Consider the following 72,089-nt stretch of genomic DNA (forward strand, 5'->3'; position numbering starts at 1 on the left):
ATCATGAATGACTCCTCTGGGAATTCCAAGTAGAGGTGAACTGCAGGTCAGAAATGAGGTCAGAGCAGACACTCACATGCATGGGCTATGAAGAATCCTGTCCTTTTCTTTCTGCTCTGCAGCAGCAGAAAGTGTTTTTAATTGAAATCAGCCTGTTTTTCTTAACTGACAGCTCATTCATCATGGTCGGAGAATGCAGTAAGGCACACAGTAGAGGGTCTGTCTGGGAACTGCTACCTGTATTCAGTTGACGGATTTAATGAATTGGAAAGTGCTTTTGTTGGTACTCAAAATGTTTAGGTAGGACCTTGAATGTAAGAGAAGATGTGATAAATATTCTTTTTTTTCTCTCCTACAATTCATGCTGGCTTTTCTCTGTCATGCAACACAAGAAGCAGTTCAGCAGTTCAGGAGGTGAACTCATATTTTCTGTTGAGATTTATTTGGCAGTAATACAGAAGTTCATCATAAAATATTTTCTTTTCCCAGTGGAGAAAGATAAAGATTTTTCTCACCAAAGAAGACACTATAAGGAGTTTCGTTTCGACCTGACTCAGATCCCAGATGGAGAGGCGGTGACCGCTGCAGAATTTAGGATCTACAAGGACCGCAGTCATGCTCGCTTCAACAATATCACCCTCAAGGTTTCCATATATCAAGTCACCAAAGAATATCAGAACAAGTAAGTATATATGAGCAGAAACACTTAAAATAAAGCCACTGTTTAACTAAAACTTTGTCTATTTACACACATGGTTTTTTAATTGATCAAAATTAATTTCTTTTTCTGCCACTACATTGATTTATTGTCAACTATTTCAGATTCAGTTGTGTCTTTCTAAGATATATTTCATTAAAATTCTTTTTAAGTACAATTAAGAGGCTTAATTTACTTTATTGAAACTTATGTAGTGAATTACTGTAGTAAACACTTTGCAACATACAGCATTTTATTTTATTTGGATATTGCATTAAACACATAATACAGGGGTCTTTACATCCATTCTTTGAGGTCTGGTGTCCTGCACAAACAAATAGATGTGTTAGTAAATGAGGTGGAGACCCAGAAAAAAGTTTGGTAAGCACGGCAGTGCAGGGACGAATAAAACAAAATAAGTATTATTAGTGACACCTTCGGAGTCTGATAGACTAATATAAACAACATGCAGCACTGTGCATATAGCCTGCTGTGATATCACAGATTTACGGGTAATATAATAGATATAGATTGTTATATTCTTAAAAGTGGCTTAGCAAGATGTTTTTTCTTGATTAAACATCCTTAAGGGGAATCTGTAAGTTTGCGCTGATTATAGCTGTTTCTAAGGAACATCAAAGTTGGTAACAGATGTAACAAAAATAACTGGAAATCTGGGATATATCCGCACACATATCTCTATGATTGAAAATGGACCAAAATTGTTGTGTTTAGGTACATCATCCTATATCTAGATGTATCCTAATATTTAATGGATTATTTGGGGTTATTGGAATTTTGGTAGCATCAAACCTGCCTCTTCAACACTGGATCCAATTCAGCACATGCAGTAGCTCAAGGAGCCATGCTCAGCTTAATGGGCCAGAAAATCTTAGTGATCCCTTAAAACCCATTCTATCCCCATTCTACCATTTACAAGAGTCCAGCATAATTAAAGTATCCATTTCAGACCAATACAACGGGCGTTTGAACTTTATAAAATATTTAGAGCAATCTCTGAGAATTCCTCACACTTTGTTACATTATTACATCGGTCTGTGGTAGGACTCACCACGTTGGTTATCAAGGAGATGAAAGTGAGGTTTTTGAGTTTAAACTTAAGTTTCTTGTGAAAATCTTGTTTTTTCCAATTTGTGTGACAGGTCGTCTCAGCAGTGCCAGCATATATCACACTTCGGTTTCAAATCTGATAGAGTCGATCAAGTTTCATATTAAATAAAATTAAATGTCTGTGATGAATAATGGTGCAATTTGGCATCAGTCACCATCTGTGTTGCCAATTTCCCCTGTCTCCAATATCTGCATACCCAGTATGGTTAAGTTAACTGCTTGAGAGACCGCAGATTTTAACCTGAAGTTTGCTTTTTTATACATCACATTTGCATGGAAGTCTGTATTAAAGCGTTTCCAGCCCTGTTTGTGCACAACCTTAATACATGAGACCCCAGATCATTAGCAGTACTCTGGAGAATTTCAATACTCACCAAGGAGGTAATTCAATTATTTGATTGAGGTGTGTCGAAGCAGAAACACATCTAAAAGGTGCAGGACACTGGATGATGGAGGGCGCTGCTGATGTAGCGAAATAGAAATCATTTTAAATCCATAATGTATTATATGGGACTCAGATTAGGGCATTTTGATGCAAACCCTAAAACCCTGACTCTGTTGTCCTTGAACCACTTTGTAAGTCATTTGATACATGATATGTAACTCCGATGTTTTCAGTCTAATATCTTTTATCATGGAACTGTCTGTTTTATGAAGTGTAAAAAAAAACACACATAACATGGTGACACACTTCATCCTTTAAATGTTTTTAAAGCAATATTATCATCAGGCTCAGTTTCATCCAACCGCAGGATATTTTATCTCTACCGCAATTTGCAAACTGAGATCCGTATATGAAGTTATGGCTTCTTCCTTTTTGCAAGCTTTTAATGGGACTTGTTACACCCGTTACATTTGCTGTAGATAATAACACAGCATAAAGTACTTCCTTTTCCTAATATAAAATCAAATATATGGATGAAAACATAACTTATAAAATACTGTTGAAACAAATGTCAAGAAAAATTGGTTAAACTCTCCCTTAAAAAGCACTTCAGGCTGCTATTTTTACATTTTGTTGCCCTCTTTTAAGATGTGGGAACTTGGACAAAACAGACAGCAGTGAAGAATCAGATATTTCCACTGATATATTTAAGTCACTATTAGAGAATAACAAAGAAGAACTAGGAGAAGAAAGTCTGATGTCATGGAATAGCATGGCTTAATTTTGGGAACATATGTATCTTTATATATTAGAGACACTAGCAGAGCTGACAGCGCTCAACAGCAGTAAAAAAACGCACGCACACAGGTGAAGCAGAGCAGCAGGATCATGTAGCAGCAGATACCATCTAGAAAACACTGCGATTTGTAATTGGTTAGAATCTGTAATGACGCATTTACTTTTATATGTGTTTTAATAAAAACACATATAAAAGGCTGTTCAAAGAAAAAAATCAAAGCTGTGTTAATTTACAGTTTAGTCAAATTGTGGCAAAAAATCCCCAGATTACAACATTCTGTACTCAGTTTGGACCAGCATATCTGTCCGTCAGTTTTAAAGCTCAGCTCAAAGCAGTGGTTATCCTCTTTGCTTCTCTATTGTAATGCAGACAGACTGATGTTAAATATTGCAGTATTTCATTAAAAAAAGCAGCAGTTTCCTGCTTTACTATATTAACATCATTTTTGCATAAGCTCTTGTTTACCTGAAATGTTTATAATTTATTTCTTTAAAATGAATTATTCCATATTTCCTCTCAGCACTACTCCCGGTTGATTGTCAAATTTTACAAAAAAAATGCCCATTTTGGGTCAAAGATATCTTCTTCGGTCACAACGGAATGTAACAATAATGCCCAAATTTTCAATATCTATATGCTTTTTTTCCCCCATTTTCTCATGACAGAAAAGAAGTCTGCTTCTTTAACTTCCATTTGAGGTATAAATATGAGCTTCTCACCTATACAGGTCACTTCTTTTGTTAAAACCCATCTTCTTCTTAAATATTCATAGTGTTTATTCCTTCACATTATTTTTTAATTGAGAAATGTTAAACTTTCTCTTAAAGTTGTATCTGACAGGGATTCAGACTTTTAGAGGTCTTCCTTTTCCTGATTCTGTATCCTCTGTGATGTTTATCTATTTAATGACAATTAGCAAGTGGAAATAATTTATTTGTAACCAATGTATAAAAATTTCATATGAGCTTTTATATTGTTCATGGAAGTACAGTACCCTGTCTTATCTGTATAGTTTTGCTTGGAAAAACTTGATTACTGGGACTGAAAATTACATTTATGCATTTTTATGAAATAAAAGAGATACAGTATATGTGTCTTTAGACCGTTACTAGGTTTTTTTTTTCTGTATATGATTTTGGTTAAGTTAAAAGCACTTTTGTCAGATTTAAATGAGCAATTACATCGTTCTGGTAAGAGTTTATATCTGCTCTTATCCAAAAGTTATATATCATTAGTGTTTCACTGTTAAGGAAACAATTAACGTCTTAAGCTGTTGTTCTAGCTGCTTCCAACAATCATCCTTCAACCAAAACTGTTCTTCTTCAATGGCACCGTGTCTGCCTTTATAAATATAGTTCTTGGATAAAGAGAACTCCATTAGCAAGTCAAACACTTGTATAACTTAGGAGGTCCATCACTTATCACTCGTATTGTGTTGCCTACCGAGCTGGCTGTTTCCCAACTCGAGGCATTAGTGACCACATTAGGAGGGCGAGGGTCACTCCCTTGGGTGATGCCATTATCACTGTTTTGCCCACCACCTGCCTGTCTTAAGAATATTCCGGAAGTTTAAAGCATTACATAGCTCAATACACAAGGGTGTGCTTAAAAGTGGACCCATATTTGCTTGCCAAAAAATGTGTGAATGATTGAAGGAAAGATATGGCACTCTTGGGAGTTGAAGAGGTCCAAGTCAATGGATTCTACCGTCTTGAAGGTGAAGAGGGCTCAGTTCATGTTTATACACATGTTTTCAACAGGAATTGCTCATTCTGATTAGTGTTCACATGCATCAAGGAGACTTTAGCTATGATGAGAGCTCACAAATGTATATAAATGTAGTCCCATTTGTTTATAGATCCATATGTTTTTATCAGTATATATACGGTATGCTTCTAAGCTGATAAAGTAATTAAAACATATTTAAGAAATGTGTGCCCATTCCCTATGATTCATTTAGTTTCAATGCTAGAGATGACTGAAGCTTATATCATCTCCCATATGCAAAGGGAAAAGAACGGCATAATTTTTATTTAAATTTTGAGCTTGTTTGGCACAAAAGTGGAAAAAAAGTAAAATTTGTCTAACTTAATTAACCAAACTCTTACCACAATGCATTGACTATAACACTCTTCTTTTGATGCTGTTGCTAGGTAAAGGACGCTTAAACTTTTGCAGAATAAATTAGATGTTTTAGATAACGAGTAAAGAAGAGTAACAGAAATTTAATAAGCTGTTTAGAAATAATCCCTAATTTTCTTTAACATGGTGAGATTCTTTAAGCTTTTTATGAGAAAGACTTGGAGCAGATAACAGGAAGGCTGCCAGTTGCACAGGATTATTTTAATCCTCATTTAAATTCAACTTCCTTTTGTCAAAAGTATACTGTTTATTAATTATTTGCAATATTTTGGAAATATAACTGCCATGATTTTTTTTGTTTTGCTTTCTTCTCTCTTAAAGACATAGTGTAACATTGCTTATACTTCAGAAAATACATAATCATTGGTCACTTAATTGTGGCAAGAAGGTAAGAAGTGATATTTCATATGTATCCTTAATTATATTTACATATAGCAGTGGTTTTAGAAAATGTGAATCATTTAAAATCAGCACTCTATGGTAGAATTAAGAGTCTGTTCAATCATAGAAGTCGATATCTTCAATCTTCTATACATTTTTCTAAACTTTGCTTATTATCACAATTGCTTGTGTAGAGAAGTTAAGTTCAGAACATGGGAAATGTTTGACTTCATTTCCATTCAAACAGATTTTACTTATTCAATCTGTGTTTTTACCAACTTAGTAAGGAATGGGAAATATGTTGTCTCATAATATGGTAATTGAATCACTATATGTTTATCATGAGAGTTCAAATAACGGCCCAACAAAAGTTATTTTTGCTGAGGAAGTTCCAATCCAAGTTCCCCAAAAAATAAGCTTAACTTTATTTTTAAATCAAAACAATTAAGACGACATGGAAAACCCAAAATGATTCCAAGCTACTCTGTAAATCCACAAAAAACTAACAGCTGCTGACTTATCCGATCTGCCACTTGAAAGGAGTTGAAGGAAAACTAGAGGTTTTCTCTAATCATAATTTTTCCAAGTATGGGCTGATTGTTGCCTTGTGTGAAGCTCATGGTAAAGCTGCACAAAAGCTTTACATGATTGATAGCCCTTCAAATGTTTTGTTCTTCAAATGGACTAAGTGTTGGCACATATTTAACCACATGACTGCCTTTGTTTCGGTATACAGCTTTTCAACAATAGCTGCATGTGCTTTTTGCTGTCAGGCTTTTGAAAACTAATACTTGCAGATCAAAATTCAGTTTTTTCTTAGAAGTGTTAACAGTTTTTGGTTTCATTTACAGAGATTTTTGTTTTGCTGTTTTGTGTTTCCAGAGATGCAGAGACATTCTTGCTTGATTTCAAAAAGGTGCAGGCATCCAATGGGGGCTGGCTTGTGTTTGATATAACAGCAACCAGTAACCACTGGGTAATGAACCCGCAGCAAAATTTTGGCCTTCAGCTCGGTGTGGAAACCTTGGATGGTAAGAGAACTTTATTTCTTTAAAATATATCTTACTACAGTTTAGGCTAGAAAAAAGGTTGAATTCAATCTTCTGAGAATTTTTACTTACTTCTATTTGTTATTATAAAAAGATGTTATAATTAGGGCTGCAAATAACAATTTTGTTGTCAGTTGCCTTGTTTAATTTTCACAAAATTAAATCAGGTGAAACCAAAACTTTTCTGGATTAGGCATATTGACAGACAAACAAATCTTTTGATCTTAAATGCTAAATTTTTATATACTTTTTTTTTTACAGTTTTGATATGCGTACTGCTCTGACTGGATTGTACGGTTAGCTAAAAGCATTTTTTAAAGTCTCTATACTTGTTTCAGCCCTAGTTATAATAATGAAATAGTATAAAATCTCAAAGACAAAGACATAGATTCCAAATTTCAGCACCAACATCTTAAATTTAGACTGATATTTATTGAGGCCTACCATAAAAGTAGTAATAAAATAAGCCATACATTTTAAAAGTCATGTTTTTTTTTTTTTTTTTTTTTATATACAGGGCGAAGTATTAACATAAAATCTGCTGGAATCATCGGGAGAAACGGGCCGCAGTCCAAACAGCCATTCGTCGTTGCCTTCTTTAAGGCCAGTGGGGTACTGCTCCGCTCAGTAAGAGCTGCTGGTGGGAAGAAAAAGAACCACAATCGCAATAAATCGACCAATCAACAGCAGTCATCAAGGATACCTAAACCTGGAGGTGTGCACTTCTGTCTTATACATATCAATTAATAACTATAAGTAAAGACATTTAAGTAGATTTAAAATAAAACAATTTTAAGTGGAATAGCATAAACTCCAACTTATAATTTTTATATTCTAAAGCTGACTGTATAAGCTTTCCACATTTAAGAGCATTTTTTCAGTAAATGAAAAAAAAAATCCACTTAAAGCTAATAATTAATGGAATTTACTGAAAGAAATTTAATATATTATACATAAGTAGGTTAAACTAACATGAACTAAACTGAAACTCTTTGTTTTAATGTTTGTGATCCCTTAGAAATTGCTATTTATAATTACGGACGAGTTAGTCTCATTTATGGAGGCAGACATCTTTGTTAGCACAGTGCTAAAAAACTAGTGACTGTAGTGATCATCGTTACAGTCAAATGGAGCTTGCATATGTTAGGCCTATATAATATCTATATCCAACATGGAATTATTAAATGCTGTTTATAAAAATATGTAATTATACTACATCATCACTTGACAAGATAGACGACATGGATATTGAAGAAGCAATTTTGTACCATGAAAGCTTCCGTATTTTTGGAGGGGGAGAAGTTAATTTCACTGAAGTCTGACCATTGGATGTCACAAAAAGTTTAGTAAATCAAACCTAAAATCATACTTTAAGTGTATCAGGGTGTCTTGGAATTTTTAATCAGTGATATATTATTTGTAGTTTCAACATTTAATAGGATGTTGAAAATACCAGACAATCAGGTTTTTAATGCAGATGTATTTATCTCCAAATGTCTGGATAGGAGTGCAAGAATACAGCTACTTACTGAAATGTGCTTATACTAAAATCCAGAACTGTTTAAAACCTCCAGTGAAAATCAAGGCTAGAACTGGACCCAGGTTTATCTTGCTAAGACAGAAAAAAAATGGAAGAAATAAAAATCTAAAAATGTTAATGGTGCATAATTGAGAGCATTTTTTTAAAGAATATGCTGCTTAAATAAAACAAATTCTAGGCTTTTTTTTTTTTTTTTTACAAATTTTTGTATATTGTGCTAAAAATCTAGAGTCATCCGACTACTCAAATCAAGACTGATAAAAAAAAAAAATTCCAGGGAGAGGGCATTTTATTGCATTCAATTTGTGTTTTTTCCAAAGAAAAGGTTTTAGTCTATGACTTTTATTTATTTATTTATTTATTTAATTGAAGTACTTCTTACTTTGATGCTGTGTGATCCTGTTTGTGTTTTTTGAGACTGGGAGTTTTATTTTCCTTTGATGTTCTGATAGGAGGTTCTAGGGAGGATACACTAGAAATTAGATTTGGACTAGATCATTTTATTTAATTAACACTTGTTGATCTGAACTGTGGCAAGTTATAAATTTACCTCTTGGTATTGCAGAGTGGTTGGGCCTTATGATGTTTGTATGTAGTTCTGTGAAACTACCAAATTTTTGTCTGCTCCTGGTGCTGGAAATCTATTTAGGGTCAAAAAGGACTATATGAACAGTATAAGGATGGCTGCTTGGTGTATAAGCTTATTTTATCGTGATCAAATGTTTTTTGTTTTTCCTCGTGTAGGCATATAACATGACAATGTCATTTTAACATATAAGTTCTAAAGGCATATATTTCATTTTTTCTGTATTCTTTTCTTCACTGAGAAAAACATTAGAATGTATATTTTTTATATATACTGATAACTATTACTGTTAAGGTCGCAAAATTATAGTAGCTGATTTGTGTATGTGATGCGCTACTTTTATATAACTCATAGTGCAGCAAAAAGAGCCTTATTGCAGTAGTGCATATAGTTTTAGTTTATTGCAATTTTTTTCCGTTAAGTTCAACTCAAGGGTCTTAAATAATTTAAACTAATGTTAAACTAAAAATATTATGCTTCACACAATTTGTATTTCAGTTTTTTTTCCCATACCGCATTGCTTTCAACACTTTATAGTCCATCTCATGAAAATCCTAACAATGATGGACACATAAATTTGTTTCTGGCTACACATACTTGATTTCCCTGTTGTGCAGATATATGAGTTTCATCAGTTTTACAGTTAAAACATGAAAATTAATATCTATCTATCTGTCTCCTCCTGTCAATGTGTCCTTTTACACCAAATCTGATAAGCTTTTGAAAAATAGTCATTCATAGCGTATGGAAACAAGGTATATTTTATGAAGTATGAAATCTTGTCATTTTCTATTTAGTGTCATTGCTTTTGATTATTCCCCATTTTAGGTGGAGTATTCATATTGCGATGAAGTTTGCAGAATTCTGTGTTTTCACTGCATAAGACATGGGTACATGACATTTTTAGTGATTCTCTTAGAGTGTCACTGAGTCACAAAAGTTATTACCTTAATTAATGGAAATGTGGGTCAGGGTGCCTTTAATTGGCACTAGCTTTGGTATCCTAAGGTGAGTAAATCTTCCTAAGTGCGGACAGGGCATCTGGAAATACTCCCTGTCTGCTATATTCCAGACAAAATATTCTCAATACTGTACAGCTGTCTGTGCTACAGAGTTAAATATCATTCCAAATTAAAAGCTAAATTCTTTGTAAAGACATTATTTAAAGCATGTGTCATTATATATAGAAAAACAAACTGGAGCTAAATGGAATTTATTTTTTTTGTCTAATCTTTTCTTCCTTAGACTATAACACCAGTGAACAGAAACAAGCCTGCAAAAAGCATGAGCTTTATGTCAGCTTCCGAGATTTGGGCTGGCAGGTGAGACCAACATTTCAACTCTTGTAAAAAGAAAATATTAACCCAATCACCGCATGATCGTAACATTAATTCATATCATAGTAATAAGGACAGGCAATTCCAGGCAATAAACTAGATGAGCTAACTGTTGGATTTTTCATTTATTTTCATTTTTTTTTTTTTGCTAAGGATTGGATCATTGCACCGGAGGGCTATGCTGCTTTTTATTGTGATGGCGAATGCTCTTTTCCGCTTAATGCTCAAATGAATGCAACTAATCATGCTATAGTGCAAACCCTGGTAAGTGTTATTTAATGTGCATTCTTCATGTGTTTAGCCTCATAATACTCTTATCATTAAAAATTCTTATACTTCTCCTTTATAGGTTCATTTAATGTTTCCTGACAATGTGCCAAAACCATGCTGTGCCCCAACCAAGCTCAACGCAATATCAGTCCTTTACTTTGATGACAGCTCAAATGTTATTTTGAAAAAATATAGAAATATGGTCGTCAGATCTTGCGGTTGCCATTAATCTTGAGGCAGTTTAAATAATGGAGTCTGAAACGAGAATTGCTTAATAAACACATCTTTTGCCGGTGTGATTTGATGTAAAGTATTATGTATACAAAGTTTTATTGGTTAATTTATTTCCCTTTAAAATGATTACACTGAATGCTGTAATATTTAACCAATTAGTACGAAATGTTGATTTGACTTTACATGATTTATCATTTTACTTGTGTGTCCGCTGGCATATAATTTTATTTATATATCTTCTATGAGCAAACACTTCACTGGAGTCATTATGACAACTTTGTCTGGTTCTTTTCATTTGTGAAATTTTGCTGTAAATATTTACTTAGAAAATGTGGTTTTGCTATACGTTCTGTGCCAGATGGTTGCGGTTTGGGATGATCAATGCATGCATTAAACACACAGAACGGTGTTGCTGACATAAATCTGTTTGATAAAGGTCACAGGTCAGTATGATCCATTTTAGATAAATATCATTAACTGAACACTTTAAATGTTACTGGTTAAACGTTTTCATAGGAACTGTTCAAACCCATTGTCAAACTGTCCTGCTTGTTAGAAATCAAACTTTCTAAGTCGGATTTATCTCAACAAATTTGGCTTGTAAAGAGATTTTTTTTCTTTTATTATGATAGTATGTATATAGTTATATTCTCAATGATGTACGAGCTCATTATATTAAACTGTTTCTGTAAACATTGTGAGTTTTCTTTTACCCTCATTGCTACAACCATCATATATTTACATTAATTCTTGCTTGTTTTAAAGAAGGATAACTTAATGATTGAATCTTTTTTTTTTTCAAATAAATGTTCCCATAGAAACCGTTCTTCTTGTTTTTATTGATCTCAAATCTTTTCTTGCCTTAATTTATCAACCCAAAAATGAATAAAGGAAAAGCCCTCTCCACTCATTACTTCTAGACCAGATCTAACTTCTTCAAACCATTTCAATCTTACCTTGTAACTCTTTATATTCTTATTGAAGCTCTCATAGCACTCCATTGCTTACAGTAGCTATCCTCCCAGATTTATTAATGTTTCACAAGCATGATATGAAATGCTTGCATGTTATTGCAAAGTAGTCACCCTTATTGTTAAAATATATCTATTGATATCTATAGTACCTTCAAGAAATATTTATATCCTTTAAACTCTTCATTTGGCCTGACTGCAGCCTTTCAGTGTCTTTCATCATTTCATTTTTTGTTACAGACTAACACAAAGCAGTGAGAAAATGTGAACTATAAGGAAAATGACACTTGCAATGCCATTAGAAAAAAAAAATTATACAAGATTTTCAACATTTTGAATAAATATAAGTGCGATGTGCATAAAGTCACTTTGCAAAACAATCTTTTATTGCATTTTAAGCTGCAAGTGTTCGGGAATACTGTATATCTTTACCAGCTTTCGACATTTAGATTCAGTCAGATTTATTGGAGTCTATGAAGAAATATTTGGAAGTCCTTTATTGAGTATACGTTGTTTTACCAAACATATGATGTGTTCTTTTCTAATCAATTTATATCCACCATATGTTATGATTCTCCCTTTTTTGGACTTTGAGTTTTCATGTATCTATGTCATTCTGTTTTGTTGCTCTTTGGTTCATTTTGCATTTTGTGTTATATTTAAGCTGTGTTGCTTCCTTGTGCCTCCTGTGTCTCCTTTCCCCTAGCTCTCTTTTGGTCACTTCTAACCACACCTGTTCATTATCATCTCAATTGCCCATTCTTTGTTCTGTTCCCCATATATACACCTCCTCTGCAGTTCCTCATTGCTGGTTTCTTGTTGTTACTTGGCACCCCATGTGTGTTTTCCCCTGACGTCTCCTGGTTTTTTCATTAACTCACCCCTCACTCCTCTTCTCTGCATTTGGGTCCTCAACTAACTTTCACCAAACCTGACACCCCCAGTCTCATAATAGACCTTCTTCCAAGATTTTTCTGTATTTAGCTGTATCCATTTTGCTATGATCCCTAACCAGCTGTTTTACCCTTGTGCTAGAGACCCTTTCTAATAACATAACACTGTTACCACCACGTTTAATCCTTTGGATGATATGTTCAGGATAATGAGCAATGTTAGTTTTCTAAAAGTGTGGCATTTTACATTTTGAATAAGAAGTACAATTTGTCCTCATCTGACCTGGACCTCTTATTTCATACAACTCTTCTTTCCTACTGTTAATAAATTATGGCAGATAACTTTAAATGGCTTCTTTATTACAAATTTTTATACTACCAAACTACGAGTGGTCCTATCAACTGATTTTCCCACATCAGCTGTGGATCTCTGCAGCTCATCTGGGGTTACCATGGACCTCCTGTTTATTTATGGTCACCCTGCAAGGCAAAACAAGTAAGAAATGTAGTTAATATTAGATAATTAATATTTCTGCTACAAAAACCTTCAATCTTTCTCCATAAGTATCATTGTAATATAAAATATGCATCTCTCTGCCTGAATGTATGTATCTAAAAAATGTGTCTTTTGTATTTTTAAGTCTCTTTAAAGCTTAGACTAACCTCTCATCAAAAGTGAGGAGTGAGGGTTATTGCATTTTTCCTTTCGTTTGGGATAAGCATAAGCATAACTTCCAGAAAAATAAGCCAAGGGCTTTTTGTTTCTTCCAGCGAAGTATTCTGGTTACAGAGGGATTTCCAGTTATCCTGGAAATGCAGGGATTAGCTGAAGGTTTAATATTTATTTACACAACTGTGCTGACCTTCCCTGAGCACAGAATATGTACTGTCAATTTCTCTTTCCTTTCCACTGACATGGCAGAACATTGAGTAACTATATTTCACTTAATTAAACGCAGTAGCTGACCTGCCCAGATGTTATGTAGACTCCATCTAAAAAGAAGTGTTGACATTTAGTGAATAGAAGAGGCCACCTGCTGGCTCAAACCTTTGGCTTGAGGCATGACTTGCATTCCTGCGGCCTGTTGCCTGGCATGATTACTGCAACCACTTAACAATTCCATCTACTGTTTTAATTCATGGATTTCTTTTAATTCAGATAAATTTCTTCTGTGTCTGAAATATATGAGCTACTGTGAAGGAATACCCGTTAAAGTTTACTATAACAGCAAATTATCTTTATCAGTTTGACCTCCTGCTAACATTAGAAGAAAGGTTCAGTAATGCAAATACATAGTGTAAATTGATATTGTAACCCTGCTGCTCAATAACAAGCAGCAATGAAAACAGTAGTGCCTTTGCATTCATGCAGACTGTGTGTAACTCTGAACAGGCTGGAAAAGGTTATAAGGCAGCTTTTTTAAAGTGTAGAACAATTCCATTTTTATTTAACAATTTGTTTGGTTTGTAAGTTACCTTGTTAAAGTATTAATGCCCATTAAATTTATTTATTTTGTCATCGTACAGCCATAAACTTCATATAATTATGTACATGAGATAATTTTAATCGTTTGATAATAGCTGTGATGTAATAACTTAATCAGGACTTTTTAATAGGATTATTTACTTTTTATTTGGTTATTTACTATTAGGACTATTAGGACTCTGTATAGTTTTCTAGTAGGTAATTTTTTGGTTTGTTTGAAGGCCATGGGTCATTAAACACAGCTTCTTTGTGCTCGACCTACAGTACCTCATTTAAATAAAGCTGTCAACTTTAAACATAGAAAATCCAAAACCACCATGTACATATTTCTAAGGTTCTTCCATATACTGTAGTTTGGTGTTTTTACACTACACTGGCAAAATTCAGGTGTGTAAGCATGCAGTAGCTATAGGACCTATTAAAATTTTCTGTCATTTTATAACCTTCAATATATTTAATCTATAAATCTATATACACATTTTTAAAAAGACACACAACTGTTTCTTATCATTTCTACTTCAGATAGAAAAAATGTTTTTTTTTTTTATTGATCAATTACAGTAACCAAAATTAGCCGTTGTTGCAAAATTCCAGAACAATGAAAGGGTTAGGATTACTGTGACATTGAGACACCAGTAAGAGTGTGAAGGCAGGAAGTGAACAGCGTTGAAATAGGATAAAAGCTGCTGTACTGGAATCAGGTTTTCTCTCTGAATGTAGCGAGCCCTGACCAATAAATAGGCTGATAGGCCATTAGGTAAACTGTAAGTCCGGTAAGAAACAGATGCCTGCAAACATTGGAGATCTCAGGCAATAAACTATATTTTGATAAACTATGAAGATATTTACAAGAAACAAAAACAAATGATAAAAGTTTATTTTGTATCACAGCAATTATATTGCAAAGTCAGAAAAGTGCCACATTTAATCTATAAATCTACAAATCTATGCAGGAACTTTTAGCCAAGGTCATGGCTAAAAGTTCCTGCATACTGAAAGGAGATTCAGAACATCATCTAAATCTGTGGTTAGACAGGGAAGCAATACCAACAAGTTCAGGGGATATAAATAATTCTATATTGCACTGCATAATGCTTCCAAAGGCCTTTGAAATTGATTTGCTATCACAAACATATCTGTTCTTTTGAATGATTAAGAAAACAGACACATCATATCAGCAGCTTCTCATAAGATTAGTTTTTATTCAGTCTAAGTGCTCCGATTCCTCCTAGACCTGGTTCTCTGTCAAAAGCCACAACTGCTGGAAGATTCAGTTCGTTTTCAATATAATTTAGCCAATATCCAGAAGCAGTTGATTGACAATATTCGGTTAATTCAATTCAAAAATGATGACATAACGGCACCTAATCTCGTCAGACCACCAACATAGACGGCATTTGTGCCTGAGGCAACTCAGAGATGTTCTTGCACGATATGAGAACCAAACATAACAAGCCAGAATGATTTTCTTCTCTTTTAAACACTATAGTAGGATAATGCATTAGTGAGTCATGCTAAAGCAAAATCCTTTAAAAGCGCACGATAATGTAAAAAGTATGGTCGGGACAGCTATGTGCTATTTTTGTTATGCATATGCCATGTATTTCTTTTTTTTACTTTAAATAGTTTTGGAAACATAATACAAACTGAGAACATTTCAATTATTTGAAGATTGTCCTGTGGTAAAAGAAGTTAACATTCAGAAATGTAACAGTTATTGTAGTAATTAATTGAGTCTTTTCAGGCACAGTTGGACTGTGTATAGATAAATATGGAATAAATATCACATTGTTAAAGTTAATTCTTAATCTTATGATTCATTAATTTACTCATCTACTAACAGCCCGTTTCTGCAACATAAATAAATGAGATAAAGCAACATTAGACCACATTTTAGACAGAAAACTAGTTGTTTGTAATTATATTTAGTAAATACAGTGTTTAATTTGCTTTTTCTGTTAACCGAGGATCACTTTCTTCCTGTGGCTCTACGTTTATTTTCAAAGTGTCACCTTCCAGTCGATCCACATAGCAAGTGAAATTGTATCTAATAAAAATGTTGTGCAGTTTACCTAATTCATCTCACCACATATGGTTCTCCTTACTCTCCTTCTGTGGGTGGGCTATGACTTCCACACAGCTCAATCAGTGCTTGTCCAAAGGGATACCATATGGGTCACATTTTTACATGCTGTTTGGTATGACAAGGCTGCAGCAGGACAGCGAGGAATGTGTCCTCACAGGGCAGTGCAGAAACACAGAAATAATTGCTTGTTATTCATATGTGCAAGGCCAGCAGGGGTGGCGGGGTTGATGGCTCTCTATGCTGCAACAGAGTTTTTTATGAACTAAGCTGTTGGTTCCCTTTGGCCAATTCAATAAAACACAGGAATCTTATTTCAAGTCCTAAATAATATATATTCAGTTTTTGTTCTCTTACTGACCCTAATGGTTTATCTTATGGCTCCTGATATTCAATATCTATGCTCCCCCTAACTCAGATCTGCATGAACAACAAACATAATTACCATAACTATGTAGATGACACACACCTGTAGAGTATGATGGCACCAGGTGACTATGAACCCATTCAAACACTGGATAAATCCATAGATAAAATCGATGCATTTATTTCGCAAAATATTTTACAGATGAATCAGGATGAAAGTGAAGTGATATTCTGGACCATAAGAAGAGTGGTTAAAATCAGTAATCAGGCTCTGAGTTTTGGTGCAGTGATGAGCTCAGACCTGAACTTTGTGAGGCACATAAAGGCAAAAGCAAAGTACCGTAAGCTTTTTATCATTGAAGCTAATGTTTCAGCTGGATCTTGAAAAATAAATGAATGCATTAATTTTGTTGTGAAATTGATTCCTGCAAGTGGAGCCTAGGCAGAAGTTCAACTGAAGAAACTCATGGCTTACCTTCATCCACCTGCTACACAGCTAATCAGCTTTGAACCACACCTCCATGAAAGCCAATCGGCATCCAAAGTTCATCTTAAAAGGCCTCCGATACGCACCTTTCTGCTCCTGTGCGCAGGCGGCGGATGCGCTGTGTGACTTCATTCAGATGACACCGTTTCATCCCACCTCCAGCCCCTCCTCCACTTTTGTAGCCAAAGCTTTATCATAGTGTCATTCCTGCCGGACTCTTACTGCATTTCCTGTCTCATCTTAACTGGTCCGGCAGAAGACCGCCAATGTTGAACCTGGTTCTGCCAGAGGTTTCTTCCCATTAGGGAGTTTTTCATCTACACTGTCGCTCAATGCTTGCTAATCATGGGCAGGTTCTCCCAACCTGTGTTATCCAACCAGACTTCCATCTTCCAGGTCCCTGAGTGAAGCTCTAGTATCAGCTCACTCAAACCACTGGATCTCCCCATAAAGCTCAGCATACCAACTCGCTAACCAGCAGTCTACAGACTGACCAACTACAGTACATCTATCTCCACTCCACCACCAGTTTCAGGCCTGGGGGGAAACAGCCCTATTCTTTGCTACTGTTCATGCATATCTATCAAAATTAAGAGCTATGTTTCCTGTCAACGTCTGAGCACCAAAGACAAAGTGATTCTATCAATAAATTACTCCTAATTGTCTTTTCTGTTCGTGTGAGTTTTTCAGATCAAACTTTCTTAACATGTCTGCCTAGAAAGTCAATCAGACAGGTGCACTGCAGTGTACTTTTTTGTTTTTCATGTAGAGCATTTCAAATTCCTTCCCCACTGAAATGTGCTCTATAGTAACACCTGATGTCAAAATAACTTTTTATACTTAATTACTGTATAGTGCTGAAATAAACTACACTTCTAAACTCTGGGGACATCCTGGCACAATCCTAAGTAATAATACCTAAATATGCATTGAAACTCAACATTTAATAAAGGTCCTGCAACATCAACCATAAAAATCAACCTTTGATCTTTTAATTGTAAATTAAATAAATTAATCAAACTACTTGTGAACTTTTAAATCATATAGTCAATTAATAAATATGTTGACATAACCAATTTTTTTTTTTTGGTATAATTTGATTATTATATGCATTAAATATTTATTAACATAAATTTGACATATACATTTAATAATGTCCTACAGTTCACTCCAAAATTGTTTAAACCTTAAATAGATTTAAGCTTAAGGTTAAGGTTGACTATTTTTAATATATCTATATATATATATATTTTTAATATATATATATATATAAACCTTTTGTCTTAGACTGGAAATAATGTTAGATTTAATAGAGAATCTGTGGACAGAACTAAACTTCTTCCCTCACAGAATTATAGTTAAGATTAATCGATATCCTGCCACACAAAACGCTGTTTAGCTATTATCAGAAGGATTTGCCTTCTTTTTCTTCTTAATTAAAATAATTAACTTTTTGAAAATATTACATTTATGGAATAAAAGAGCTGTGTAGAATAAATAGATTTAGATTTAGATTTTATTTTTCTCTGTCTAACCTATCTAGGTAACAATCCACTCGGAGTGAAGAGGAACAATCCACTTAGGAGTCTTTGGGTTACTTCAAGCAGCCAAAAAATAAACACAGTCTAAATTTCTTCAGTTTTACTTTCAATAAAATAAAACATAAATAGAAGTTTAAATTATTATCAAGTTTTAGGTTTTATGACTGATCAGCTGTTTCTATGTTAATATAACTTTTATCAGGGTAAATATTTAACTTTAACTTTTTGAAGCGTTTTCACTACATTTCAGAGAGATGTCAAATTAATTGGTTAAATTGTTCATATATTTTAAACTTATCTTAAAGAAGGACGAAAAATGTCAACAGCTAGGATTTGACCAAGTTCACGCATAAAGCTGTTAATTTTTCAGTTAAAATAAACTTACTCCACAAAGGCCGATAACTTGGTTACAGGTGGATCTAGAAGTAAAGTCCTCTGCTATAAAGTTTAAAAGTGGTAGAAGTTTTTTTGCTTGAAAAACAAAGTATGTGACTACTTGTTGTTGCAGGCTAAACATCAACAGCCGAGAAAAACTGTTGTTACTTAATGAGACCTATAACATTATTCTTACAGTACATGCGCTTGCAAAGCAGGAGATAGTGATATAGGGCTCCTTTCTAAAGTACCCTCATATGGAAACAGCTATTGCATCAATCAGTAACCGGGATGCTCTATACTATATGATTACAACAATAATAATCTTTACTGCTGTTTCTAAGGGGAGCTTTGGAAGGCTGGTTCAGAGCTGCAGCAGTATTAAAATCTCCTTTTTGTTTATAGCCATTAGATTAATGTGTTAATCTTTTCTTTTATTTATTTATTCCATCTAGCGTTTTTTATATATGGTAATTTATATCTGGTGAATAACTGAAAACGTACCCTTGTACATAATTATCTGAAAACATGTTATTTTCCCTATGATATGTATTTATATGGACAAGTTTCTGTTTGAGTGAAAAGCGAACTAGTTAAAACAAATCTTTTCATCTTTTCCAGAGAAAGGGTCAAAATAACTTCTTTTAGGATGATAATGATGGGCAATTCACTCGACACTAGGACTCACATGCGGTTATAGTTATGTATATCAATAGTGGTGGAAACGAAAACATATGGGAGATGAAAAATGCTCTAATCTGGCTGCCTCTACATTTTCAGTACATATCAGACCTTAAAACATCTTTATTGCTATGCCAAAATCTGCACTTCATAAAGTAATTTCTCACATCTGTTTCTTTCTTATACCGTAGCAAAACCTAAGGATACCTTTTAAACGTTGTTATTTCTTTGTTTGTTTGCGTGTTTTTAAAAAAAACATTAATATCTTTTAAAAATGACATTAATAATATTTATGGAAAAGTTTAGAGAACAAGTTACCTAAATTCTCATTTCAAGTAGTCTAACAAAATACACTTTTAGAAGTCATATTATCTGTTTCCCAGAACTATGCTTCGTAAAGTGGCAAATTGTTTTTAGTTCACATGTCAGCATAATAGTGTACTCACCTGCATTAGATTTATTCTGGAAAAAGCCCGAAGGCCATTTCTTTAAAGTGACCTTCAGCAGCCAGGTTCTGTCACAATAAATCACTATTACTTAGTTTCACTGAAATAAGAAAATCTTACATGCTACTTAAGTGATTTATGAAGTTGTTTTCACGAAAGAGTGACATTTGGAAAGCTATATATTTTCCCTAAAGTGTCCAAATATTTTTCCCAATGGCCCAGGGGTTTCAGCAATACTTCCGATATTTTTAGAAACTGACATGTTTACTTTTCTAAATTCTTTCTTGATGGACTCTGTTAAAAATCATAGCTTTCTTTTAGTTTATAAAAAATGTATAAAAAGTTGGGGAATGGTTCTTTTCATGAAAACTTTAGAATCCAAGCCCTTTTAAGAACATATATACCATCGCAGTTCATGTGATTGCCTGTTTATTTTTAGTTTAGTCTTTTACTCTTATGGTGCAATTGTTGCTTAAATAATAATAATAATAATTATTATTATTAAGATGTTCTCCCAGTCCCTAGAGAAAAAAATAAATGAACTTATTTTATTTCTCCAATTCTCACTGCATTTAAGTTTAATTCAATGCAATTTTGACAAGTCGAGTTTATTTGTATAGCACAATTCAAGACAAAGACATTTCAAATTGCTGTACATGATTTAAACAAAAAAATAGAAGAAGAAAAATAAAAGCATAATAAAAGCTCATGAAGATTAAAAGCATAATAAAGGCAAGTAAAACAAACAAAAGCCTCAGACCACCATCTTAAACTAATACCTCAGTTAAGAGTTTAACTTAAACAGTCAAAGGCAGCTTTAAACAAATGGGTTTTTAACTTTGACTTATGAGAACTCAGGCTTTCAGCACTCTTACAGCCTTCTGGAAGTTTGTTCAAGATAAGTGGAGCAAAGGAACTAAATGTTGCTTCTCCATGTTTGGTTCTAGTTCTGGGTGAACAGAGTAGTAAAAGGGTCTACCTATATAAATCAGTTTGTTTGGATTAGTTCAAATGGAGTCAATTTCTGTTCCATATTAATTCATTTATTTGTTCATTCCGTTATCAATCATAATAAAATTTTATTTAAAGGTATAGAGGACGGTCTTTTATTTCCGGGTGGATCATCTAAAATAGCGGTCCTCCTCATTGTCAATCATTCTGGTGTTATGTTTACATACGGCTGTCCTACATGTTAATTCCGTTAGCTATCTTTTTATGGGCATGCGCACTTTCAGGCGTATATTTGTGGTGAGCAACAGTTTTCGCCCGGTGAAGGAGTAACACTACCAACGGGGAGCAAAGAGTAGTGATCTGTCCAAACACTCAGTTTCGTAACTGAGTTTACTATAAAGTTCACTATATAGTCCCTGCTCTATATAGTGATTGAGGGATATAGGGGTTAGGGCAGACATTCGGACACGGTAAGCTTGTATGAGCTATGAGAACAGCAACTTTTAAACAGACCATGCACAGAAGAAATGTGCTTGTGCACGCTTTTGAATGCGTTTAATAGGCGTTCTCTCTTGGGAGCGGGTTCAGGGTTGTTCATGTAAAAAAAATTTTAAGTGGAGAGGGTTAGTCTAAAAAATTCATGAAAATCCTCAGCAATACCTCTAAGTTTTGTTCCATCAAAGTTACATGGCACTGAATTATTTTGAATTATTTTAATCCAATTTGACTGAATTCGTTTAACTTCATATAAACTCATTATTTTTATCTCGCTGCAATTATCTTTATTTTTCCCCTATTTAATTCTTTTTAAACAGTTTTCTGTTATTCCATAGAAAATGAGAAAATAACTCCATTCAAAAACCAGGATCTCAGATTTGGAGGAGTTGATTCATGGAGTTGATTAAAGAGGGATCCAACCATATCATCCACAGAAAACAGGGACGAAATCTACTAGTCCCCCAAATAGATCCCTACTGCTCCATGGCTACACCTAGAAATTCTGTCCGTAAGGTTAGAACAGGACTGATGACAGAAAGCTGCCCTGCTGGAGACTAACATGCAATGGGAACAGGTTCAAGTTAATACCAGCAGTTGTATATATGATATGATCATCCCTAGTAAAGGGCCCCCAATCCATACTTCTGGCATGCCCCGCATAGAGTATTACAAGGGATACAAATGCCTTTTCCAAGTCAATAAAAACATGTTGACCGGTTGTGTGATCTCCCATTAACTCTTGAGCCCTCTGCAGAGGGTGTAGAGCTAATCCAGTGTTCCACAGTTTTCCAAAGCATTCCACAGTGTTCCACAGGTTCCACTGAAACCCGCACAGCTGTGCAGTGGGGGCAAAGGGAAGTATTGTTGCTCAGCAGCAAGAAGGTTTGGGGTTCAATACCCAGCCTTGGGTCTTTTTGCATGGAGTTTGTATGTTCTCCCTGTGCATCTCTAAAATTGTCCTTAGGTGTAAGTTTCTGTGCATGGTTGTATGTTTTCATGTGTCTCTGTGTTGCCCTGCAACAGACTGGCAATCTGTGACCCTGATGGAATAAGTTGGAGAAGATAGATGGATGGATGGAGTCAACTAAAATGCTGCTTCCCTTTCTAAGTACAAATTAATCATATTAGAAAGGAAACTACAAATCAAAGATACACCCAGCAGCATATCTTTTGACATCACATGGGAACCAGATTGATGTCAACTAAATCTGTTGTAGCATAACAGAGAAAATGATGCTAAACAAGTAAGTTGTCGGTTAAAAAATATTGTGCAAATCTAAAGAAAACGTTAGCCATAGTCTGAAATTGACTAACAATATAAACAGATTTATTTTGTCAAAAGGTAAACCACGTAATATCAAGTGAATATGCAAAGCACTGTTGCATAGATATTACACTAAACACATAAAATTTTGCAACATGAGAAAATATGTTTAGATCCAACATCCAGCAAACAAACTTTAAGTTTAACTTTTTTCAGCACCCAATCGGAGACTTGATAAGTAATTATTAACAGAAGTCAGAAAGGATTTTAACATTTAGGGTTTGGCAACATATATCGCCTCTAAAACCACTCCTTTATTAAAACTGATTCCATGAATTTCCCTCCTCCCCATGAGAGAAAGGAACAGGTCTCTCATCAGAGCGCAGTTTAGTGTGCCGAGATGGTTCATTGCAAGGGCTTCATTAAGCCTCTCTATTGTTAACATCTGTGTTTAGAAAGACCCTTTCTTTGGTATATGCTGACCTTCTTTAAAAAGGGATTTTATTACACCATGCAGTTGACATTGGCAGCAATGGCAAGTCTGGCAATGAAAGCCTTCAGTGATTTAGGTCACATGAGATCAATCTAAGCTGGCTGTTTCCCTGAAGTCTTTAGCTGCAAGTAGAAGAGGGAACAGAGTGGCTCTCATCTTGTTAATTTAACATAAACACAAATCGAGTGTAAATAAGTTGACTTGTATTCAATGCTTTGAAATGGAAATCTTTAGAATTTCTTTGATCCTGTTTTTGGTTTTGTTTCTTTTTGGATTACCAAAATATTTAGAAATTTTCTTTTGTATTTCAAAAGATATTATTATAAATGATTCTAAAATGTATTTTTTTGTATTCTCTATACCAATTTCTCTCACTCTGTTTTTTCTTATTTTGTTTTTGTCTTTAGTGTCTTTTGTATTTTTCTTCTTTAAATTTTCCTTATTGTCCAAAGATTTTGTAGCTGTTTGATTTTTCAACTAAGCTAATCTCTCATACCAGACATCCTCCCTCCCTTGCACTTTTCTTTCCCTGCCAGAGATGTGGTTGCCATGACAACTGCTGAGTCACTGTTCACCCAGTCTCCATCCTCCCTCTAATGTCATTTCCTCATGAAGCATATAGGCCTGAATTAGAACACAGTTGTAGCGTAGCAAATTTACTGCTGTATGTTTTGTTTTGTTTTTCCTGAAGAGGTGAGCTGCAGTCATTCTAATGGGTAACGTACCTACTACAGTAAAGCACTGCTTGAGCTATAAGCAAATCATCGAGGACTACCCTTGGTTGAAAAGCTGGCTAGAGGAAGAGAAGGTAGGTATTGTTATTTATCTATTTAATGTGCTACAAATAACTTGCAATGTAACTTTTTCATTACGGATAGGCATGAAGCAGCAGCTCATCACTGTATATTAACCCTGTTGATGCAGAGGTTATTGCCTCTGCAACACTGCACCAGGTGTTCAAGCTCTATGTATTTGGACTTATCATTGTTTGCACTTTTCACTACTGCTGTGTTGTCAGCAAACTTCAATACTTGACAGCTGGGGTGTCTTGCAGAGCAATCACATTTTAGCAGAGGGAACATAAGGGGGCTCAGCATCTGGCCCTGGAGCGAGCAGGTGCTGAGGGTGATGGAGGAGAGATGGTGTTGGGTATCCTCAAGGTATGAGGTTTATTAGGACTCAGTTCTCCATGTTGGAGACCAAGTCCAAGAGTGAAGAGCTTCTGCATCAAGGTTTATGGGAAGATGATTTGAAGGCAGAGTAGAAATCCAGGAAGAGCAGGCGGATTTAAGAATTTCGGCCCCCCATGTGGGTAAGGGTTGTGTGGACCACAAATGAGATGGCGTCAGTGCTGGATTGGTTCCTTCTGTAGATGTACTGATATGGGTCCACAGTGAGATTGATGGAGTCATTAATCTGGGTCATTACTATCTTTTCCAAACACTTTATGGCTACTGATGTCAAGACTATCATTTAATAGTCATTTAGGCCTGTAACTGTGGAGCATTTCAGGACAGCTACAACAGCGGCAAACTAAAAGCATGTCGGGACAGATGTCAGTGACAGTGAGTTGTTAAAGGTGACTGCCAGGGAATTCCCAGTCCCTTCGAACCCACCCTAGGATGTTGTCCAGGCCTGCAGCCTTACATGCAGCCTACATTAATTCTATGAAGGTTCTTCCTCATGTCTGCTGTGGTCAAACAGTGAGTTACTGTACCAGGTAAAAATATCAGTCTGGTGCAGATGGGTGGTGGGATCCACAAAGCAGACATAGAACATGTTGAGTGCATCTAGCAATGAGGTGCTCCCTTGAGCATTTTGCATCTCTGATGTTGCAACCTGTGATCCATTAAAAGCGTTTTAAATGGGCAACAGGTCATTGGTGGTGAGGTGACCCTGAATTTTCAGGTGATATGTGGCTTTGGTGTTTGCAATGCTCAGTCTTTTTATTGCCTCTCAGAGATCTGATGCCTCACCTGTCCTGAACACAGCATGCCTAGCTTTCAGCAAAGCCCTAAACTTAGCATTCAACCAGGGTTTCTGTTTAGATTTCAGGTTTCTGTCCTGGTAGTAATGAGCACATTTTAGGCGGTTGCAGTGTCAGACTGTCGTGGTGAAGAAGGAGCTGAGTCAGGGGGAAAAGCACTTGATTTATAGATCGATCTACGTCCCCCCCTCACTTATTGTAATGCGATCTGGGTAATGACCAAAAGGACAAGATTGCGAATAAAACTATTTTCTCTAATAAAACATACAATAAACAGAATGTTATCAGAACCTGATAACATTTTTGAAAGTTCAACCCTATCTGTAAGTAAATTTGTTAAAAGCTGCTATATATTTTAGTATGGAAAAAAAGAAAATTATTTCTCAAACACTGTGTCAGAACAGCGGTCTCTAAGTTACTTAAATAGATCAAACTCCCAATGGTGAGAAACTTGCAAGATAAGTGAGAACTTAAAAGAAGTTCATGGGAAAATCCCTGCATATCCTGGATTTTTGGCTTCAGAATGCTGGATAGTTGTTATCACAAGTCAAGTGTATACTACACGTTACTCCTGGATGTAAATCTGGTTAGTAGGAGGATTTCTTTAAATCATTCAGTCTATCACACATTTGATATAAGATCAGACATAAAAAGCATCAAACTGTTTGATGCTCTTTGGGTTCACAGGCAGAGCTAAATCCTCGCTATGCCTCATCTTATCCTTTACATTTAATTTGCTATCAATATTGTGGATCACAGACAGAGTTTATTACCATTTTACCCAGTATTAACCTCTATAATCACTTCTAGTCGATAGATTTCATCTCCAAAACAGCCATATTCTGTAAAAGCTTGTCAAAGTCCTTTGTGGTAAAGGAATGCATCTCATGCTGGCATTGACTTGTCAGAAAAAAACCCATGGTGAAATCCTTTAGAAATCATACATATAATCCTCGATAGCATGAAGGAGTTCCAGTCCAACACATTTCTCAAAATATATATATATATTTTTTTTTATTTTTTATTTTTTAAATATCCATATTTTCTTTTAAATTAAGCCCGTATTTAGTCTGTTGGATTTCATTTGGTCTCAGATATTAAAGCTTAAGTGAAAATTCAACCCGGAAGACTCTTAACGAGCCTAACGTGGAACCCCTGCTGACTCACTCAAGCTTCAACCAATCAAGAAAAGACCGCCTCTTCTCCGAAGTCACTTGTTTCTCAAGACGCTCTTCATCGAGACAAAGGGCCAGCTTCCCCATTCAGCACCTCTGCCGTACTTTGATCCACCTCCACCTTATCTCCTCACTCTTAGACCCTCTCATCCTCTGGCTCATTCCACCACTCGCGTCCTTGCCCCAGGGGAAAGACCACTCTTACCCTCTTTCTAAATCATTCATCCAGGCTCATGATGACATGCAGCATGTCTTCAGCCGGGGTCTGAGCACCAAAGAATTTATTTTCATTTATGTCGATACAATCTTTCTAATTGCTTATTTTCTCCTTTTGTCTCTCTAGGTTGAAATGCCCTAAGGCACACTGGATGAATTGATACATGTCTTATTATTGCACTAAGCTTTTGTCTTATTTCCATTTTCTACAGATCATTACCGAACATGAGTATCCAGACTTTGTGAAAATTGTTGAAGTTGGTCCAAGGGATGGACTTCAAAATGAAAAGGTGTACTTTGACATCTCCATGAGAAACCTCATATGTATATGAGTAACACTGTTTACTACACATGGCGACTTCTCCAGAAAATAAAAAATTCTTATATACAGTACATAAAAAAATAAGAACGTAGGGCTGCCTACAGTGAAATCATTTATGCATTGAAAGAATTTAACATCATTAAACTGATGCCTTACTTTTTTAAAATCATGTTTGACAAAATATGCATGGAATTAAATAGTTTAAAGTTTTAAGGTTTTAAACACCAAAGTAAAATGCATTTGTGTAACTTAAAAGATAAAATAATGTTTTTAAAAATAAAGCCATGTGTAACCATTTTCAGTTGTATTATTTCCCAGGAAAATGTACCAACAAGGGTAAAAATCCAGCTGATCGACATGCTTTCAACAACAGGCCTTTCTGTGATTGAGGCCACAAGCTTTGTCTCTTCAAAGTGGGTACCGCAGGTAATTGCCCTTTTTTATTGTTTACAACAGCAAAATGTAAGGTGATTTATCAGATACTTTTTTTCCCCTGCCAAGATATGTTTTTATTTCCTGTCTACACATTAAGGTAAATGCGTTTCTATGGTTTGATCAACTCATTGTTTTCATACATTTTGGGTCTGCCTGTCCTCTTATTCCAAGAAATAAATTTACCGCATTTGTTTACAAAACATAATTTGCACCAGTTTAATTTTTTTGAAACTTAAAATCTGTTGATTATGATACTTGCATATCATATTATAGCTCTGGCTATAAAAGCTAATCATACTTTAAATCTTTTTCTGCCTAAAATTAGATGGCAGACCACACAGATGTCCTCAGAGGAATCCAGAGAGCACCTCATGTTAGATACCCTGTTTTGACTCCAAACATGCAAGGTTTTCAGGATGCTGTAAGTTTAATTTGGTGATTTGTGCCAGTAATTGATAAAATGGAGTTTATGCAATCTTGGTATGCATCATTAAATCTTTTTTTTGCCTCTATAAAAAATATTACTCAAACAGTCTTTTCAAAGTCATGTTCTTTGCTGTTCAAGGTTTCAGCTGGTGCCACTGAAGTAGCTGTGTTCGGCTCTGCATCTGAAACCTTCAGCAGAAAAAATATCAACTGTTCCATTGCTGAAAGCATGTTGCGGTTTGAGGAGGTCATTAGTGCTGCCAAAGATCGACAAATCCCTGTTCGTGGGTTTGTAATCCAAATATTTTATATCAGTTACCACAAAGACAAATTAAGGATCTCACTATCCCTGTAATGCCATGAATTTACAATGGTCAAAAACACTATTTTTTCAAAGAAGAAAAAACAAACCAGAGAGCATAATTCCATATGGTAACCAGATTATTTTGAAGTCCAAATTGGCCTAGAGTGTCTCCCAGCAAAGACAGCTGTCTTTGAAACCAAAAGAAAAAAAGAAAAAGAAAACATGTTTTCTTACCTCAATTGTAGTATTTTAGACAGTTTAGGCTTAAATAAGTACTAATAAGTACTACTAATAACTTTTTTTCTCTATTTCAGATACGTTTCTTGTGCCCTCGGGTGCCCCCATGAGGGAAACATTGATCCCTCAAAGGTTGCTGAGGTAAAACTGTATTTACATTATTCTTTTCTTTCACATATACTTGTCTAATGAAATCCATTTATGAGATAAACGCTGCTACTTTAAACTACCTACTTGTATGTTAGCATGTCACATCTTGTTTCTGGAGTATTTATTGAATATACATTTAGTAACCCTAGTATGTAGCTCCTTTAGGTATTTTGAAACTACAGACTGAAAATGAACTAAAACATACTTTACATATTGCTCGTTGAATCACTGATTTTTCAGTGCAATTATCTCATTGTAAGAAGAAATTAACACAATTTTTTCCTTCTTTAGGTAGCAAAAGGGTTATATGAAATGGGTTGTTATGAGATTTCCTTGGGAGATACTATTGGCGTTGGTACACCTGGCTCCATGTTCAAGATGCTGCAGAAGGTGATGAAAGATGTGCCAATTAAATCTCTTGCAGTTCACTGCCATGACACCTATGGTCAAGCACTTCCCAACATTCTTACTGCTCTTCAGGTAAGGTCTGCTGATGCACAACATGGAGAGAAATATCATAGAAGTACTATATCTAGGTCTGTAATGGTTTCTTTTAAACTTGAAGTTTCATGGTTTTAATTAAAGCCTACATATCACTTTGCAGCATTATACAGTAAACTGGGAATTTTTGGTTAAAGATGCTCTGATGTTTTGATACCAATGCAGATATCTAAATTGCTCCAATAAATAAAGGGAGCACATATAGGACACAATATGACTTAAATCAAATCAAACATCTGTAAAAGCGAACTGTACACTTAGGAATCAACATTGATTGACAATCAGTGGCACATGCTATTATCCAAATAGAATAGACAACTGGTGGAAATTATTGGTAATTAGCAATAAACACTCAATAAAAGAGTGATTCTGCAGGTTGGGATCACAGATTACTTCTCAGCACATATTCTTTCTGGCCAATGTTTTGATCACTTTTGAATATTGATGGTACTTTTTTGCCAGAGAACACCAGGAAATTCGCCACTGGTGTCCAGTGCTCTTTCATGATGAAAGCAGGTTCATATTAAGCCATGTGACAGACATGACAGAGTCTGGAGACTGTGGAGAGCGATCTGTTGCCTGGAACATCCTTCAGAATGACCAGTTTGGCAGTAATGATGTCGGATGGCATTTCTATGGAGGGCCACACACAACCTTCCATGTGCTCACCATAAGTACCATGACTGACCTTACAGGAGATACCAATTCAATTCAATTCAGTTTATTTATATAGCGCTAATTTACAACACATGTCATCTCAAGACACTTTACAGTTCACCAGATCATACAGTCAGATTGACTTTAAGTTTTCTATCTAAAGAAAACCAGTTGATTGCATCGACTCATTGATTCGAATGCAATCCCTCACACTAAGCATGCTTGTAGCGACAGTGGAGAGAAAAAAACTCCCTTTTAAGAGGAAGAAACCTCCAGTAGAACCAAGCTCAGTGTGAGCAGCCATCTGCCGAGGCCGACTGGGGTTCAAGGAGACAGAACCAGAGATACAAAAAAACAACTGTAAAAGGAGGCCCCGTTCAGGAAACACACAGTCAGGCAGACGACCTCTGAGCCAACTCCCATGTCAGAGGATGAAGAGAGCACACCCAGCCAGTCACAGTCAGAGAAACAGGACTACACTGGCAAAACAGGCAGATCTCCAACATCTATAAACAAAGTTGTATTGGCAGCAGCACAGCTGATATTTCTTCTACCGAGATGAGATCCTCAGAACCCTTGTGAGACCATATGCTGGTGCAGTTGTCCCTGAGTTCCTCCTAATGCAGAACAATGCTAGACCTCATGTGGCTGGAGTGGGTTAGCAGTTCCTACAGGATGAAGGCACTGAAGCTACGGACTGGTCTTCTCGTTCCCCAGACCTAAGTTTGATCTGGAACATCATTTCTTGATCTATCAACCATGGACTAACATTACATTGTGGCACAGACTATCCAGGAGTTGGCAGATGCTTTAGTCCAGGTCCGGGAGGAGATCCCTCAGAAGACCATCCGCCCGCTGGAAGCGATGTGGCTAAGCTATTTTGCACTTCCAACCAGCGTTGTGAAAATAAAAAAAACACGTCGAAAGGGCTGTTTGTAATCATATAGCGGCTTATGGATTGAACATTCATTCTGATATGATGTATTCGGAAGCCTACCGTAAGTTGAAATTATGTCTTTGTTAAATCCAGCACTGTGTGGCACCATAAATAACAGAGAGGGTATTAGCACCATTTGAACCAAATGCATGTGAACAAAAACTACAAATTATCGGATACATATCACAAAATGTATTCCCAACAATTATGTATAAGCATTTTTTACTTAACCAAACATCTATAGAATTATATACAATACATCTATAGAATTATACAACTACAATTATACAATTAAAATATCAGAATATTTTTCTTATTCACTTTGTGAAAAGAACCTAGCTTATAAAAGGCACCCTCAAACACAGGTGTGTCAGAGATGGTCTGTCCCTTTATAGGGCAGGTTCGGGATGAGGGACCTGAAGTTTTAGGTAGAGCACAATAACCTGTTTTTTCAGGGATGAAAATCAACCTTTTGTCTTCCCTGATACTTATCTGCATGAATGTTAGCACGTCATTAGAGAAGGGTTAATTTACTTGACTGCCTTAATTGGACCCAAAGAACAGCTCAACTTGCTCTAACTCTTACCCAGACATTTCTCTGCAAGTAGTGTAAATTCAGAGAATGGTCATCCTTCCCTCATCTTTGATTGCTGTTTTTTGTTTTATTTATTTATTTATTTATTTTGCAGCTGCAATTCAATTTATACCATTAGATGTGTTCATACAGATATAGTTAAATTTGAAAAGTGTAAGTGCCTAAATCTTTTCTTTGCCTTGATGAACTAGAGACAGTGTGATTAGTCAGAGCTTAAAATGTTGAATAAGGTTGTGTAATAGGTTTACACCTGTTGCCAGCTGAGTACATCACTGCTGATGTTACTAATAAAGTTAATTGTGGAAGAAAGTGTACATTTCATTGACTGCAAAATTTTGTCCTTTTCTTTGGAAATGCAAGATTTTTGTTTTACTAAATATGAATTAAAAGAAGAAAATCAATTATACTTTCAGCAAAAGGCTAGGGCTAACATTTATGTAAAATTTTGTCAAAAATGACACTGATTAAAGCCATTTGATTTCCATATGTCTCTTAAACTAATTTCTATTTACTCACACATTTAATTTATCAGAAACAGTCTGACATCCCCCTCTCCTAGTTCTGTTGGTTGCAACAGTATTTCCCTTTTTTAAATTAGAAATTTGAAATCTTGACAGGCTTCTACTACTGATCATGTGTGCGATTACAAGTAAAGGGCAGATTCCATCTTGATTTCTCCTTGAACTCCATGATCAGCTGCACAGCCTCTTATGCACTGGATATCACTTATTGCTTGACCCTCTCTTGCATTAGTGAAACTTTGGTGAAACCCAGTAATCATGCCTACACCTGTTTTGCCTAAATTAAGTCAGGATAGGGCGCCCCCAACTTGTCATTGATTTAATATTTGAATTGATTCTTGACCAAGTGTCAATATTTAATGAGTTGGAAGCAAGAATTTGTTTTCTAGTATGGCTAATCTAAGTGAATTTAATTTATAATGCATAATTTCCACAAATTAACTGAATGTTTAAAATCAAGCAAAGAAAGCTTTTAAAACACAATTTAAGAAGAAGAGTAAACACAGAAAAGTAACACTACTCCGGCAATAATCACAATGAAAAATACAGTATCTTAAACAAATGTTTAGAATTTTTTTCAGTAAACCATACCTTCAAAGTTAAATTTAGAGGACTCTCATTGATGTGCCTCATAATAACCCACAAAAGCATAATTTGGGTGTTTTTCAGCGCTTTGCCTGCGGCAAGTGCAAACCTGACATATATACAGACATAAAACAGAGGTAACTAAGATATGGCTGTATCAGTTCTCTGAAGCACATTGTCATTGCACATGAGGAAGCCCATTGGGGGCTGGGTGGGTCAGCAGATGTGAGGGGGTCAGGACAAAGGCTCACCTATTCGGTGTCTGTAGGACAAAGCAACTGGGAGAGAGGTGGATGGAAGGACCCTGGGGGGCTCCTAACTCGTCTGTCGCTTGGCTGTTGAACTCCCTGACAATGCTGTGCTTAAAGCCGGAAAATGATCCTTTCAGGTTACTCTGTGCTGAGAATGTAGTGAATAGTACTGCAGCCTTGAATAATAAAGTTTTTAAACCACCTTCTTTGTTGGAGGTTGTGCACACAAAATTTATTTTGGCTGCAATATAAAATGCATAAATGTTGAAGTACAATATTCAATTTACAACTAATGTTGCTGTCAAAATTGATTGCAAGTTAGGCTTTAGAAAGACTCCACATTGTTAGTTTTAAATGGCAATGTTTCCAGGGGTTCTAAAGCTGTAACGTTATACAGTGGGATAAAGGGAACACTGTACATCTGTAAAATTATTCTGCACATCATATATGATTCATCACAGCTGTGGCATACTCAGAGAAAATAATAGCAGCCGAGAATACTTAGCTTGCCATTTGCTCACCTATAAACAAGAAGGAAATGAAAGATTTTATCATAGTTTTTCATTACCGTGTGCCAGAACTCCACACCACCAACAGAGAGAGAAATGAATTCCCCCAGTGCTGTCAGCCCTGAGTCACCTCTTTTGTTCCCGATAAAGACATTCCTCTGTCTTTGTAACTTTTTTTTTTTTTCCAGGAGGTTGGGGGAGCTTTGTCTGAAACCTACTGTGGTAGGTCACACAAAGATAATGTATGTGCTTAGATTTCACAGGCCTGGCATGGAAATTCTTTTTGGTTTCCTGCAATATTTGTGTAGATTGTACTACTGCATCTGGGGTATTTCGAATATGGCTTACGTACGACAGTAACACGCAGTTATAGGAATTTCTTGTTGGATTCATTTGTTGATAACGTAATCTTTAATATTAATCAGAGAAAGACATTGTAATTAGTGTTGGTTAGTGCCGCATTTCATGGGAAAACTATTTAAAGGAATTTTTCCTAATGTTTTTTATTTGGAAATCACATTCCAATATTCTCTGGCTCAAAGAAAAATTACAAAGTTTAGACAACTGATACATTCTTTCAAACCCAATTGATCAAAACATCTAAAGTAGCTACTGAACCTAACATTTGCTTCTAATCATTTAAATATGATGGAATGACATGCTTGGATCACTGGTACAATTCAGGTTAGAGTTAAATGATTCTATAGTTTGGGATCAAATGTTTTATCCATCAAAATTCTCGAACTAAAACAGGCAACAGTTTTTAATATATAAATAATGCATTTTATTTATCAGAAAATTTCTTTACAGTAAAACAAGGAGATTTGTTCCTCAATTCTAAAACTATTTGCTCATCAGTCTTACACATAAAAACATGAGTTACGGTACATCCCCTTCTTAATCCACATAATGTAATATTTTCCCACCATATATTAAACTGTTTAAATTTTTTTTACTCTAGTGTGAAGGTTTCAACTAGATTTACGATTATACTTATATATAAATTATAACCAATGTTCCAAAAGAGCTCTAATGGAGAGGTTTCATCTTTTGAAAACAGATATGTTCTTACACAACTTGCGTTAAAAATATAATGGATCTTTGAGAGTTTATTCAATAGACATGAGGGGCTAAATTTTATAAACTTATAAACAGCCCACCACAATCCATTCACAAACAATTAAATTCAAATATAAACATGAATTAAATTGCGGCTGCAGTATTTTACATTGCTTCCTCTAATGCTTTGCATTTTACTCTGTAATGTAAGCATATTAGTTATGATGGAGCTGTTTGACTATGGAAACCCATTGCATGAAGCTTTGATATTAGTTTAGCAAGCAGCGCCTAATCCACTGCAGCATCAGTTTTGCCTGCTGTAAAATGTCAAGTGGCATTTGAATTTGTGGCTGAATTGCTATTCCTCACAAAATTTTCCACTTTGTTCTGCAGTCCATTTGCAATAATTAAAAAAAGTCAACTACTGTCAAGCCTTTCCCTTTCCCTCTCTTTCCCTTACCTCTTTACTGTGCAGATATTTTATATCTAAAGGAAACATACTCTGAGACATTACAACTTTTCTTATGCTATTTTGTACTATATATCCTCTTTATAATTCCTCCTGTATTTCTATCTTTAGTGGCATCTTGCTTTAACGCTGTTCTTTGTTCTCCATATAAGCTACTGGAACCAGAATTTCTCTGAAAGAGTAATCCCAAGGGATAAATAAAGCTGAGTCTAAGTCTAAATTATATTACCAATAACAATGACTGTATTTATTTGGAGTGTTTAGTAATTAGGAAAATACATAATTGGGCATCATGGTGTCATCCTCTGAACTACCCATTCGTCCAACAAATATCTGTAGAATCAATCTGTACGATTCGATAAAAGCTAGACATAAAATTGATCAGAACTCAAAGATGAAATAATATTAAGGGATAGATTCTGAGTATTTGTCTGATTTATTAAAGATCAGGACATTAATGTCATATCCATGTATGTGCTGCTTTAAAGGCGAGTAAATTAACCTGTTATTTTTCAGGAGTATTACACCTGTATTCACTCACGGATGACCAACTTATGATGCTGCAGTTTCCACTATGCTCTTTTTTCGTCACTACAGATAGGATTAGTGTTATTTCAACCGAAGGTTCAGCTGTTCATGTATGATATTCTGCTCTAAGGCAGTAAAAACAAGAAAAAAGCCATAATATGCTAATAACATGTCACCTGAAACATGCATAGCTTAACTTGATATACTACACACATATAGTTAAAGTCCTGCTCTAGCTGATAGTGCTTACAGGCTTATAATTACAATTAAGCTAACAATAGGTTGTCTATAAATACATACAGCAAACATGTAAACTGCCACAGTTAGTTCCCAAACTGTGTACCGTAATTAGGCTGGAATGCTGCATTTAAATGGTACCGTGGAATTATTTTACACATATAATTTTTATAGAATACGCATTATTGTTTTAAATAATAAAACTGAATAAAAAAAGAAAATCAGCTCCATAACTTTTCTAATGAATTTTGTAAGTGTTTTAAAGTGCCTAGAATATTACCAAAGACTGACTGTATTTGGATTTATGAGATTATAAATAAAATTAACCCACTAATCCATAAAATGGTTTACATGGAATAGAAATTGACTCAATTTGTAAATTTCTTTTATGAATACGGATATTAAAAAGTACAATTCTAAATAATAAAGTACAGTTCTATCCTGTGGGCATCTTTGGCATATCACTTTTTTCCTGATGCAAGCCTTTTCTTTATTCCTGGAAATGGTGGTTATATACAGTACGTCTTTGTCTGATATCTGTCATTTCAGTTTCAGTTGCTTATATATACACAGTATCACCTTTGACAGCCTTTATACAGATTTGGGAGCTTGTCCATCTCACACCTTCATCCAATTGTATTTTAGAATGTCTACAAACTTTCCTTGCATCATTAGAGTTAGAAAAGGCATATTGTCTTTATCCAGGAATGTATTGTTGTTTTTTTATAGCCACCTCCTAGTGAATATGGCTTTTTAATGTGGATCAAACATCTGGTTTCTGGGTACTGTAAATCTAACTGAGGGGTTTAGAGCTTAAGCACTGACCACCAGTTCCTGGATGATTAGAGGTACGGGTAATGCTGCTGAAGGGGTACGTTCATGCTGAAGGCTTGTGACCTTTCAGTGGTGGCAGCTTAGAGGAGGACGATTGGCATGAAAGATGTGTTTATACTACAAAGAAAAAAAATAAGACCTGCCTTGAAAAGTATCCTCCTCTGGCTTCCACCAAGGTCTGGAAATCTGGTGCACGGGTAACGTACACCTCCTCCCCTCTCTTTGCCAACACAAACAGCAATTACTGCTGGCTCAGACAAACCCTGAAAGAGGCAGGTTCTTGTCTGCAGGAAAAACAGCCAATTAGCTGCATTGTTCCAAAATAGCTGTAGAGGTCCTTTTTAATTTAAGTTCCCTGGTCGTGCTCTGCGGGATGGAAGCTCAACATGATCCGACTGCCATTGAGAGGAGCACTGTTAATTTAGTCTCACTGTAGGATCCTCTGACATCTGGCTCTGACACAGAAGCTGGAAAACAACTTTAATATTCTCATGACAGTCCCAGAGACATGTGGAAAACATCCTGAGACTGACTGAAAACAGAAGGTCTGGCTTCAATGTATTTTGGGGTGAAAACAAGCAGTATACTTGTGGTGGCTTGTAAGATTTGCATAAAAAAAACATAATTTTTTTGTCTATTATATGAATGTTTTTAGTTGAAATACTGATTGCATTTAAGGATAATTATATTTTTCCTTTACTTCACAAGAAACAAACTGAAGCAAAGAATCAGCAGTGTGATTTTTCAGGCACTATTTAAAAACATTAGATTGGGTGTCAGCCAAAAAAAAAAAACAACTAAAAATGTACTATTCCTCTTTGTGTGATTATAATTTACATATAAAGAGCAAAAAACATATCCACTCTTACTTGAAACAAAATTTTGGTAAACAAACATGTTTGTGATCCAAAAGACTTTAGGTCCTACAGGACTTTTTATATCCTTTGAAATATCTGTTTTTTTGTTGTTGTTTTTTTTTTTTTTTTTACATCAAACCACTTCTACATATTTGATAGGATTTTCAGTCATAGTAGTATATATATGATTGTGACGCATACATTAAAACAAGAGAAGTAGATATAAAATAATTTTGAAAAAGCAAAATTTGAAAATCTGGTTGAATATGTTTACCCATGGACTTTAAACTGAATGCCAAAATTAAAATCCAGAACAACCCACTGCCTCCATAGGGTCCACTTGTGTGGAGTTTAATCCCATATAAAAAAAAAGCTTGTTGATGAGGGCCTTGGTTTCCCTCATCATTTCATCATTTTTTGCCAACATACCAGCTCTAAATTTGGTATGGCTCAGGATTGGCTTATATGATTGGCTCAGGAACCAGGAAGTAATCAGAAGCCACACACTGATCCCAAGTAGTTCCATACAGCATCTCCAGCTTTGAAAAGAGCAAAACTTTACTAAATCATTGTTAATGGAGAGGACCTATTCTAGTGAATGTTACTTCCATCCCTGATAAAAGGTAAAAATGATTTGGTTTTACTGAAAATTTCTTACCTACAGTTTGTTAACAAAGCAGATGGAAGGTGCTATGGTCAAGGGAGATAAAAGTTTAAATTGTCACAACATTATCCTGATCCTACCCTTAGTTGAACATGGTGGTGATATAATCATGCTGTGGGGCTGGTTTTCTTCAGCAAAAAAGGGGAGCTGATGGTTTGATGGATTGAGATTAAAAAAGGATAATTCTGGAAAAGAAATTATGCAAAAATGTGTTCAGGATTACATGTTAACATCAAAGACTGTTCAAAATTTCAATTAGGAGACCAGATAAAGAACAAATTGAAGATTACAACCCCATACCTTATTTCTTACACATTTTTTCACCATCTTTGATTTATTTTCACTTCCCAATTATGCATCTCTATATGCTGGTATATTACATAACAATTAGACCAAATACAGTGCAGTATTTCTAATTAAGTAATTATTATTATGGCTGTACTGTAACAAATTTTTAAGGTATAAATACTTTTTTAAATAACTTTACCTTAACAGGAACATTATAAAATGCAACAGTTATTGGTTTTCTTGAAGTTTTCATTCACAGAGAAGTGTCACATTGACAAGTCTGGAGATCAGGAGGGTTTAAGAAGAAATAACATTCTCCCTGCTGTGGCAAGAAGAGAATCCCTGTGGTTGAGGGCAGAATCGACTTGTAAAAACATGAAAAATCAGGAGGATCAGTAACACATAAAATGCTCTGTTCAGTATTTATAATATTCCTCTCTTAGGAAAAAAAAAATCATAATTATGCGGTGCTGGCATAGGGGATGACTAAGCCATAATGTGGGGACTTTTCTTTGCCCTCTCATCTTCAGCATTGCAGCCCACAGTTCTCTGAAATAGCTGTAAAACATGACCACAGGCTTGGCAAGGTGCAGGGCAGCAGACAGAACAATCAAATAGAACAAGGTTGTTTCTGGATTTAATATGATGTGGAGTTTTCTTGGACGTGCTGAATGTCCCTGTTGTCTGTCCTTGCAGATGGGAGTCTCAGTGGTGGATTCAGCAGTGGCAGGCCTTGGTGGATGCCCTTATGCACAGGGTTCATCTGGCAATGTTTCAACAGAGGATGTTCTTTACATGCTCCATGGCATGGGCATTGAAACTGTAAGTTTCCTTTTACAGTTCACTTTGGCAGGAATGCCATATTTCTTGTCTCAGTAATCCCCCCAAAACCCAAACTCATACAACCTTTCAGACCATATTTACATGAACTGATTGCTCTGCAAATATGCTGCTCTGTAAAAGTTTATTTTTCTAATATCAATGGCTTTACACAACTTGCACGAGAAAGGCCCTGCACACCTGAATGCTCCAACTCTTTTACAATCCCTACCCCTGCTGGTGGAATATTTTTATTGCAGTTTAATTCTTTGGTAAAACTGACTGGGATTTATTTGCAAAATAACCTGTTTGTATTTACCTAAATTTGATCATGCCTTGAGTTTTAAAAAGTTTAAAACATATTTAATGAACGTGGCATCTGTTTCACAGGGAGTGAACCTTGACAGAGTCATAGAAGCTGGTGACTTTATATGCAACGCTTTAGATCGCAGAACAAACTCCAAGGTGGCTCAGGCAAGAGGCAGGACACTTTGAGGATGCCATACCAGCTAATGAGTTAAAACTGTTACTTTCTAAAGTTCTTTTTCTGAAATCCATGTATTTGGAATGGAGGTTTTCTTGCTTTTTAATCTAAAAAGATCACCAAGCACCCACTGTAAGTTTACTTTTTGAATTGAATCTGAATTTCTGAATTTAATTGAATACCTGGTCGTTTATTTATTCCCTATTTATCACAGTTCCGTAACCAGTGGTAAAGTGATTTAATTGAAGTAATACCTCATTACATCTAAAATATGTATTTCTTTCCTGAGTTGTTAATAACAAACCTATAATATATAATATTTTTTTCAACTTTTTCTGTTGTATTTATAAAGTAAATACACACAGAATGGCTGTATGCGCTTATTGGGCCTTTATAATTGGAAAATAAAAAGAATTTCCAGATAGCAGGCACCCTGAACAGGTAGCAATCCCCACCTAGGATGACAAAGACTAATTAAAAAAAACAAATAAAAAAATTTGAACTTTGTTTAACTGCAGGAGAAAGCCAGTTTCAAGAGAACTACTAAATGCACCATAAAAACTTCTTACAAGGCAACAGTGCTACCTGCTACTCGTGCAGCCCAGAATTGTAATACTTTAGGTTCATATTGTCCAAAGATTGATAGGGGTGCCTTCTGTAAATTTTAAACTGTCCTCTGGACCAACCTGTCATGACTCTGCACTTTTTGGTTCTGTTTAATTTTTTTTTGTTTTGCTTTGCATTTTCAGTTATACATTGATTCATGTCTATCTGTATTTTCTTGTTTATTGGTTTCATTTCCATTTTGTGTTATACTAGTTATTTTTTATTTTATTTTATTTGAGTTCTTAGGTATTTCTTGTTTGCCCTCTGTTGCCCTCTTGTGTCTCTTTTTCCCTAGTTCCCTCGGAGATTCCTCTCTCCACACCTGCTCCCAATCTGCTGATTAACCTGCTCTCCCATTTATACACCTCATGTTCGGTTACTGTTGGCTGGTTTCTTGTCATTTCCTGGCTCCCCATGTGTGTTTTATTGGACATCTCCTAGATTTTGGTTTTCTGTATTTGTTATTTTGGGATTTTTGCTTCAATCGCTTCATTTTTTGGGCATTAAACCTACAACAGCTTATCTCTGCCTCCTTCATCTGTGCATTTGTGTCCTCCAAAACCTCCACTCAACCTGACACAACCGCCCTTTACATGTTAATAGTTTTGCAGCCTACACTAAAATAGATTCTTAACAGCCCTTTGCAGCATTACATGATTGCTGAGCAAAGCAATGAAATAACGAATGTGTAGTGGAGTGGGACATTTTTTGAACTGTGGGTCCAGTACCAGTGTTGAAAACCACTGCTTTAATCAACTAAGGACTGTCTGATGGAATTTATAAAAAAAAATTGTATAAAAATGTATTTTTGCTCTAAAACAGATAATAAATTCAGTATATATTGAAAATGTACATCTATTGCTCTAGTTAATGTTTTTATTTTACATACAATGGATGAACATTACTTTTTTGGCATACAAGTTAAATTTGGTAAAATTGCAATCAAATCTAACCATGATATGGTGGCAAAGAGCTGGCAGTTGTGGTGTTCAGTTGTATGCATAATGCATTTTGAAACGTTTTTTTTTTTTTTTTTTTTTTTTTTTTTTTTACAATTAATGGCAATAGTAAGTCATAGATTACAGTATTGTTTCTACAAGTAAAATCTTAAGAACCTGAATTTGGAATAAGAGCTCCTTAAATGTTGATGTATTCAACCTTTTTAAACCCTGGTTTAAATGGTTGCCATCGTGTTACTGATTAAAGTTGATTATTGCTTATTGTTGTCGTCATCCATACTCACTATTACTGTACTGTATTTTTAAAACAGTATTAAAAATATATATAAAAAAAGTGGTTCTGAATTTTAATTCTTCTGTGTTTGTGACAAAATACTGAGATGGATGAGTGCACTATTCTGACTTCTTTAAATAACACATGTATTTGAATTCTTCTGTCTTCAAGCCTGAAGGATAAAGCGCACAATAAAAAAACATTTTTAAGTAAAATATAAAGATGAAAACAGGAAAGAGAGTTTTTCTTTGCCAATCTTGGTATAAATTAGAGCACCTTTTCACACCTCAAACTTAACCTTCTTTGCATCCTTATATTTTATGGAACTAAACAACACTGGGTCTGTAATAATTGTAAGGTAAGTGATACATAGTTTTGAATTTTCTTTTTTTTTAACCTTTATTTTTTTAAAACATTTACATGTACCGGTTTTACATAATGATATGGTCATTAACAGACACTGACCAATGTCAAATGTCTCTGTTACCTTATGTTTTAAAAAGACATCACAAAAAATACATGACCAAAAGACAAATAAGGTTTTTAAATAGATACTATTCTCATATTAATCAATTCCTCATCTGAAAATGGATGCCATAACTACTGACATGGCCATTCATCAAAACCAACAGACCTCACAAGCAGAAGATTGAGGGAATTTTAACAGATTTGTAAAAAATCTTATTTTATCTGGTTAAAAAAAAGTTTAAAAAAAATGTTAATGAGTTCGCTTATAAATGACATAACAGAACACCATGGATGCTAAGGCACCAGGAGATGTATTGATAATCATAAACAGATATTCTAAAGCCAATTTAACTCCATGCTACATTAAAATCAGTTTGCAACTAAAGCAAATTCATTTAGATATGCTTATTTTTATTGAATATGCCCATATTTCTCAACAGTAGGAAATCCATTCCTGTCGGCTCTCTAAATGCTTACTGTGTCTCTTTTTTAATGACCAGCCCCGGCAACTTCAGATTAAACAAAAAACAAAGAACGTTTGATGTCATACTCTGATTTATTTCTTGTATAAGGTAAACTATATTTATTTAATGAATTGAATTTCTAAGTAACAATGACACAGCACATCTACCTCTTATTTCTTAAAAAACACACACAAGGAAACAGTCATGATCAGAATATATAATGAGAACAATGTTTAAGAACTGAAAAAACAGATTATTTTTTTTTCACTTTGTTGTTGGATCTCTGAAATTCATGTATTTATTCTCAATAATTAATTAGATTGTGCCCAACCAGTTTCCCAGTCTTTGTGTTGTAAACAAATTAGTTTGATTTAAATCCCAACCATCACATCTAAATTTTCATGCTTTTAATGTTTCTTAACAAGGCAGAGGAGTTAATGGAAAATAGCTATCCATCCATTTTTTCTGTAACGCTTTATCCCTGCTGGGGTCATGAGGGTTGATGTTGCCTATCTCCAGCTGTCTACGGACAAGATGCGGGGTACACCCTCAGCAGGTCGCCAGTAAATTGCAGGGCAACACAGAGACAAACAGGACAAACAACCATGCACACTCACACCTAAGGAGAATTTGGCAAAGCCAATCAACCTTACAGTCATGTTTTTGGACTGAGGGAAGAAACCGGAGAGAACCCACGCATGCACAGGGAGAACATGCAAACTGCATGCAGAAAGACCCCAGGCCAGGAATCAAACCCGGGAATCGAACCCAACTTTCTTGTTGCAAGTCAGCAGTGCTACCTACAGTACTGTTCTGCTAAGCAGCCCTAGAAAATAGCCAATACAAGAACAAACCTGTAAGAGGCTGAGAAATTCATCTTTGAGCAAGACGACAGAATTAAACACAGCAAATTGAGATAATTCTCATGATAAATTGAATTGTGCATCAATTGCAAAGCTGGCATGCACAGATCCTCTTTAGCCAGTCCTCTACAATAACTATACAGTAGGTGTCTGCTTTGCCTGAGCAACAAAACAGCATGAAAAGCCAGGTTATCCTATCTACAGAGATCATCCGAGTCTTTTGGCCAGTAATTCTGACAATAACATAAACCATTTTCCTTCCTCTTCATAATTATGCATGACCTGCCTTGCTAAATATGGGAACAATCCATAAGATATATTGCAAATTTCGTGTGAACATAAAAAAGTATAGAGGGTTTCAATACTTTTTAATGGCAAAAAAGGTAGAGAATGTATTCTGCAACATGACAAGCAGCTCACTCCAGATACAGTCTACTTAAAGTTGAAAGGATTCTGGTGAAAGATGCAGCACTCTACACCACTGGTTTTTAAACATTGTCTCAGCTGTCCTTTTTGTTTTATGTGTTTCCCTGCCTCCATACACCTGACTTAAATCAGTGGGTGATTAGCAGGCCTATGCAGCCCCTGGTGGCTGCTGAGAAGGGAATGCAATCATTTGATGCAGGTGTGCAGGAGCAGAGACAAATGTAAAACACACAAGACAGTGCATCCTTAGAATAGAGTTTGAAAACCACTGCTCTACACATCCCCCAGCCAAAAACTACAAAGTGATGTAGATAGCTTCAAATAATATAAAGGCTTTTCTTATTCCAATACAACTTAAATGCTACATCAAATCAGACATTTTATATGCATAGAACATCCAAACTTTGTTCCATTAATCATCACAAAAGTACAAAACATAGGAGTGAATAACAGCTGTTTGATAAACTGAGCCACATTATATATCAAGATATACAGAAACAAAACACCATGGATATATATATAACATTATAAAACACAATGGTTTGCTTTTTTTGGATGATTAAGTTCCTTTTTATTCCTCCTTTTCAACCTAAAAGTCAAAATAATGAAAATTATTTTTTGTTGATGCAACATCAGAGAAACATCAGATTTTTTCCTTAATGACATAGAAAAATAGGACATACCAAATCTTACTGACAAAAACCAGAGAGGAAAATATGACTACTCCAGCAAGAAACAGAGCTGAAAAAAGATGCAAAAGGAAACCTAAAAGAAAACAAACCTATATGAAAACTTCCTAATATTTAGTCTTCTAAATATTTTGTATGCAGAATTATTAAAGATGAGAGAATAGCTAAAAGGGACTTACCATATGACCACATATGAACTTGCTCAGACTCATTGATTTCGGGTGATTTCGAAGTACAATTGCTGCTTTCCTCTAATTTTACTGTAAAACAAAGAATATATATTAAAATTCCTCTAATTATTTGAAACTATTATTTGAATGGCTTCTAAGAAGTTAAAACCCTGCTTACTGAAGTGCAGTCTGTTATGAAATACTTCAAGAATCATGTTGCACATCTGAAGATGATCATTGTGGACTCCTTTGCATGTGCAAGGGTGGTGAAGCACTGTGCCCAGGGTAGCCAAGAAGGCTCTTTTACACTCAGAGTTTGCACCGAGGATAAGAGCTGGATCCTTTAGAGTGAAGCATTCATTTTCTTGGAGATTTCTTTCATTGCATAGTGTTTCATCGTGGTTCCAGCATTTAACTTGGAGAGTTTTTAAGAGGTTTCTGATGAATCAGAGAGAAAAGAAAAGTCATACAGCTATTAAATGTTAGCAGTGATTCTACACTCTTAACTGTTATTCTGCTCCAAGAAATTAGTCAAGCTTAATTAAAAAACATTTTCTCTCCTTGAAGAACACAGAACATTGCTGCAGACTCATTCTTATATCATTCACTTCTCTTTAAAGATTGAAATAATAACTTAAACTAAAAAAAAAGTTTAATAATTCATTTTCTATACATGCTTTACCTTGGAGCTGCATGGTCACAGGTGGCTAGGGTCAATTCCACTTATTACCACGGAAGTTATCTTCAAAGCAGGAGCAATTTGTTATAGGCCTACACTGAGCGAAACTGCACAGTTTTTTGCATATGTGCCTTCATTAAAATGCAGAACAAATTGTGACCATACCTCACAAATGTATGGGTGGATGATTTGCAAATGTAAATTCTTGCCACATGAAAAGCAATTTATAAATCATTAACGGATTGCAGGCTAAGTTTTTGTTTCTGTTTTCGGTACTTTTGAAAGTCAGGGGAAACTTTTACATAAAACCTGCAGTCCTTGTGGCAATAAGGAGGCATTGGTACAATGATTGAGTGAGTAAGGTTAAGTGGCATCTCTTAATTACCTAGGTGTGAGACTGCCAGTGTGTGCATGGTTGTATGTCTCTGTGACCTGCGACAGACCTGCAACCTGTCATGGTGTACCCCACCTTCGCTCATAGACTGCTGGAGAAAGGCACCAGCCGCATCGCGACCCTGACAGATAATTGGGACAATATGGGTGGATGGATATTTCTTGAGGCTAGAGATCGACATTTGAAAGAAAGAAATACTATCACAGATCTAAAACTATTTTTATTGTTAAATATGGATCTACTTCAATATGTCATCAAATGTGTAAACAGTGCTTTGCTTGAATCTGAATCACGAAATAAAATTAACATCTTGGTTAACCAGATGAAATGTCTGGCTCCCCCGCTATGTATGTCAACATCAAAAAAGAAAAATACATGATTGTAAAGTGAGAATATTCTCATCAGTGCAGAAAGTTTATCTGCATAGCATAAGCTTTGATTTAGTAATATTATCAGGCAATGTCTACACTTTATATTGTTACTCTTAGTTCTGACAGCCAGGCAATAAAAAGTATCAAGATCTAATTCAGACCACAAAAATTCAAGGCATGCAAAAAAATAGATGGACAGATAAAATAAGGAAGATCTTTGTTAGAAGCATGATGAAGTATTGTCTTAAAATTTTAACAATTTACCTAACAACAGTAAATGAATGTCTTACTTAATTGAGATATTACTATATTACACCATCAATTATAGCAATGTTGCAGGTAAATAAAAAATCCATATATATGTATATATATATATGTATGTATATATATGTATGGATGGATTTTTAATTTACCTAGAAATTGACAACATCAAAGCAGTACAGTACAAAGCAGAATACAATCATCTGACTTAATGGAAACATTAAAACTCAGCTTGCCCCTAGTGATCTGACCAAAAGAGCTGAACATTTTGATGTCATGTCACTGCCATATACTTGTGAAAAGAGGACTAAACAGCAACGTGAAAAGGCGACATGCATGTGTGCTACTCAAGCATTGTGAGAAGCTGAACAGAAAGTGCCCACTTTCCTCCAGAATTGCACAAAGGAGCTAATAATCCTCTTCTCCTGTTACAGATAGCCGGTTGTCAAATCAACCACTACACTTTATCTCCCTGATTTTCTTCTTCCAACAATCATGACTGTCACTTCCTAGTTTGAAATATTGCTATTAAAAGCCCATTTTCCTTTCAGATTTAAAGATATGAAAGAAATCCTGAAAGAGATAAAAACCAAAATGGCATCTTTAAAAGGTTTTTAACAATAATAGTCATCTTGGCTTTCTGCAAAGACATTAACAGGGATCGCTGATTTGTTTTATCATTTTCACAGTCAAAGGGATATCTAAGAGAGATGCTATGTATCACAGCAGTTAACCTCTCCTTTTCATGTGTACTCCCTCACTTACATTATTTGAGAGCCTTTTACCGGCCTGTCAGCCTGAGTGAACGAACCTATTGTCTTCAGACACTGAAACCAAAAGTTTCCCTTAGATTTCTTCCTGATCTTGGTTGACTGGCTTCCTTTTAAATCTCTTCTACTTTAATCTCTGCTGCCAGATCTTCATTACCTTACTGTTGGCCTCCTTAGTTGGTAATGAGTGGATCCACAAAATCCTGCTGAAAGATCTATTAGGTCTTGACAGGTAATTGCCAATATCAGATTGAGTTTTTCCCACTAGCTTTAGTCCATGCATAAATGTTTCAGTTTATCAATATAGACACTTTTTACTGTAGAACTGAGAACAGCCTACCTGCACTTACTGTCCTGAGCACACTGAGTGAGCCTTTCTTGGCAGATTCTTGTCTCTGCTCCACATGCCCCACTCTGGAGACCGGTTTTCATGAGCAGACAACTCTGATCTGAATCATCACATTTGCACATCACCAGCATTTCTGCACACTGTAGGGGCATGCCTCCATAGAACTGCTGAATTTCCTGCCGACATCTTCCACTGTCGCACCGATCAGTCATGCATGCCTGAAGAACAGGTGTGAGGTGCCTGTTGCAGACAGACTCACTCACACAAAGACCAATTCGGTCCACACAGGATCCAGAACGATCATATGCTGCAAGAAAAAAATGATGTGCAATTAATGTACAGCAGGGGAAATAAGTGATGGATGTGAAATTATATTTCCAGAAGACTGACATATCTGATGTCAATATCAAATTGACACCAGATCTCTGTACTCATCCAAGTATACAAAAAACACCAACCGAAATCAGCCCATGCTTCATATGACATAAAAGGACAAATGTATTTCTAAATATTGAGCTTTGAATGGAATGGAAATGCATTATTGATTATAAAGACCACCTGCAGAGTACTTTATAAAGACCTAGAAATATCAGGAAATGTTGTCAGCGAAAATTATGAGCAATGCAATCAACAACACTGACTTTTATCATTTTTCACAGTATAAGACTCCACAGATGGGAAAAAAAAAAGCTAGTATAAGACTCCACAGATGGAAAAAAAAGCTAGTTGACTGTAGTTTACTATGGAATATATAGACAAAGTTCAGAGTGGACATAATTAAACTCAACTGATGTCAATGCAGATAGGATTAGAGGGAAATATAGTAAATTACCTGAAAAACAGTATATGTACGTAAAGCTTGGGGTGGGGACATGATGTATAGTATAAAGCCCCAGCATACTTTGTATAGTTAAGGAAAGGAAAAAAAAATGAACTGGGGAATTATTTAGAATCTTAAGAATTTAAAATAATAAAATAAAGATACTTATACATGTTGAACAATCCTATCTTCTAAGCACAAATGAGAAGTATTGTCACTATCCAAACAAATGTTTGATAAATATCAGCAGTATCAAAAATTGACCATTTTTCTTTAGGTGCCAAATATTCAGACAACTATTGTGAAGTTCATATCGCTGAGCCTGAAAGATATAAATCTACTGCAAATTTCCACTAATTTATTAAGTTGAAATCAAATGAATAATTTTCACCGTTGTCCACTAAAGTACTTGATTTCCAGTCAATCACTGGGATCCTCCTCTGCTGATTTCCTGTTTAAAAAAAGAACAAAGGATTGGTTTGCAATCAACACTTAAATCTTGCCCTATCAACCCGTTTTTATATACATTGCTCAAAAAATAAAGGGAACATCTAAACAACACAAAATAACTACAATTAAATTAAACTTCTGTGAAATCAAACTGTCCACTTAGGAAGCAACACTGATTGTCAATACATTTCATAGGCTGTTGTGCAAGTGGAATAGACAACATTTGGATATTATTGGCAATTAGCAAGTCACACTAAATAAAGGAAAGGTTCCGCAGGTGGAAACTAGCCTGATAAACCAGACTAAATGTGAGATTAAATGTGTAATTTAGTCTTGTCCCAATGAATGAGACATTGGAAGATTGTTGATGAGAACAACCCGTTGTCTTTCAAACCATGTCTGTGCCTATTGGCCAACGCTCTGACCATTGAGCGCGACAGAAAGCTGGTGGGGGAGTGTAAACAAACAGCCTGTTGGTAAAACAGTGAATGTGTCTTTCTTAAAAATTAATGAGCATAGAGCCTTTCCTGCTCACGTTTCAACGAAAACCCTTCCAAAACTGATCCCAAAGCGGAGTCTGTTCAATAGTTGTTGCCATCTTCCTTGTTGTGCTTTCTCCAGCGTCGGGCAGCTTTGCGTCCCGCCCACAAAAACCTGCCCGTTATGCATCCAAAAATTGAAAACACATCTCTGCTTTGTGATTGGCCTGGCTGTTCTGGGGTATTGATCTAGACTAGACCAAACTCGCAGGCAAAGATGTTTCTGGCCGCTGGCGGGTGGGGCTAGTTTACTAGGCTAGGTGGGAACCACAGACAACTTCTCAGTACCTATGTTTTCTAGATATTTTGGGTCACTTTTCAATGCTGGTGGTGCTTTCCCACTAGTGGTAGCATGAGACGGACTCTACAACCCACAGAAGGTAGTGCAGCTCATCCAGGATGACACATCAATGCGAGCTGTGGCAAGAAGGTTTGCTGTCTCAGTCAACGTAGTGTCCAGAGGCTGGACACTCTACCAGGACACAGGCCAATACACCAGGAGACATGGAGGAGGTCGTAGGAAGGCAACAACCAAACAGCACGACTGCTACCTTCGCCTTTGTGAAAGGACGAAGAGGAGGAGCACTGCCAGATCCATGAAAAATGACCTCCAGCAGGCCACAAATGTGCATGTGGATGGCATTAGGACCCAAAGGTCCAGAGATGGGGGTTTTGCTCAAGCTCATGTCTCGATCCATCCACTATTGTCACCAAAGACTGTCCAGGAGTTGGCGAAAGCTTTAGTCCATGTCTAAGAGGAGATCCCTAAGGAGACCATTCCCCACTCATCAGGAGCATTCCCAGGTGTTGTAGGGAGGTCATACAGGCACATAGAGGCCACACACAATACTGAGCCAGACTTTTGACCTGTTGTAAGGACACTACATCAAAGTTGAATCAGCCTGTAGTGTGTTCTTCCACTTTAATTGCGTGTGTGTGACTCTAAATCCACGCCTCCATCAATAATAAATTTGAATTGCATTGATCATTTTTGTTAAATTTTGCTGTCAACACATTCAGCTTTGTACAGAACAAAGTATTCAAAGAACATATCTCATTCAATCTAGGATGTATTATTTGAGCGTTCCCTTTATTTTCTTAACAGTGTATTTAAACAGCCTTTGTAAACAAAACCATAATTTCAGACAATATTTAACCAAAGTACTAATGAGAACTCAGCACCTGGCTTTTGGAGGCATTGTGTGGCCAGTTCTTGTATGGAGTCACAGAGCTCCACCTCCCATGTACACACACACCCTTGCAGTGATGGAAATTGGTCCAGTACAGTCTGGATGGTCAAGTTACAGCCCCCTGAGCCTTTTATTTGGCACCTGTCACCTTGAATATCACAAACAGCAGAGTAAAGCAGATAAACAGGGTTTTCATAAGCTGGTGCAACAGGTGTTTTTACCTCATCTTCCAGCTGCTTTACACTTGTGCAAGTTTTAGGGGTTTATCATACTGTTTAAATGGATCTTTATAAGGATCTAACATTATTCAGAACTAATGTCAACTAGAAAAAAGCTAAAGGAGATCTTTTATTTCCTGTAAACATTACATCATATTTAGAAACTATGGTTGAAAGTTGAAACTATAACAAATCGTAAGATTATTGAGATAAACATGCATCCAGTAGTGTTATAATAAAAAAATGAAAAAATAAAACAGCTGTAACGCTGATATTAAAATTTTCAACTCTATATACCACAAAAAGACCTGAATTTTATATAAATCTAAGATATTTTTACCACCAAAGATCAAGTGTTAAATGAAGGCATATTTTGGAATTTACAACTATGCAAACAAAAAATATTCTACCCACGTCTCCTATTTAAAGCCACAGTCAGTACATTTTAGTCAGATCTTAAACTTATAGCTGATAGGTTTTAAGAAAGTCTATTTTTATAAATAAGAAAGTCAGCATGGCAGACATGCTGCAACATACCTTCCTGCAAAGACGCAAAATGAGAGTAGCCATAAGTATATTGAATTACGAGATTCAGAGACCATATTTTTAAGCTGATTAAACGTCTTACAGCATCTTTTTTTGCTAGTAAAAGCAAAATACTCTGAACTAATCAAATAAATTGTAATTAAAGTTTAATAATTTAATAAAAGTCTTTAATAAAGTTTATGTTATAAAAACTGCTTTTCCTAAACAGTCTCTTATTTTAGTCTTTTGCGCTTATATATCTTATGTTTCTGTGTATCTGTATTGTTAATTTTCTGGTCACTTTACTACTTCAACAATAACTTTGCTAATCTTATTTTGATTATCTATTAAAAATTACTGGCTACAACAACATCAGGTTTTTGATTCTTAAAATTCAAATTGATTGTCTTAACCTTAAGATTAAAAGTACAGTGTATGATTCACTGCTGCTGAACATGTTTGCTGTGCAAATATAGCTGCACACCCATTACTACTTTTATTTTGAAAATAATCTTTACCCTCACAGTTGCCAGCAATATATGCCCGCTCACAGCTGCATAAATCTGACATGCAGGTCTCGACTGAAGCCAAACATCCATAAGCCTGAGTGGAAATCCTTATACTCTGTATCTGAAGTAGAACAATTCCTGCAATACACATTGCATCAAACATTTAGTTTTAGTTTCAATAATGAGTCTACGTAATAATAGATTCATCAAAAACTTAATGCTGGTTTAGTAAACAAGATGTACTGTTATTAATAGACGTATTTGTTCACATATAAATATATATATTTTCATATCATATAATACAAACCAAAGTTAATTTTTCAAAATTTCCAAATATCTTGTTGAAATGTACTCACCTAAAACAACTGCAAACTCAGGATGCATCAGCTGCATGTTGGCTGCTCTGAAGGCAAATGATTCCTCCACCTGATCCCTCCCTATCTGCAGAGTGGCAGCTTAAACAGTGATTCACCACCCAGAGTCAACAGGATGTAACACAAATATTATTATGTGGATTCTACAGTATTGGGAGCTTTGAGGATGATCAGTTTATGACTTGGTGCTTTACTACATGCACATTTTTTACACTTTGCTTCTTTCTCATCTTCTAACTTTCACTCTCAAGACTTTTGGTACCTTGCAAGGGCATTTTCCCAGTTATTTTTTTTATTTTAGTTATCCTTTGGGTACTTTTAATAGTTTATATTTCTCTATAATCTTCAGAATCAATGATTCTGTCAGTATTTTATCTTTTTTTTTTAAAGCTGTCTCTGTGTTGTTTCTGCTAATCTCATTTTATTCATTACATCAATCGGTTTGATGTAATGAAGCCATAAAAATGTAATTGCCCATAAAAACTACTTATACTACTCAAACTTTTTTACATTTTGCTAGATTGAAAAACAAAATAGTTTTTTGAATCTTCTAAAAGGCTTGTTCTGACATCTATTTATTGTCTCAAAGACTCTTACCAGATTCCATGCATCCTCTGAAGGAAATGCACTATATGCTTCCATCAACATATTTAACAATGAAGAACCCATCTTTCTGTCACAGACTGGTGACAGAAAACTTAGTGTTTTATGTCTTTGAAACAACTAAGCTCCCCTTTCCAGGTTTTATCTATCCGTTAAGGAAACTGTAAATGGGAAATGACCATGATTCTTTCCATAATGGCTTTTTTGCTGAGAACTTCTTTGTGGATGCCAAATCTGAAATGTGCAAAACTTACATTCCTTCTGTAGACTGAGTCATCTATCGGAGTTGCAGATCTCCACTGATTCTGCAGTAAAATGTGATGGAGCGCCACTAAACGTCCATCCCTTGTTTTTGTTTTCTCGCTTCACTGTAAATATTGTCACTGTTTCACTGTTTCCACCTGGGGAGCAATAAAAGAAAAGCACAAACGATATTTTTCGGCTGGGCCATCATTTTTGTTTTTATTTTTTGGAACGAACAACATAAAATGAGCCTCTAATCTGTTTCTCTACATGCCTAATCTGTCACTTTAATTGGAATGCTAAATCCTTATAGGTTGGTAATTGTGCAATACTCTTTCCGATCTTTGATGATGGATTAAGCAGTGCTTCATGATGAGATGTCTAAAGCTTGGATTCTTTACCGGTGTTCCCTATTGAACATCTCAGACCTTTACAGAATGGCTGTATTATTGCTGAAAATATAGTAAACACAGGTAGATGTATTCTGAAGCTTGTTCTTAGCTTTGGGTAAAATATCTTTATGATTGTTACATAAAAACATGAAGAAAACATAGAGACATGAGTATTTTCTTACATTTGAAATTGAAATCTCTATAAACATAAAGGTCTATGTTGTAGTTTGTGGGGTTAATTGCAGCCAGGACAAATTATCTTACATTGTACTGATTAAATGAGGATCTAAGAATGTACTGATCAAATGTTAATGTATTCACCATAAAGCAAAGAAAAACAATAACATCTAAGACACACATCAAATTCTGCAGCTGGTACCATGCAGTGGCCATGCTGTGCAAGCAAACAGAATGATTATGAAGGATTCTGCAAAAACACGAGTCATTGATTGAAAGAACATTCTAATTACAACGTAAATCACCTTAATGAAACTACCAGTAAGGTGCAGTTTATGGGCTGCAGCAATGTGTGATTTTCTGTCTGGTTACTCTGAAAGTTTCTTAAGTTTTCTTATTTTATTATCTTATTCCGTTAAAACAATTAACTGTAGTTAGAATATTATGGTTTTAAAGTTGTATGCATTTACTATAATTTCAACTCCCGCATTTCAGTTGTTAGTTTGGTCATTCTCTCTGCCAATAATGATTTTTTTATTTATTTCTATTTTTGTCCACTAGGACATCTACTGATACTTTTCTTTGCCAGATCACCCTTGTAAAAAAAACTGAAACACTATTGTTCGACATATATTCTACAGGATCAGCTGGAACAATAGAAAGACAAAATGAGAGTCAACCCTAAACTGATTTGACAGGAATATTACACACTGAAAAATTATTTATTGTCCAAGCACATTACATTTAAGATCCTCACAATGTTAGACTTCCATGAAAAATAGATAAAAAGTCATAAAGCAAATTAACAATCACTTCAGCGCTGTATAAATCACACACAATAGGAGAAAATGAAAAACACAACACAACTTTTTAGATTTATTACAAAACTGCACTTGCAGGAATGAGGCAGGAAAGTTGTGACTTAAAGAAATCAAGCTAAAATATTAAAACACCTCACATTAATGTCAAAATTTAAAACAGTGATGAAAATCCAGACAGTTTTCAACACGATCATTAAAATCTTCATAAAAAAAATAAAAAATTCACAGCTTTAACATTGCAAAATCATAAACCACAATAAATATACATATATAAAAAGCTAATAAAATTTCAATCATCTTCACAGTTGATTTTTATCAAAGAAAACCTCAAAGGGTTTAATATGCTGAACAGAAATCATGCAAGACCTCTGAAGAAGCTAATTTTCCTCTTTGTTTTCTTTGATTACATGACTTGATTTGGTTTTTCTTTCAGTATAATTCCCTCTTGTAGAGAAATTAATTTCCCATTTTTTTACTTTTTTGTTTCACAGATGCAGTGATTGCTTTACAAAACAACGTTGATTATGCAATACTTGATTTAATTTCTATTCAGGTTGTTTTCTTAAATTATTTTGTCAAGTTTTTGTTAAACAAGTTGTATTTGAATACATCATTCATCAGTTTTTTATTTTTATTTTTTAAACTTATTATTTCCAGACAAATATCTTCTTATGTCTGGTAATTATACAAAGACAGGTTTCAAGTAGGCGGTAGAATTGTTGTCCTTAAAACACAATGCTATACCCAGTCTGTGGAATGTCTATTATTATTTTTGAAATCTAGGATTTTACTTACTGCCATATACAGTATATACTCTCCGGCCTTTTCAGATCCTTTTGACAATTAGCAGTTTTCCTCAAGACTTTCTTTTTGTTTCAACCTAGATTTAATGTTTACTCAGATTTTCTCTATTTTTTTTATTCCTCGTTTTTGCTTCAGTTCTTTAAAAAAAACTATTTCCTTACCTATCATTTGGAAACTGACCCTTCCAAGCTCAACTGCAGTATTTTGAGTTGGAATGATTGGAAGATGGAATGGTGTTTTCATGATTATTTCCAATATTAGTTTGCTATCATATTTTGCATGTATGCCTAAAAATGAAAGCCTGACCAAAACACTTCAGTTGACTGGTTGTAGATGACAGGCGAAGGATTTTTTCCTTTAGTAATGGCTTTCAAACCTAATCTTGCATTAAGCATTTACACATTCATGCAGTATCGATAACTTGTTTTCTGAGGGCCTTTGTATTGATAATGCTTGTGATGACTTTACAGATATCCCCTTATTTAAGCGAGAATAAATTGGACACATGTAGACACAACATAGAATAAAGTGATTTTTAAAGGGACAGTGTGTAACATTTTTATTTTTCAATTGCAAAAATCAGGTATTTATTTAATAAATACATATTCTGCAAAAATGACACCGACCCCACAGCAACCCTGACGGAATAAGCGGGAGAACATAGATTGATACTCTACAAAAGTTTAATAGCAGCCACAAAAATGAAATTGGTCTCATTACAGAATGAGTAGTTCATAAACACATAGGGCGTGTGGGAGATTTGATGTGGTGTTGCTAATTTTGATCAGGGTAGCCGTAAAAGGGGAATAATTCGTCAGCATTACAGGTTTGACCTGTATCTGAAAACATATCATTGATGAGTTTAAATCAAGCAAAAACAACCATAGATCATTCTACCTTCCACTTTCTGTTGCAGTGGACGATTACCCGTTCTCTTTTTTCAGCAAGTAATAAGAAAGGTAAACAAGTCTAAATTAGAGCAGTTTTTCCAGGCTGGAGACAATTTAAGATTGAGTGGGAAATTAAAATGGATGCAGAGGTTGCAGACTGGATGGGTAAGGTAATGTAATATAACAGAGACATTTTTTCTAAAATTATGTAAAAAAAAAAAGGACAGGGCAGTCCTGCAGCAAGTCTATGCACACAGCGGAGACGGCTCGTTTAAATTTTTTGGTGCACTGAATGAGCTCAGATGCTACAGTTATCAGTTGCTATTTTTCACATAAGTCATACTAGCTAAAGAGTGTTTGCTTTTTTCATTCTTTTTTTTTATTGAAATTTTCCACGTGTTTCATAATTTATGATGAAGATTGATGTGTTACATCAATTCAGACAGAGTAGAATGTCCATAGTTAGTCTAATATGCTTTATGGGGAGGCATAATTTTATTAGGGCACCACGAGATGGAGGTAAATTATACTCGCTGTCTCTTTAAGGAAATTAGTTGTACTTGATGTTATTCAAGAGTAAAAACATCATGGGGGCAGAAAACAGCTGCATGTCACAACTTACAATGTTTAATTGTACTGTGAGTTCGTCAAAAACTTAAATTTCCAATAAAACAAATTGAGCTTTGTGGTATCAAAGGGATCAAGTGTAAAAGTTCAATGGGTGTAAATACTTATTAAATACTCATGCAACAAAGTATTTCTGTCTTGTTTTTTCTTATTCATTTGAAAAATGTTTCTTTGTTTAGCAGCAAAAAATGTACTACAGTATCTGCAGGTCACTTTCGTATGATCACTCATTATGTCAGTAAAACTCCACCAACATAACTTAAATCATTGAAATTAGATTTTCCATAATATAGTTTAGAGCAGTTTAAAAGGCGCACTTTAGTGGTATTAGTAAACACATAGCATGTGGAAGTTACATTTTTTACTCCCACTTATACTGCTGATCTTTTACCCTGACACCATTTCTCAAATTCATTTTGATCTTACTACTTATAAATGGCCTTTTACGGGTAAAATTCATAAAGATTCCCTGAGCAACAAGAGACTTATACTTTTCGGAAGCAACTCCTCCACCACTGTAGAAACAGATAAATACATTAATTGCTGTAAACAAATATATATCTGTACAGCGAAAATGGTTTTAACACACAAAGAGAAGAGAACTCTTCTATTTATACTAAAATACATAAACATTAAATGACTTCTGCATGATTTATGGCAGATAGATTTTTTTTTCAAGGAAAATGATTTTATCACAAACTTTGAGAAGGTTCATAACATCTGATTTTTTTTTGTGTGCAAAATCTCGTCTTTTGTAGCAGCAAGTCCTTTAGAAAAAAAATACAAGTTTGCACATTCCATATGGTGAGTGTTAATGAACCCCATTTCCTTGCAGGGATGGCATAAAAGTTCTCTGACCGTAGAGGACTACACAATCTGATCCGATAACCGTGACAAGTTGTCCACATTAACTTGAGTTGACATGGATTTTCGGCTATCTCTATTTGCTCTGGTCCTTATCCTCATATTGTCGTCCTGCTGTTGCCCACAACAAGTGCAAGAAAATGCAGATTTAAACTCCTCACGGAACTTCCCTGGAAAAAAAGAAAAAAATATTTTTATGTTTTCTTCTTTAGATCATGAAATTACATCAATGGGAAAACTATAATATCCACACAGTATGTATGTAGCTCATTGACAGTGATACTTTTAGATAGGATCCTGTGAAACTATTGCTAGGTTGGTATTTAGTAGCTGCATCCTCCAAAGGCCAGATTCGTTGTCTGATTACATCACAGCGCAGCGCCATGGCCTGTTCGATTGGAAGACTTCTCGTTATGCGGACAAATGCAGCTTTCTTCTTGCCCATTTTGAGGGATAGGTCAGTGTATCCTACGTAGCCTTGGATATCCCATGATTTATTGTGAGTCCAAGCAAGCGGGCTACTCCATGTTCAGAGTAAAAAGGCAAATGGCGGTAAACAGTGGTGCATATTGTAGGTGCAGTTTAATATAATGAAATTAATGAAAATAGTTGTTTTAAATGGATACTGAGTCAGATATGTGGCGGGTAATGTTTGGTTTATTGAAAAGTTTTTATCTGTCCCAGTGCAAATAGGTTTAGCTGACATTTAAGCACATTTTCCAATATCTCTGCAGTGAGGGAACTACAATCTGATGTCTGTGACAAAGGTACTGCTGCTCAAGCTCCTCAACCATAATTAGCACACACAACAGTAGTAAGAAGTTTGGCATCCATATCCCAGCTTGTGTGTCGACTATCATGGTTGCTAGGTAACCGAGCGTACGCTGAGTGAAGGGTGATAAAAGCCCGATAAAGCTGGACCTTGTTGAATCCATAGCTAAACTCTTCCGGCCAACCTTATTTTCATGGACCTTAGCCACTGAAATCTAAAACACCCTATCTCTCCTCATATGTCACTTAAATAGGTTAATAATGTGTAAAAAAAAAATATATATATATGTACAAATACAGCCATTCTCCTGGATTTGTTTCTGTTTAAGATGTGGAGTCTCATTCAGCATGGTTTAATCTACAAAACCAAAACATAAGCTTTTAAACATCAGACTGGCCAATAATTAATTGATCATCAGAAAAGGTAAAGAGTATGATACAATTGTTAACCAGTCAAGATATTGTCATTGACCTAAACTGGAAAGCCAGATAATGACTGCATTGATTGAAGACCACAATTGGAACTTGAAGAACCAATAGAAACCAAACATCCTATGAGGGAAACCATTTCAACTCATTAAAGAGCTCTAAAGAAAATACATGCTCTGGGTTGTTTTTACACTGAAAGAGGTCTCTAAAACAAAGCTTAATATTTATTCAAGCCTTTTTATATTTCTGTACTAAAAGAGCATAAAAGAGCAATCCCATACTTTATTTAAATTATTACTGTCACATATCAAGTGTGAAAGCCACAATCTACAGGCTGGCCTCACCTTGACTACTCAACCCTGATGACATTTATTTATTTATTTGTTATTATTATTATCTTTTTTTTTGTTTAAACACAGGTCTGATCTGTAGAAATCTGTATGAAAAGGCTTACATTTCTTAAAGCCATAGTGATTTATTTTTGGCAACATAATCAATAGTATTCTGGTTGCAAAAAAAAGTGATGCCCAGGACAGAATTAATAGAAGAACTGCCACTATGTTGGCTGTTAAGATATCATGTTAAAATGGTTTGAGCTAAATAGAAGAAAAACAGCAATAAGCTACAAAAGAATTGAATCATTTTGTGCTACAAATAATCATCACATCTATGTTAGAATGTATACTGTAGATATAGCTATATGTACAGATACACTGCACATAGCACACACACATAAACAACACAGTATAACTTCTATCTAATCAAGCTTCTGTAAAATCAAACTGGCCACCTATGAAGCAACACTGATTGACAATCAGTTTCACATGATGTTGTGAAAATAGAACAGACAACAGGTGGGAATTATTGGCAATTAGCAGGACAGAAAATAGGTAAAAGAGAAAAAAAGTTCTGTGGGTTGGAACCACAGGCCACTTCTTAGTACTATGCTTTCTGGCTTATATTTTCTGACACTTTGAAAGTTAGTGGTGCTTTCACACTTCTGGTAGCCACACAAGTGGCTGAGGTAGTGCAGTTCATTCAGGTGACAAGAAGGTTTGCTGTTTCTGTCAGTGTAGTGTCCAGAGGCTGGAGGCGCTACCAGGAGAAAGGCCAGTACACCAGGGGACATGGGAGGCCTTAGGAGGGCAACAACCCGGCAGCAGAACTGTTACATCCACCTTTGTGCAAGAAGGAACACGAGAAACACTGCCAGATGCCTGGAGTTTTTTTTTTTTTAATTTAAGTTAGACTTTTTTTTTGTGATTTTTATTTTTAATTTTTTTTGTCAGCAAAACCAAGTATTCAATAAGAGTATTTCATTCAGATATAGGATGTGTTAGTTGAGTGTTCCCTCTATTTTTGAGCAGTGTATAATGTCAAATATTACTTAGCAATATTTGTTTTTAAGAATATGTGATTATTGTAACAGATCTTAATTCTTATTGAGCTGGAGCTATTTTGTAAAACAGATTTGGCAAAAAATATTGATCTCTAAATGTGCAAAGATGATGTGAACATACTGTAAAGACAGAAACAACACAAAGAATAGATAACTTTATAAATCATTTAGGAGGCGCTATATATATATATATATATATATATATATATATATATANATATATATATATATATATATATATATATATATATATATATATATATATATAGCTTTTTTATATAGCTTTTGCTGATAATGTGAACAAATCTGTGAACAAATGTTTAATGGTTTTGTCACTCTAACTTTATATCCCACTCAATATTTTATGTATGTTTCTACATTCCTAATAGATAAAAGCCATGTTGGTACAGGGGATATGGCATTCAACTTAATGAGAAAATAAAGATGATTAAATATAGCATAAGTACAATTGTGCTTACTCTGTAAATATTAGTATTATTGATATTAAACACTAGAGGGCAGTATTAAACCTGCTCTTTCGTGAATGCATTGTAAAAGATATGGGAGACTAAAAAACTTACCACTCAGAAAATTGTAGATGATGGGATTTGCGGCACTGTTGGCATATATTAACCAGTGTGAAAAAGTAAACCATGCATATATTGTTTCTCTGTCACTTGTGTTCTTAAAGGTCCCAAAAACCCTGGAGGTAAAGAAGTAAGGATTAAAATATGCATAGTAAATATTTTTGCATGCATTAAATTGTAAAAAAAGGCCATCTTTCTTGTATTCAAACAACTGCATCAGAAACACAAATTAGACAAGAAATATACATAATAGCAATGGAGATGGATAACATCCCTTTACTTTGGTTCACTCCTCAGTTACGCAGGCTTTTGATGCTGTAAATGAAAGAGCTGGAGAGATTATTACCTTTTCATGATATTGAGCACGCTGATCGGTAAGTAGCAGAGAGCAAACACAAAGAGCACTACCATCAGCATGCGAGCTGTTTTGCGTCTGGCTCTGATTTGTTTGATCTCAGCGGAAACTGTGCTTGTCCTCACCCTTGCAGATTCTTCAGATCCTGAACCCGGAGTCGAGCATCTAAATGTTCTCCAGTTTCTCTGTACCACTGATGTGTTTCCAGGAATCTGTTTATGAAATATTAGACTTTTAACTACTAATATGAATACACACACACATATATATGATTTGAATCACATCTTGACATTGTGACATTAGCACATCAACCTCGGTTGTTAACGAGATTTCATCCTGTCAGAGAAGTCTGTACTGCTGCCTGCCTGAGACACCTGGAAGCCTGACGTTAGAAGTATGCTTATTCAGGGTGAGCTTACCATGCAGGGTAAGTGCTTTAGTTCATGGAAATCAGAAATTTTAGAAATGAGAAGCTGCACTTTGTCTATTTTGCTTTTCAGGGAGTAAACAAAAGGCAGGTGAATTGTAAGTAAGGTATTCAGTGTCTATTTTCCTGACACAATATAACCTACCCGCTCATAAATCCTGGATGCCTGTTTACCTTCTGTGCAGCGCAAAACAAGTTTTTCAGTGGAGTTTGGGACAATGAAAAGAGGATAAAACCACTAAGAAAGAACTCTTATTTTAAGAATCCCCTTTCAGTGAAGGTAACCAAAGAATGGTTGCAAGGAGCAGAATAAACACAAATAAAGGAAAACTCAAGTTGGTGAAAGCAAGCATAATCCAGCAGGTTTAGAGTGCAGGTAGAATGCTATTTTTTTACAAGCTCTGCTTTTGTTAAAGTGGCCTTAGATGTGATACTTCAGGTGCAGATTTTTTTCAAACTGTCATGAAATACTCACCTGCTGGCACCACAACTTGTGAAAAATCTGAATATAAGCAAGGACCATCAGGCATAATGGAGCAAAATATGTGACGATGAAGAAGCCAGTGTGGTAGACTTTTGGGTATATCTCAGCTGAAAAAAGGCAAAAATGATCAGTAAGAAAGATATTGTAACACATAAAGTATCTTATGCTGCTAAATAAATACGCTAAAAACAATATTAAAGACATCTAGATAGCAGATATGGGTTTACTGTGGTGGAACAAAGCTATTAGATGACCCTCACTCTGTTTTTTTTTAAATCAATTTTTCATGATTCTATCATCAAATACAAAAAAAAGAAACTACTTGTGTTCAGATAAATATGAAATGAGTTTACAAATCATGTTTTATTGCTAAAATACAGTAATTAAACATAAAATAAATGAATTTTGGACTTAATTTGGTATTTCTGAAAAAGAACTCTGGTTTTTGCTCCTCAGTTAAAAAAACATACAAAGGAAATACTATCCTTGTGTATCTTTTGTCGTTGATTGGTTTAAAAACCTTTTCTTTCCTTCAGGGCTTTTTTTTTTTCTTTTACAGAAGCAGTTGGACCTGATCATCCTAAAATTCATATTTTTTCTTATGAACTCTACACATATCTGTAACAGCATAAACTATTTTGTAACAGTTGATTGTTATTTAATTTTACTGAAATATTTTTGCCACATTTAGCTTCTGTTTCATGCAAAAAAAAACGGAAGGACTAACCAAATGTTTTTACATGTTCACTGGTTATCTGTAAAGAAAGAAAAAACTAACCTCCCCAGTGTTCATCACACACTGTGAACAGGCTGGTCTTGTTTGTGAGCTCAGGCAGCAGACTGCTGCACTCCATCACAATGGCCTGAGGTATCATGATTATGCACGATACCACCCAGATGGCAATAATACTTTTGCGCGCCCTCTTGGCCGTGCTCTTAAACATGAGCGGGTGACAGATAGCATACCAACGGTCTTGAGCAATACAGCTTAGAGTCAAAACTGATACAGATACAGAGATGGTCTGTGGGAAAAAAAAAAGAATAAAGTTAGAAAATAAAACGTTTCATAATTTAAATATTGTACATTCTAATTGTAAAGGTGGTAAATTATATCTTTGCCGGAAATCATAATACCAAAACTAGATCTTGATATGAACAAATGTACCTTTAACTTTCATTGGCACAACTGTAGACCCAAAAACTCCAAATAAGTAGTAGATCTGTAATGCATTTCTGATATAGTGATATCAGTTGGTTGTTTTCTCAATCCACACTCTTGCATGACCGTTAAAGATTTTCACTTTCCAGCTTTTTTAATTGTCATTACACTGTCACAAGTACAGAGTAACGAAAGGAACTCTTTGCATTTAACCCATCTACTTGGGGAACAGTGGGCTGCCATTGTGCAGCGCCAAGGGAGCAGTGTGGAGTTAAGGGTCTTTGCTCTGGGACCCAGAGTGGCAGTCTGAGGGAGTGGGGCTCGAACTCAGAACCTCATTCCAAGCCCTATGCCCAAACCACTAGGCCACCACTCGCCCTGATTCCCTTTACTTTCAATCCCTTTTATGTCACAGAACACAGCATGCTTCAGGGTTTAAAGCTCAATTTCACACAACTACTTAACACATTTATCTTGCTGATACAAATTCATCATCAATTCAAAATGACAGAAATAAAGGATACTTTCTTGGAATTATTTCTAAATCTAATTTGGTTTTATATTAACCACACCAAAACATATTTGATTAAACTTGTGTTGAAATATTATGACTAAACATTGAATTTCTGAATTAATCAGATAAAGTGATTTAATTGCCTCCTCTTTAACTATGTAGTGTAAGATTTATGTTTTGAAAGCCTTTCTGTTCCGAATTGAAGTTTTTTAAATATTTAACAAAACCATGGGATGTTGGATAAACTAAATCTGAAAAAAATATGAAATTTGAAAAACTAGACTGAAAAATAAATATGCAAAGAATGCTGATAAAAGATAGCAGAAGGAGATAACAAGGAAGACTTATACAAAAAAAATGTTAATGATATAGATCATGACAACACAGGATAACTGTGAACCCAAACTGAAAACTTAAACAGAACCAAAACATCCAGTACAGCAGATCATAACACTTGTCATTTAAATCTAATTATGCACATTGTTAAAAAAATTCATATGCTTGAGGTTTTGCTAAATAGTTGGCCTGAGTTCACTTTACCAGGCTTGTCTTTCTGACAAGACCATTTTCCCCCCCTTGTTTGTCTGATAGAAAACCATTGCTTCCACCACTATCTAAATTACCTGCTTTGGTGTATAATGCACTTAGGAGAATGCCAATCAGGAAAACTGGACACATCCAGGACTTGCTGTTGCTCTGGAACCAAATGAGCCTGAAAGTGCACTTCTCCAATTTGCTAGGAGCTCTAGGCAGCATGAATTCCAATGAGTCTGTACAAAACTGTACTAGCAGTTTCAAACACAATTCAAAAACGGATCACTGCATGTGGAAAATAAATGTTCAGCTCAGTTCTCTCAAAACAGACAGCATTACGATGAACGATGCATACCCAATCACCTTTGATGGCAATTTTTTTAAGTTTTAAATAAAATATATAATAACAACAATATTAAATACAAGAAAATAAAAAATATATACATTCTTTCCCGTAATACACCCCACATTTTTTTTCTGGATGATTATTTTATGTTAGTAAATTTTCTTTTCCAAAATCCTTTATATTAATCCCAGAAGACATTGTGACAGCATAAAAAATTAATTGTTGTACACATCTAAGTTTAATCTCATGTGGATGCAATGGCAAATGCAGGTCTGACATTACAGTAACAAAACTGAGATAATGTCTCCAAGGAAATTAACCATACATTTGGCTGGAAATCAAATCAGAATGTAAGAGTTTTAAGTCAGGAAACATCATATCATTGAAAAACAGAAATCTGTCAAAGGCAAGCAAACAATCATAATGTAATTATCCAAAATGGCTGCACAGTGAATAAAATGTGTTTACTCTATCATCTACCTTTGTCCAACAAGTAGTTTTGGCTTTGATAGAATAAAATCATGAAAAGGCATGTAATTACTTTGTATTGAAAATAAAGTCAGCTACAGTTGTGTGTTTTCTGATGCAGGCAGGACATATGTGAGGTGGAAAATGTTATAAAAGATGTTATAACTAACTGGATGGAAATGTACAGAGAGTAACAGGTGGAAATGTTAAAAACTGAAATCAAACCAGATGTATATGGAGCAGAATAACGGTTGGGGCAATCAACATACACTTACGCAGAAGTACCAACTCTGTTGGGGGAACAATGCTACTGTGGGAATATGGCTATTTATGTTGTTACATGAAAATATTGTTTTAATTATTTTCTGTGTATTTATTTTGGTTGTTGCAATATATTTTTATTGTTTCTTTTCCAGTCTTGCTTTTCTTTATGTTCAAGAATGAGGCAAGAGCATTTCCCGCTCATCTCAAGCCCGAGATATTATGGTTCTCCCCTTTTGGGACTTTGAGCTTTTAGTTTTCAGTTATCAATAATTCTATTTTGTTGATATTTGGTTTATTTTCCATTTTGTAGTATGTCTAAGCAGTCTTTAATTACTCTCTGTTGCCCCCTTGTGCCTCTCTCATAGTGACTTCCATCTACAGTACACCTGCTCCATATCAGCTGATTACCCCAGTCTTAGTTCTGTCTCCCATATATACTCCCCCTGTGCAGTTCTTCAGTATTGGTTCCTTGTTTCTTGGCTCCCCATGTGTGTTTTCTCCTGACATCTCCGGGTGTTTTGGCTTTTATTCCTGGATTTTGTTTGTTACCGGTTACTCCATTAAACATACAATAACTCATCTCTGCCTCCCTCATCTCTGCATCTCTCAACCAACCTCCACCCTCAAGTTGACACAAGACACCACTTGCCATCACACAGTGGTGTTCTCAATCAACGGCAAGGGCATGAGTGTGGAACTATAAATAAAAAAAGGTAGTGGACAGGAAGGATGCCGCCACTGCCAATGGGTTAGCCACTATACTGATGATGTTATAAATTATAAAAGGCATAACAGGTGTAGTGATCCAGTGTCGCTGATATAACTGGAACTACTCCCCTCGGAATATACACCCATCCGGCGGAGGTTTTAAAAGGGCCAGCTTCCCCATTCAACATCCTATTTTGCCAATGGCTCTGCGTTATTATTGCAAATCTCTTTGAGTTGCTGTTGGATGAACAAACTGGACCGAAGACGGGCCCAGCAGAACACCGGACTGAGCCGAAGGCCTCTACTCCACCGAACAAAAACAGTAACCCCCCCTTTTTATCTGATGCTTAACAAGTTCTCTGCTTGGGTGAACTAGGTAGGGTAGTCATGTTTGTGTTTTATTTGAAATTAGCTTTCTGATTCAACTGCTGATGGCTAATCCATTTCCACCCCATCGTAGTTTAATGCATTCCTGAGACATTATTAATTTTTCACCATAAACTGAATGAAACTTGACTGTTTTGACTGCAGTTAACATCTCTGCGTCAGGGTTTATTCACATTTGATCTGCTGCTCTTATAAAGGACATTTTCAAGTGCATTAAGCCTTAAACTTCGAACATCCCTCAGACTTTGAACGGACTCTTAAACCCCACCTCCCCTTTTATTTCTTTGGTTTTGCTTATTTTCAATAGTTTAGTGTTTGGTTAATTATTAGGTATAATACTCTGTGATTGTAGCTAATAAAGGTATCATTGTATTTTAACCCATAGTCTTTTGTGTTCATTTTACACAGTGAATGATTTATCACTCAGGCTGGATTCTATCTTTCAGTAGCATCCGAATGAACAGAGACACATTTATTTGGTTGGTAGTTAATAACGTTGCTGATAGCCATAGTCTAAATTACTACATTGGTAAAAGACCACTGAATTTTTAACCGCCAGATTCAGGACTCCAACCTTTTAGGTAAGAGGCTAAAACCCTGGTCAGTAGACCAATTAAAGTTATATTCACACAATTGATAATAATTAATTAGTTGTACCCTTGATTTGAATTACCTATTAATTAACTATAACTTCTAGTTCTGGTTATTTAATATATTCATAATCTCCTGGTAAAGTCTCACAACACAGGAGAAATGTGCTCAAGTACTATGTAATAATTGGCTACAATGAGCACACACTGTTAACAATGATGATGCATGTTATACTATTAAAAGTGGGTTTCTTTAAAGGAAAACAGACATAACTATATACAAAACAAAGGAAAAGGGAGTGTATCCTTCCGCTGGCTGCTGATGGGCCGTCTATACTATATGATTTCGGTTCATAGGAACTTCTGCATCCATACTGCAAAGTGATAGTGACCAAAAAATAGACCTAATTGATATCAAGGTCTGACATATCTCTGGGGTGTTTTAAAATTGTTCAAATAGTCTAACAAAACCAAAGCATACTTTTTCTAGCTTAAAAAAACCTTTGATAATCTGTGACTTTGTACCACACCAGAGCTACTTTTTCTGCAGGACGTTACCAGCCCTTTCTCAGAGGAAGAGGCTCGGAAACGTGCAGTACACTGTTGCATCTAAGCTGCAGAAAGTAAACATTTCAACATCATGTCCAAAAACCTGAACTATCCCTCTAAGTCATTTGCTCTGATGCTGTTACCCAACTGATTACACTCTCAACAACAGATTGATAGAAGATATACAGGATCTTGCTACAAGCACTATAGGTTCTAATTGTCCTTAAATGTATAGTCTGCTCTGTCCTTTCTCTTAGAAAACTTCACTGTTGCATCTCCAGTTAAGTCTGTTGTCCAAGTGAGCACAAGGGTTATTAATACTTCACCTCAGCTTCTTCTCCCATGAGGTAATGTCATTTGGTTTCCTTTTTGTTATTTTTCCTAAAATTAACAGTAATCTCCCTTGTTTTGTTCACATTGAGAGTCAGATTACTGTTTCCACACCATGCCACAAAGCAGTTCACTACAGTAGCTCCCTGAGCTAAGATTTTTGTCCACCTATGATGCACCAGACAACTGTAGTCATCTAGAGTAGTTCTGCAGATGGCAGGAATCTGTGTTTACTAGAAAACCGAGCTATGCAGGGTAAAAAGGAATGGTGAGCAGACTCTCCCCTGTAGTGCTCCAGTGCGCTTCAGTCTCACAAACTGTGGTCTGTTAGTCAGGTAGTCTTTGATCCAAGGAATTGTTAAGTCCTCCGAAGCAGGAGGCCTTCCACAACACTGGAACTACCTCCTTGGTCAGGCTAAGGTTTAAGAAGTGTTGTAGAGTTCGGCAGAGCTGCTCTGAATGGGTGTTCAGGACTCTGGGGCTAACACTATCTGGACCTGCTGCCTTATCTGGATTAAATCCCTCCAGTTGACTCTTCAATTAACTTCTAGAGACAGACAGGTGGAAGAAGGAGGCAAACAGAGAAACATTATTGTTTAATTTGGCTGAGAAAAAACTCCTAGAAACAAGATGGTCCTTTTGAAGAATGTCTTCAGCTCATTGTCTCTGTCCAGACTTCTGTGTTTCTTATCCTTCTCCTGGTTAAAGCCTGTGACTTTCTTCATCTCTGACCACACAACTCTGATACTGTTCTGCTCCAGTTTGTTTTCTACTTTTTTCTGTAAGACTCCTTGCTTTCTTTTGTCCTTTACTGTATCCTGTAATGTGTTTTCAGTAGCAAATAACTGAGACCAATCATTTTATTAAAAGTGATTTAATTATTTTTTCTTTAAACCAGCATACTTTTCATTCAAATGCTGTCGGCAACCCTGTCAGAAGCCCTTTAAACTGTTCTTAGAAAATGTACTTGGCCTCCAGCCCCCCACCCCCAGTTTAGTCTCCATAGCTTACATCAAATTCAAATTCACAAAATGTGTAGAGGAAAGATAATTACACCCTGAAAACATTCACCTATAGAAAGCTTTTTAAAAAAGCTGGGAGAGGGGTTAGTTTGTTGGAAAATCTTTCATGTTTCAGTAACTGGCATTCCAACTAAATTTAAATACAGTAGCCAAAAGGTGAAAGGGTCAGGCAGCAACAAAGACATAATTTATTTTTGTTTCAGTTGCTTAAGGTCTTTTCCATTTAAAAAAACCTAATAGGCATGGTAAATGTAATGCAGCCCTTTCAAACAAAGGGGCAGCACAGCATGTGAAAGATGAAATAAATGTCACAGAAAATTTATTGACAATTTGAAACCTCTTGGGTTTATTAAAGCAGCGGGGGGCTAACAGAATAGTAGTAATGACCACAAAGGCCTTTAAAATAGCTTCATTTAAAAAAATATACACTTTCTATGTATATTTTAACCCATTTCCAGAATACCCAAACTGTTTTGCTTAAACATACATGACCTCACACTGACGTCCTCATTTTGGTGTAAAGGGTTGTTCAAAATTTTATCATAAAATACAGTTCAGTTGTGTATGTGTAGATTAGAATAAAATAAATAGTTGAAAAAAAAGGTAATCAGTTCTTAAAATTGTAATTATGTAGCAGCAAAAGTCTCAGAAAATACTAATGTAAAAAACAAATACATTCTTGCTTATGGTAGACACTTATTTGGGGTAGATTTATATTTATAATAACCTGTTTCCGGTGCATGTTGGACTCCAAGAGGTCTTTCCCCTGCCACCGGTCCTTTTCATAACCTTTATGGATTTCTGGATGCAGCCAAGGGATGAATGGGTCTGGGTTTGGGGACCAGCGGATTTCGTCTGCTTTTTGCTAATGATATAGTTCTGCTTGCTCCCTCCTGCCAAAACTTACAGCATGCACTGGGGAGGTTTGCAGCCGCGTGTGAGAGCCAGCTGGATGGTAACCCGAATCCGAGGCTGTGGTTCTTGACCAGAAAAAGGTGGCTTGTCCCCTTGAGGTGGGAGGAGAGTTCCTGCCTCAAGTGGAGAAGTTCAAGTATCTTGGGTTCTATGACCCGTTTAAAGAGACCAGTCATCATGTTCCCTTTACAGAAACACAGCCCCAAAACATGATGTTTACGTCCCCATGCTTCAAAGTAGTTATGGTGATCTTGTGATGCAATTCAGTATTCTACTTCTAGCAAAATTACTGAGTTGAGTTTTTACCTAAAAGGTTTGTTTTGGTTTCATCCAACCACATAATATTATCCCAATCCTCTTTTGCATCATCCATATACTGTCTGGCAAACAACGGAAAGGCCTGGACATTTACTGGCAGGGGGAAAGGTGGGGGACACACTTGGCACTGCTGGATGTGAGTGTATCTAAGCCTAGTGTTTTAATGATGGTGGCCTTTGTAACTGAGGTCTCAGATCATTGCAGATCATTCATCAGCCCCCTTGCTCACCTTTCTAATGATAATTTTGACTCCACTGGATGAGATCTTGAATGGGCCTCAGATCAAGGGAGATTATTGGTGGTCTTATATGTCTATTCTTACATTTGCACCCAAAGTTGATTTCCCAGCCTGGTGCAGGTCTACAGTTTTCTTACTGATGTCCTTTGACAGTTCTTTGGTATTTTCTATGATCACATTTCGAGTCTGACAGTTGAGACTATGGGCTGGTGTCCTTTAAGGCCAGAACACACCAAATCCGATTTTGCATCCGATCCAACAGAAAAGCGTGTTGGACAAGGTTTTGACGTTTAGTGCTCATTAAAAGTCAATGGGGATAATCACACTGAAACGATTTTACGTAAGGGCGCTTGCGTAGGTCTGACTGAGATAGACCACAGGTCTATTTTAGTCAGACTACACAGCAATTCACTGGCAATTTAATGGATCTGAGAGGAACCTAGTTACAAAGTAAAACACATCCGCTTTCTGGGAAAATCCAAAATAAAATTTGTTAATTGCACGAGGAAAGAGTCCGTTTTGGAGTAGCATAGAGCATGCATAGCAAGCGGGACAGACTTGTGTAAAAACAATCAATGAAACATGAAATAATATAATACTTAACCCACGATAGGAGTTCAGAGGGACAGAAAACAAATACATTTGTGATCCTCTTTTAGCCTTGCAAAAACGATGGACAGTAAGCACAGTTTATCAATCTTATCAATCTTTTTTTTTATATGACTTCATAATTTTTTATATGACTTCATAAAATGTCAAATGTTGAAAATAGTTTTAATTCATAGCACAGAGACAGAACTGAGAAAAATCTGTGCAGATCTGCCCACTTCCTGGTCGTAGCCTCCCTATACGCAGTCAGTGTGACTTGGAAAAAAAAAATCGGATCAGAGATTTAAAAGTCGTACGCAACCGGTGTGTTCTGTCCTTAATACAGATAATACGTTCGAACAAGTGACAATAATACAGGTAACAAGCAGAAGACCAAAAGAGCTTCTTAATAAAGTTGTTACAGGTCTTTGAGAGCCAGAAATCTTGCTTGTCTGTAGGTGACGGAATATTTTTAACCATAATTCACAGATAAATTATTTATTTATTCATTGTTCTGTTTCTTTTTTTGTCTTTGATAGCTGAAGTGAACCTACAGTATGACGAAAATTACAGACCACCTTTAATCATTTTATGTATGAAAGCTTGGACAGTCAGTGGCTGACATTTTTTTAGACCCACTGTTTCACTTAAAGTACAATTCATGTTGCTCCATAACATTATATTTGAACAAAATATTTGTAAAATGCTCAAAGGAAAAGGGTGCCTTGTGGACCAGCGTAAATGTGAGGCGCTGGGGGGCTGATTTCAGCAATGACTGAAAGCAACACAGTGGCACTTACACTAACACAAACATACTTAGTAAGCAAAGCAATCCAAGCAATGATAGCTTTGTGATAGAGTGGTTGTATGAGGTTGAGGATTTATCCCCACTGTCTTCATCAGAAACAGAGGAAATAGTTGCTTCACAGATGCTGTTTCCCTGTCCCCGTTATTGTAGATCAAATTTATTACAGATGGCAACAGAAGCACAAATCCAGGAACAAAAAAAAGAAAAAAAAACAAAGCAAAACAGAAGACACCAGGGTGAAACACATGAGGAGCGAAGCAATGAAGAGAATCCAGCAATAAGTAACTGCACAGAAGGTGTATATATGGGGGACAGAACAAAGAAAGGGGTAATCAGCCAATATGGAACAGGTGTGGATAGAAGTAACTAGAAGGGAGCTAAAGGAAAGGAGACTGGCACAAGGGGGCAACAGAGAGTAACTCAGAAAATACAACACTGCTTAAATATAACACAAAGTGGAAAAGAAACCAATAACCAACAAAACAGAATGAGATAGAAACTGAAAACTCAAAAAGAAACTCAAAGAGAAGTCCACAAAGGGCAGAACCTTGATACCCTCCTTACTTGATGGGGACCATGACGTTTTGTGACCAATTGAAGAAAAAATAATGTAATAAATTAGAATACATTTTTCAGCTGATAGTCAATGAACTCTCATTTTTGTCTAATTTTAATGAATAATTTACATTAATAGAACAAATGCAGTTTTTGTTTTTAAAAAGCACTATTCAATTTAATAGATATATATGGTGTAGCATAGGTGGCAATTTTAAGAAAGTTATGCAACAAAGATATTGGCATGTGGCTTAAAAAAAAAAAACTGTATTGGCTGATGGCTAGTAGGAGGATTAAGCTGCAGAGAGTGACTTCTCAAGGTGCAGGGTTTTCCTGGGTTATGCCACATTCTGATGAAGCCAATAGCAAAAATCATATGCTGTTACCCTTTTTAGACTTGAGGAAAGCACCATACTGATGGT

The 72,089-nt window shown here is 35.6% G+C and overlaps 4 protein-coding genes across 5 annotated transcripts in view; 2 read left to right on the plus strand and 2 right to left on the minus strand.

Annotated features, from left to right (window-relative positions):
- The window catches only part of bmp5 (bone morphogenetic protein 5), a 14,527-nt gene extending 3,186 nt beyond the window's left edge, over positions 1-11,341 (plus strand). The window contains exons 2-7 of the mRNA XM_015374530.1: positions 490-682; positions 6,418-6,566; positions 7,102-7,299; positions 9,956-10,032; positions 10,201-10,311; positions 10,397-11,341. Coding sequence (XP_015230016.1) covers positions 490-682; positions 6,418-6,566; positions 7,102-7,299; positions 9,956-10,032; positions 10,201-10,311; positions 10,397-10,546 — 878 coding nt within the window. The 3' untranslated portion in view covers positions 10,547-11,341. The remainder of the gene's footprint in view (positions 1-489; positions 683-6,417; positions 6,567-7,101; positions 7,300-9,955; positions 10,033-10,200; positions 10,312-10,396) is intronic.
- A 12,428-nt stretch (positions 11,342-23,769) lies between these two features.
- On the plus strand, positions 23,770-39,313 carry hmgcll1 (3-hydroxymethyl-3-methylglutaryl-CoA lyase-like 1). The gene is made up of 9 exons (XM_015374495.1): positions 23,770-23,894; positions 26,677-26,754; positions 27,105-27,212; positions 27,547-27,642; positions 27,787-27,935; positions 28,266-28,329; positions 28,630-28,818; positions 38,527-38,652; positions 39,040-39,313. Exons 1-9 carry the CDS (start codon positions 23,799-23,801, stop codon positions 39,142-39,144), a joined length of 1,011 nt encoding a protein of 336 aa, XP_015229981.1. The 5' UTR covers positions 23,770-23,798; the 3' UTR covers positions 39,145-39,313.
- A 2,445-nt stretch (positions 39,314-41,758) lies between these two features.
- On the minus strand, positions 41,759-51,557 carry gfral (GDNF family receptor alpha like). Of its 2 annotated transcripts, none has more exons than XM_015374481.1 (9): positions 51,484-51,557; positions 51,143-51,265; positions 49,868-50,023; positions 48,088-48,147; positions 46,868-47,183; positions 44,231-44,490; positions 44,062-44,142; positions 43,877-43,958; positions 41,759-43,782 (listed from the first exon to the last, which is right to left on the minus strand). In XM_015374481.1, the coding sequence occupies exons 1-9, from the start codon at positions 51,518-51,520 to the stop codon at positions 43,719-43,721; spliced, it is 1,179 nt and encodes a 392-aa protein (XP_015229967.1). In that variant the 5' UTR covers positions 51,521-51,557; the 3' UTR covers positions 41,759-43,718. The 2 variants fall into 2 exon arrangements, with proteins under 2 accessions (XP_015229967.1, XP_015229966.1); XM_015374480.1 differs by having other exon boundaries at positions 41,762-43,782; positions 51,137-51,265.
- Positions 51,558-56,828: 5,271 nt separating this feature from the next.
- The window catches only part of hcrtr2 (hypocretin (orexin) receptor 2), a 54,607-nt gene continuing 39,346 nt past the window's right edge, over positions 56,829-72,089 (minus strand). Inside the window, exons 3-7 of the mRNA XM_015374497.1 lie at positions 62,153-62,396; positions 61,366-61,481; positions 60,455-60,675; positions 60,103-60,224; positions 56,829-57,092 (exon numbers count right to left, since the gene is read on the minus strand). Of these exons, the coding sequence (XP_015229983.1) occupies positions 56,926-57,092; positions 60,103-60,224; positions 60,455-60,675; positions 61,366-61,481; positions 62,153-62,396 (870 nt within the window). The 3' untranslated portion in view covers positions 56,829-56,925. The remainder of the gene's footprint in view (positions 57,093-60,102; positions 60,225-60,454; positions 60,676-61,365; positions 61,482-62,152; positions 62,397-72,089) is intronic.

The sequence above is a fragment of the Cyprinodon variegatus genome, unplaced genomic scaffold (assembly GCF_000732505.1).
Source record: "Cyprinodon variegatus isolate N-32 unplaced genomic scaffold, C_variegatus-1.0 Scaffold104, whole genome shotgun sequence".
Taxonomy (NCBI): domain Eukaryota; kingdom Metazoa; phylum Chordata; class Actinopteri; order Cyprinodontiformes; family Cyprinodontidae; genus Cyprinodon; species Cyprinodon variegatus.

Bases quoted from the DNA above. Each gene is read 5' to 3' on its own strand.
- hmgcll1 (XM_015374495.1), top strand. From the start codon at position 23,799: ATGGGTAACGTACCTACTACAGTAAAGCACTGCTTGAGCTATAAGCAA. The intron at 26,755-27,104 runs GTGTACTTTGAC...ATTATTTCCCAG, and splicing joins ATGGACTTCAAAATGAAAAG to GAAAATGTACCAACAAGGGT. The intron at 27,213-27,546 runs GTAATTGCCCTT...GCCTAAAATTAG, and splicing joins CTTCAAAGTGGGTACCGCAG to ATGGCAGACCACACAGATGT.
- gfral (XM_015374480.1), bottom strand. From the start codon at position 51,520: ATGCAGCTGATGCATCCTGAGTTTGCAGTTGTTTTAG. The intron at 44,491-46,867 runs GTAGGCTGTTCT...CTGATTCATCAG, and splicing joins GCTCAGGACAGTAAGTGCAG to AAACCTCTTAAAAACTCTCC. The intron at 44,143-44,230 runs GTAAGCAGGGTT...TTTGTTTTACAG, and splicing joins TCATAACAGACTGCACTTCA to TAAAATTAGAGGAAAGCAGC.